The sequence below is a fragment of the Equus caballus genome, chromosome 19 (genome assembly GCF_041296265.1).
Source record: "Equus caballus isolate H_3958 breed thoroughbred chromosome 19, TB-T2T, whole genome shotgun sequence".
Taxonomy (NCBI): Eukaryota; Metazoa; Chordata; class Mammalia; order Perissodactyla; family Equidae; genus Equus; species Equus caballus.
The window spans coordinates 10311660-10382960 of NC_091702.1; the positions used below are offsets into that span (position 1 = coordinate 10311660).

General features: G+C 43.9%; 1 protein-coding gene and 1 long non-coding RNA gene across 18 annotated transcripts; one reads left to right on the forward strand and one right to left on the reverse strand.

Moving 5' to 3' along the window:
* Positions 1–14322: 14322 nt before the first annotated feature.
* Positions 14323–27557, reverse strand: CCNL1 (cyclin L1). 6 transcript variants are annotated; one of them, XM_023623194.2, is made up of 11 exons: positions 26539–26968; positions 26233–26307; positions 25648–25757; positions 19897–20017; positions 18721–18785; positions 16891–18482; positions 16680–16784; positions 16442–16583; positions 16095–16206; positions 15900–15998; positions 14323–15165 (listed from the first exon to the last, which is right to left on the reverse strand). In XM_023623194.2, exons 1-6 carry the CDS (start codon positions 26839–26841, stop codon positions 18458–18460), a joined length of 699 nt encoding a protein of 232 aa, XP_023478962.1. In that variant the 5' UTR covers positions 26842–26968; the 3' UTR covers positions 14323–15165; positions 15900–15998; positions 16095–16206; positions 16442–16583; positions 16680–16784; positions 16891–18457. The 6 variants fall into 6 exon arrangements, with proteins under 6 accessions (XP_023478962.1, XP_023478960.1, XP_023478966.1 ...); XM_023623192.2 differs by having other exon boundaries at positions 14368–15165; positions 16891–16990; positions 26539–27557; XM_023623198.2 differs by lacking the exon at positions 18721–18785 and adding an exon at positions 18666–18690 and having other exon boundaries at positions 14368–15165; positions 16891–16990.
* A 7687-nt stretch (positions 27558–35244) lies between these two features.
* LOC102150465 (uncharacterized) lies at positions 35245–57311 on the forward strand. Of its 12 annotated transcripts, none has more exons than XR_011428725.1 (7): positions 35245–40045; positions 46923–47029; positions 48515–48621; positions 51322–51596; positions 53892–54131; positions 55617–55746; positions 56867–57311. It is a non-coding gene; the product is annotated as an uncharacterized lncRNA (long non-coding RNA). The 12 variants fall into 12 exon arrangements; XR_011428727.1 differs by lacking the exon at positions 35245–40045 and adding an exon at positions 42678–46626; XR_002801679.2 differs by having other exon boundaries at positions 35245–42671; positions 51322–54131.
* Positions 57312–71301: the final 13990 nt, after the last annotated feature.

Here is a 71301-nt window from a genome sequence, read left to right on the forward strand (position 1 = left end):
CGGCGCCTCTCCGCCCGCGTTCCCACGAGCATCTAGCGGGCTCCGCCTGCCCCCTCGTGGCTAAACTGCTCCTCACCATTCATTTCTTTTAAATAAAATTTAATTTCTACTAAAGTCATAAGAAAAATTAATAGTGATGAATATGTAATAATGAATCCAGCCTGGATTATATCCATTTTTATGCCAACGCAGCCATAAAATAGACTTTCAAATATTATTTTAATGGAGGAAGTGGCGCACGAAGGCAAAAGCGCAAAGCGCGGCCCTGCACCCGGAGGGCCGCGCGCCCCAGCGCCCTTGCGCACCGCGCTCCCCAGCCGCTGGGGTTCCCCACGCCTGCAGGAGGCCTGCCCAGGGCCTGAGGGGCGCCGCCTGCCACGGCTTCCCCAGAAAGGCTCATATTTCTCCCAAGATAATGGGGTTAGGATTAAGGAACAGGGGAGAAACCAAAGCACGTGGCTGCTCTTCTTCAGCTTTTAAAGCCTTTTAAAATCCCGGAAGATCACAAAAGGCCCGAGAATGGTCTTTGTCTCTGCTGATATTGAGACAGGCTTGCTGGCCTGAGGAGAAGAGCTCCTGCGTCCTAAAAACAGCAAGTGCTAGTGCCTGCTGTGTCCCTCTTTCTGAGAAGCCTCCTCACACGTGTTCTCAGAGGCTGCTCACCATGGTCGAGGTCCCACTGCCCTTATTCTCAGGTGAGGAATCCGGGGTCCCAAGGTCACAATCTGGTGAGGGGGAACGAGAGCCTGAACCCAGGTATTCTGGCTTCAAACCCCTACCTTCTCATGGCTGAGCGCTCGCAGCTGAATGACTGGGCCTGCGGAAGGAGGCCCACCCTTGCAGGTGGGGAGGACAAGGGGGCAAAGTTAATGAGCCTGTTCCCTCCATACCTGTGGAATAGACAGTCTGGTCAAGTCATCCTCCAGTCATGATGAATAATCGACTGAAAACTCACGCCCTTCGACCTGGTTGGCCGCTTTCCTTTCCCCTTCTCATCTGACAGAGATTTCTTTCGGAGCAGTCAACATTCCACATATCTCTTTACTCCCCTTACAGGCCTTTTCCTTTTAAGGAACTTTTTAGACTCAGCTTCCTGGCGTCAGAACTGGGATGAAAGGTTGCCTGACTTCTGGAGGTCTCTCTCCATGTCCGCTTCCAGCTACATGCCCTCTCCTCCTAAGCAGGCAGGATGACGGACATCTCGGGACCCACTGCAGAAGTGAGAAGGATTTTGTCAACTTGGTGCCGAGTATTGTCTTGCTTTGAGGAAAACAATGAGCGCAACACTGAAAAACTGGGAGGGTCTGACAGTGGAGGGGCAGGTAGACAACTCACAGAGGCCCGGGGGCCCAGGAAGCCACCGTCACCCGGGCTGTCAGTTCCACGACTGCGTTTCCTGAGCAGAGCTTCTGACACCCACAGTGTGGTGAACTGACACACAGCTTGCTTCTTTACCCACACGAGGATGAACATTCGAGCAAGTGTGCAGAAAGCCTTCTCCCTGATCTTCCATCCCTGAGGGGGAACCAAGTGAGTTATACTTGAGTTCCTCCACAGTCTAGAAAAATTCACATTTCACAAACCTCTCTCCTGTGCCAGCCCCTGGCATTTTTGCATATGTCGTCTCATTTAACCATTAGGAAAACCTGTGAGGTAGGATTATTTGCCCTCCTTTTCTTATTAGTAAGATGAGGTTCAGAGAGGTTCAAGATCACAAAGCTAATTAGGAGAGTATCCATTCAGGGCGTGATGTCGACTCCTGAAAACACTGCATCCTTGAGGCTACAGTCTGCCTGACCCAAGACACCTCTGGATCCTTTCCTGCTTTCTGGCTGAAGGGAGGCCCTCACAGCAGGTCGGGTGCGTACAGACAATCTTCCCATTGATTGGATTTGTAAATTGAGTGATCAGATGAGGTAGTTACGCGTGCATGTGCCTGCACTCAGTGTTGGCCTTTGTCCCAGTTCCCTGTCTCCTTCCTCCACTGCACACGAAGGCCAAGTCATGACTGTGTCATCCCTGTGGGCTCATTTGTCTGCCGCAGATGTCTGGGCAGTTGTGGGGCAACTGACCGAGATAAGAGTGGAAGGAACGTGGATTTTGGAGCCAGGAGGCCTTTGGCTTAAATTCCACCTCTGCCTTATTTTCAGGAGAAACTACCCCGACTCTAGGTTGGGGATGGGGACAAGGAGAAGTAGAGAGGTTAGACTCAGAATCCTGTGGTCTCAGCCTGCTGGGGAGTAGAGGGGGGGCAAGGGCCAGGGCCATCCTGCAGAGATGGGGAATGGGCCTGCTAGCAGCTGGCAGCCCTCAGCTCAGGGGATACAACCTCAGGGGCCCACAGGAGACTCAGGTGGCTCCTGTTCCCCAAATTCTCTCCCACACACTGGTCTAAAACTCTCTTTTAAGGCTCTGGTCATGAGCCGAATGTAACCACCCCTGGGAGAGGACGGCACCTTACCATGTTAAAGAGAAGCAGTATGGAACGAGGCGAGAGCATTGTGCATGGAGCCCACCAGAATCTGGGCCTGACACATGTTGGCCTAGACGGTTCGCTCATCTTTCACATATGATAGCTAGGAATATACTATGATAACTAACACTTCTCTGGGGCTACTCGAGGCACTTATTGTGTAAGTTAACTCATTCATGCTCACAATGGCTGATTCCCACGTTCCCTGGGCGTGTAGTGAAATTGCTTGCCAAGGTCACACAGAGAGTGAGGAGCAGAGCTGGACTTTGCACTCTGGCAGTCGGGGACCATGTCCCTGCTCCTGACCTCCATCCCCATGCTGGTTCTCATGGTAATAAGAGGCCTTCCTCTCAGTTAGGAGGGCAGGATACGAGGAGCATGCATAAAGCTTCTGGCAGAAAGCAAGTGCTCAATTCCTGCTCTTTTCCTTCCCTGGCCTTTTAGATTTGAGAGGAGAGAGCCACAGGCCACCTCCCTCGGCAAAGGTCTGTCCTGCACGTACACGTGCTCTGTCAGCGTCTGAGGGATGAATGAAAGGCAGGCAGGAGGGAGGGAGCACTGGAAATGGAGGGGAGCATGTGAGGCCGAGGTCAGAGGGCTAAGGCTCTGGCAAGTGCCGTAGGTTTTCCTGGGCTTGTCCCACAGGCCCGGCGCCACTGCGCGGACTGAGGGTCAGCTTGACGCGGACTCCAGCTCCTACCTGCCACTTCGATCACAGCGTCAGCCTCAGAGCTCACCTAAAGGCCTGGGATACCCCAGAAGGATGGTGCTAACCTGTCAGAGCGGCTTCAGGAGTGTGTGTGCACGCGTGTGTGTGTGACACTAGACACAGCACAGAGGACAGGGAAACCACTGGGGAGGAAAGGAGGCATCTCCCCCCCAGCCCCTCTACTACTGAGAAAGGCTTGAGGCGCAGTGGGTGGGGTGTGAGGAAATAGGGCTGTTCTGTCCCAGGCCTAAGATAGCCCAGGCCCGTGGCCAAGTGGTGGCTGCCCCACCCTGCTCTGGCCTGAGCCAACCACCGGCAAACGGAGGGTGTTTCTTAGAACCCAGAAAGAGGTCTCTGTAGGGGCAGATGGAGCCCAGCTTTCTGATGGAAGGTCTCCAAGGCATCCTAACACAGTTCAGTCAGAACCCACTTCACCAACACAGCTGTCTAGTGTGGGTTACTAAGGTGCATTCATTTCTGTTTATCAAGATTACACAGGCCACGGCCAGGTGTACCCTGTCCAAAACAAGCAGACCTTGACCGGGCAACATACCAGTGCCCTGGTTTCACCATGTTCTCTCTGAATGTCCCTCATCTCAATTGATACTCCATGATTGGGATGGTTTAAGATGACTAAAATGACCTGCCACTTCCTGCTCCAACGTTGCTTCTGCTTATAGGCACAGCTTGCATATCCAATGCAGGAAAACAAGGCAGTTTTTTTCCATGAAGCGGACTCACTGAGTCCCGATTGCTTGGATGTTTTGGGAGTGGTTGTTTGAAAATCCTACCCACTGCTTCCGTTTGCCCTGCTCTGTGTAAGTATAGTCACAACCCCAGACTCCAGGAGAGATTAACCCACTGTCCTTGTTCTGTTTTGTTCCACGTGACCAGCTGAACCGGGCTTTTCTTGTTCGAGATTTGTGAAGGATAGTCAAGATCCTGCTTCCATCACTGGCATTTCTGAAATGACACAATGGTTTCTTTGCACTGTCTACACTTTCATCATCAATGGATATTTACAAAGGGCCTCGCTGAGGTGCTTGCCAGCTCTGAACCCAGATGAGAGGGTAGCTTCCTTATTCTGCTCACAGGGGTTTAGTCAGTAAACTCTTTCTTTTAACCTCTGAAAGCCTTCCTTTTCCTAGAAAAAAAAATGTCATTTTGTTTTTGCAAATGAAAAAGTAGAGCTTTTGCTAATGTGTAGTATTTCTTCATTTATCATTTGGGTTTTCAGACAGCCCTTGCTTTCTGAAACCCTCAACTCCCCTTATTTCTTCGCACTAAAAATACTTGGTCAGAGTCTGTCGAACACTGGTTGAACTCATGACATGTGGCAACTTGCGAATTCAACAGATGGTCTCCTGTTCCGACCCCGTCGCTCCCCTCTCATCCACTCCTCGGAGAGCAAATCATTCAGCGTCTGCGGTGTTGGAGTGAGTCATGGGGCAGCCACGTGCCCTCCACCGTCTTGCACTGACCCCTTGTGGTGAGGCGAGCACAGCCGGCTCCCGAGCTCACCATCTCTTACCCCCATGAGAGCAGGGGCTGCTGGGCTGGTCCTGGGGAGCAGGCAGTAGGAGCAGCTTGTGAGGTCCCGAATGGCCCCAGCGTCCTTGGGCACTACATGCCGTGTTACATCCTCTCCAGGATGAGAAGGCCCAGGGCTCTGGACTTGGCTATTGCCTCCTGCTTGGGACACAGTGAGCAGACCGCTCAACGGGGCCCTCCCTCCCCTGGGAACTGGTGCTTGGAAAGGAGTAGGAACTGTCCAGGCCTTTGCAGAAACTTTTAGCCAGAGCAGGAGCTCCTTTAGTGGGAGGCTGGGTTTAGTCTCCTCGCTGTTCTCAGAGCCTGACCCGTTGCCCAACTCTTGGTAAATACTCAAATAAGTACTTGTGGACTGACCTCAGTCATCTCTGTCACCGTCACTCGTTTCCTGAACACTTGCTGTTTTGGGTCCCTGGTGAAGACTAGGGATAAGAAGAGTTTGTGTAGAGGACAGTCCCAGCTCTGATGGAAGTCTGGCTGGGGAATTAGGCCAGGCACCAGAGGTGACACTTGCCAGCGTAGAATGATGTTTTTATCACTCAAGGAATCACACAAGCAGTAAGAGGCACCAGTGTTTGAGTAAAGGAGAGGTCCATGGAGGCCACGACATCAGGGTCAGCTTTGCTGATTGGTGGCAATCGGGCTGTGCCTTTGAGGAGTGATAATAGTAAGAACTATCAAGTCCCTCCTACCTGTGCCAGTGTCCATGTATATCACTAATGCCCACAACACTCATGCCAGGGAAGGGTTATCGTTGTCACCACAGATGAGGAAACTCAGGCTCAGAGGAGTTAAGCAATTCTGCCCAAGGCACGCAGTACTGAGCAGGAGGACCAGGCTTCTAATGCAGGTCAGTCTAACTCCAGAACCTGTGCCCCTTCCACCATCCCTGCTGAGGAGGAAAGGTCTCAAACCGTATCAGGTCCCTTGGGGCTTAATTTGAAGCGGCCTCCAAAGCAAGCCACTGCTGCTTCTAGAAAGCTAGAGCCAAGCAGGGAAAGACTGTTGGCCTCAGGTTCTATGAGCACGAGTCTGAAGAGGATGGCAGCGGACAGGGTGACTGGGATTGGTCCCAGGACCTGGTCAGCTTGCAGTCACAGAGGGCAGGCTGGGCTGAGGTGGGGGCATCAGTGTGACTGCAGGACACGTTCCCAGTGGCCCACAGCTGGTAAGCAGCATCCACTGCCAAGCTCCAGAAGACCTCTGACAAGTTCCAATCTCATTATGTGGATGCTTTATAAAGAGGCCTGTGATCCCAGGCTTGACTGTGGAAAGCTTCTATTGAAATGGGACTCTAGCAAAGTCATGCAGGTTGGTACACAGCTCGTATAGTGGGTAAGTATATGGACTCTGGAACAAATTGGGTTTGAATCTGGGCTCAAGCTCTTACTAGCTGTGTAAAATGACCTCCTGTGGGATCCCCCCCCCCATAGGGTTTTTGAAAGATGTTAAATGAGTTACTGTGTGTGAAACAGAATGACACCTGGAACACAGCACTTATATAAATAGGGATTACCGTCTTTTTTCTTCTGCCAGGAGAATTTAGCAAAGGCATGTACCTTTAGAGTTGTTATCAAGGGTTCAAGTCTGGGTTAAGGGCCTAAATAAGGCTTAAGTGGACATGGCTACAGACACTAGTGTTCCTTTGGAAATAGACAAGTCCTTACAGTGTTCAGAATAAGGCTTGCCAGCCAGCTGGTGAGAGATTGAGAGGGATCTTCTACCACACCTAGTCAGCAGTGACCTCTGGTGGCCTACGTACTTATTACTAACTTGAACTGCAAACTAACAGGTGCTCTGTCAGGCAAGAACTGTGTCCCAGCGTGGAATCCCATCACGCGTGGGGAAGGTGGTCCTGGACAACAAGGAAGTTGTTCTGGAAACTGCAGCCGCAAGAAGCCCTGTGCATCGGCACTGTAGTTATACTGACCTTTAGAAGCCACTTCATCCCTCTCAAGCCAGCGCCCATGGGTGAGCTGATCCTTACACACGTCTAGAGAACGTACGAGTAGTGTGAATCTTTTGGAAAGTCATATGTGTGAAGAAAAATCTTAAAAATGTTCACCTCAAAGGCCGTAGAAACTAGCTTAAAGGGGTTTCCCATTGGCCACATCTGGGATAATTTGAGCAACACAATAAGTGATAGTAATGGATTAAAAGCCACACAAAGAGTCCACACTGATATACATGAACAAATGAATCCATGAACGAAAGCTCTTCCTCACAGTAGCATTCCAACTAATACACGTAGAAGGAATGCCAGAATTTAAAAATCATTTCCAATAAATGCTTCAGGCAAAAATCATCAATGGATGCTAAAATTAGTAGGCAGAATTATGATCAACAATATTTATATGATTTTAAAGTATCTTTCCCATGAGATACTTATTAACTATAAAGGTAAGTACAGGAATATTTAAGCAGGGAACACTGGCAGACACCCCCTTAACCAATAATTAAAGTTAACACCATCAGTAATGGGGCAAATCGACATCACGTGCTTCCTAATATCATGCACTGAGAGGAACACAACCTCACTTCTGTTGTATTCTTGCCCAAAACACAAAACCGGAACCTAATCACAAGGAAACACTGGACAGACCCCAATTAAGAGACATTGTACAAAACCCCTGGTTTACACTGGGGGAGAGGGAAAGAACCTCGTAGTGAAGGATTGGAGTTAGACGTTTCCTACAAAAGGGCGTAGAAGCAATGCCACTTGAGTAGCAACAAGCATGCCCAGTGCCAGAATCTGATCGCTCACTAAAGGAACCCGTACTTCTCAAAGGAATGGCTTGTTTCAGGCTGAAGCAGAAGTACAAGGTGAGCCTGGATTATCTTGTACAAGAAAGTACTGTAATGCCCCAGAACTAATGGAGACCTGTTGAAAAGGCAAAGCAGCTGGCTTCCAGGAGCTTCCACTGGCCTAATTTGATATGATTTCAGCATCATGATGAATAATGGTAGGACTAAATTATAATACATTGAATTAAAAAAACCTATGAGTCCAAAATCAATCCACATTGGTGCAGGTCAGGAGGTTGTGGGAGATGTGTCTCTGAGAAAATAAGGTGGGTACATGGAGCTGCTAAAGGCACCTGGCATCCATGAGGGAACCAGGCTTAGCCAAAAGCCAAGATGCTGAGTACTGTACCGAAAATAGCAAAGACAGAACAAAACTGTGCCCCTAACGACATCACAGAACCACCCCTAAAACCACCCTGGTCTCCGCACTGCGTGTTCTGTGAGATGATAAAAGTCCTCTAGTGAAAATAAATCTATGCATCCATGGATACTTAAACAAAATTAAAAAGAGGTAGAGAAGAGAAAGCTCTTCTTTACAGAAGAATGCAAACCAACAAATGTTTGCCCAAGCTAGAAATAGAAAAATCACCATCTTCCAACCAATATAGTAAAAGAAGACTTGGTTCGGGCAAGACCATTAATGGATGCTAATACACTGGTGAAAACTCTCAAGGAAGAGGAAATTCACTCAATCTTCATGTGTAACCCAGAGTACAGATTAAAGGTAGCTTTACAATGAAAAAATCCAGTGGACGCCACCTTAGTCAAATGACCAAACTTAACATTACTGATAATGGAACAAGGGGACAAACGGACATGTGCCATCTTAGCAATATGCTGAGAACAAGACATCATCTATGCAGCATGCCTACCCAAAACGTTTAACATGATTCTAATCATGAGGAATTTTCCAGATTAGCGCAACATAAGACATATTCAACTAAATACAATAGATAATCTTTGATTAGTTCCTGGATCAAACAACCAACCTACAGTTATAAGGAACATTACTACAATGATCTGGAAAATTCAAATATAAACTGTGTATTACATAACTGTATCCATGTTAAATGTCCTGAGTGTGATGACAATTGTACTGTGGCTATGTAGGCAAATGTCCTTGATCTTTGGTGATACAGGCTGAAGTATTTAGGGGCAAAGTAACTCCAATGGCTCAGAAAAGAAACAAAAAGAAAAAGATCTATGTATATAGAGAGAGATAAGAAGCAAGTGTAGCAAAATATTAACTACTGAGTCTGAGGTAATGAATATAAAGGTGTTAGTTGTACTACTCTTACAATTTTCCTTAGAGGTTTGAAGTTTATCAAACTATAATATCAAAAAAATAAAACAAATTTCCCAAAAAACAAAAATGTCAAGGTCATGAACGACAGACTAAGGAACTATTTCAGATGAAAGGAGACTAAAGACAAAGTGTGACTCCAGATTGGATCCTGGAAAGAAAAAGGGCATTAGTAGGAAGATTGGCAGTATTTGAAAAAGGTCAACAGATTATAGTTTTGATTAATATATTAATTTCTTGACTTTGATAATTGTGGATATGTAAGATAAATGTCCTTGTTTTTAGGGAGTATAGACTGAAATACATACAGGTAAAGGGACATCATGACTATAACCTACTCTCAAGCAGATCAGAAACCCCATGACATACACATACACCTGTAGAGGGAGAGAGCCATAAAGCAAGCATGGTAAAATGTTGACTTGAGGAAGCTGGGTGAAAGACACACAGGAATTCTTTGTACTATTTTTTCAAGTTTTTTACGTCTGAAATTATTTCGAAATGAAAACATTAAAAAGAATGTTCACTTCAGTTTCTTTCAACATTATTTTTCTTATGTCACTGTCGTGAGTTAACAGTTCGTGTTCACGTAGAGCCTTAGAATGTGACCTTATTTGGACACAGTGTCTTTGTAGATGTAATTAGTTAAGATGAGGTCATGCTGGTTTAGGATGGGCACCAAATCCAACAACTGGTGCCCTTATAAGAAGAGGAGAGGACTTACACGCAGAGAGAAAAAGGCCACGTGAAGACGCAGGCAGAGAGCGCAGTGACACAGCTACCAGCCAAGGAAGCCAAGGACTGCTGGGAGCCACCAGAAGCTGTGAAGAATCAAGGAAGGATTCTTCCCTAGAACCTTCAAAGGGAGCACGGCCCTGTCGACACCTTGATTTCAGTTTCAGCCTCTAGAACTGCGAGAGAATAAATTTGTTTTAAGGCAGCAAATTTGTGGTAATTTGTTTCAGCAATCCTAGGAAATTAATACAGTCATCCACCTGCTTAAAACAACGGATCTCGGGTCTACAGGACACCTTAGTCTGGCATCCACAAGCCTCTGATAATGCTAATAATAATACCATTTATTGACCATTCACTACAAGCCTAACACTGTGCCGAGTGCATGACATACATCATTTCCTTTAATCCTCATAACATCCGAACCCAACAGATTCAACGACTAACCCTTCAGAAGGGAAATGGAAGTTTGGAGTTAAGTAGCGTGCGCAAGATTAGACAGCTAATCAGTAGAGCAGCCAAACACTGCCCCCTGGAGGCGGCCTCTCTACATTCACTGTGCCCCTCACGCGCCTCGGCCAAAGCAGGCAGGCCCACTCTCCCCCAGCACACAGTCCAAGCAGCCCTGAATCTATACTTCAATATTACAACTGCCCCTTCCTCCTTGGCCCTTTAAATCCTTCCCGCCCTAGACCAGCCCACGCTCCCTGTCCTCCATGGACTTTCCAGGGCCCGCCAGGCCACAGCCGTCCCTCCGACTCCTTGAACTCAGTGCTCACTTCTCTCTTGGCCCTAAAATATGCTCACGACTACTTTTGAAGTTATTTGGCTTTTTAAAGAATTGTTTGCCTCCAGCTGGTAGCAAGTACCCTGCAAGCATATTAGTTATATGTAGGTATTCACCACACACCTTTTGATTTCAAGTGTGTCTACACTGCCAATAGTCTGCTGGGAGCTGAGAGCCTGGCTAATCGATTTCAACATGGCACTGTTGTACATTGTTAGTCTACACTGCAGTAATTGTTAAGTGAATAAAACTTGGTTTGTTTGAAAGGTCCAAGAAAATAATACATTTTGACCAGAAAATTAGTTTTGTAATTTAGGGTGGAATATTGAACTTCATAGCAGGTTAGACATACCATGTGCCTTATGCTTTGTACAAAGATCTGATGTGTGAGAAATTCTAGTTTGAAAAGGTTAACTGTATTATACTACGCCTAACTAGTAGAGAGATGTCGGGCGTAGTAAACAATCTGATTTTCAGCTGACCGAGGTGCCGATATGAACAATGCCCTGTTCACAGATGTGGGATTCATACGGGTCTTGGATTATCCTCTGAGACGCCAGGGGTCTACTGCAAGGGCCAGGAGCAAAAGCAGCAGGGTTCAAGAAAAATACCACTGACAGCACACTGATGAGTGCAAACTGACACCGGCCAACCTGTGACGCAGAGCACACGGAACTTTTAACCACTGGGCCTCAGGGCCCCACGATGGTGGGGGGCGGGGCGCTGTATTTTACACAGAGTGAAATGGGAAACCACTGGAAACTTTATGTATTAGAACACGTGATTAATGTTTTAAATAGATCAACTACTGTTTGAAGGGTTTGGCAAAGGAGATGGAAATGCTACTACACACACTATTGAGGTGGGAGCTGACACAGGGGAAAGGAACGTGATGACTCTCCTGTCCTTAACACAGGCTTAGCATTCTACCGAGTGAGGCGGCAAAAACAGAAGAGGACACCTGGAGTCAGAGAGCCCAGGGTCTTCCCGCTCTGTGAAACCGCTCTGTGAAACTCACCCACTGTTCAGATGCAGGTCCAATCTCAGTGAAGCAGCACTCTTGAAACAGCCGTATTTTGAATTGTGCTCACAGGAAACGTAGAGTTCAAACTTTTCTAAGTAGTTGAGTGCTTTCTAATGAGAATTATTTGGATTACTGGGTAAAAACAGAACCCTCCTATACTTGCCTAACACACATACTACACAAAATGCTGTGAGGAGAGGGCCAGTTTGCAGATAAGAGGTTAAGTAACTTGCCAAGTCAACTTAGGAGGGAATGACTTGAATGCAGAGCCGACATGGAAGTCCACGTTCCTTTATTCCAGAAACAAAGTTCAAGTGGCTACAAACGAAGCTGTGGCTTCCAGCCACACAAACAGCTACTCTAGGGGATGTGAGGGGATCAAGGTACACAGCGAGTGCTGCTGCCTTCCACTTCCAGGGGTGGAAGTGATGGTTTTCCTTATCAATCCTATGTACATTCTCTGTCTCTCCAGCTAAACTAAGCCCCCAACATACTGATGCTTTTAATATGGTTCTTAAAAATCTGGTCTTTAATAAAAAACCTTGGGCCCGCCCCGTGGTTAAGTTCATGCCCTCTGCTTCGGCGGCCCAGGGTTTCACCGATTCAGATCCTGGGCGTGGACCTAGCACCGCTCATCCAGCCATGCTGAGGCAGCATCCCACATAGCAGAACCAGAAGGACCTACAGGTAGAATATATAATGATGTACAGGGGTGGGGGGGAGCTTTGGGGAGACGAAGGCAAAAAAAAACCTGGACACATTAAAAAAAAAACCTTAATCTTCATGATTATCTATTACAGCCCATGGTGAGTTAAGAAACAGCTCTTAGGGCAATGAATATTTCTTATTACAAAGTTATCTTACTTTTGGAAACTTTCATGAAAGCTAACTTTAAATTTTTTAAATAAGGCAGGTTGTGGGCATTAATAATGGGGTAATAACTGATGGTAAGTAACAGTGACAATATTTAAAGCTATAAAGCAAAACTAACTACTTCAGTGAAGAGGTAGTCATTTTCATGATCACTTTGTTTCAAAACAGAAAGGTGATTAAGAATTTCACTTGTCTTCCTCTAGGGTTAAGATACCAATTGGAAAGGACAAAGGTAACATTCCGCAACATAAAAGGACTTGTATTAACAACCAGAATCATTAGGACAAATACTAAGCAGCTTATTTGCATTAAGGTCTACAGCTGTCGTGGGTAACAAAGATGGGAGAACGTAGACACAATCGGGGAACTTACGTGTAAGGATGGTGACACACCAACACTAACGGGTTAAGAATCAGAACTCAATGAAACCCCTGGTGAATGCGGCAGCAGTCCAGTACCAGCTCTGGAAGAACACACGGCCTAGGGCTCCAGACTTCTAAATTTCAGATAAGGAAAAAATTTAAAGTTATCAAGCCTTCAGATCTATGAGTTTACAATACGAGGGACAGAAAAATTGTGCTCAGTGACACCATGGGGTCACAATGAGCGTACCCAGAATATGGAATATTCCTTAGGACAAATGACTCAATTTCTTTAAATTTTAAGGAAAAAAAGACGGAGAATCTGTGATTAAAAACAATGCCAAAATACAGACCTTGTCTGAACAAACCAATTACAAAAAGACATCAGTAGGGATAGTAAGGGAAATCTGGATACTGACTGGGTAGTAAGGTATTACTGTTGACTTCTTTGTAATAAAAGTATTGTAGTTCTATTTAAAACTCCTTACTTTCTAGATCAAAATACTGAGGGACGATATCATTTGTCTGGGATTTTCCTCCCATAGGGCTGGGAAGTGGAGAGGTGAATTGGTGAAGTATAAACAAGGTAGGCTCAATACAAATTACTTTGGGGGGGACCAGCCCTGTAGCGCAGCAGTTAAGTGTGCTCGTTCTGATTCTCTGTGGCCCCGGGGTTCTCTCTCCCCAAGTTGCTCCTTCTTTTTTTTTTTTGAGGAAGATTAGCCCTGAGCTAACATCTGCTGCCAATCCTCCTCTTTTTGGCTGAGGAAGACTGGCCCTGAGCTAACATCCATGCCCATCTTCCTCCACTTTATACTTGGGACACCTACCACAGCATGGCATGTCAAGCGGTGCCATGTCCACACCCAGGATCCGAACCGGCTAACCCCTGGCTGCCAAAGCAGAACGTTCGAACTTAACTGCTGAGCCACTGGGCCGGCCCCAGCAGCTTTTTTTAAAAAAAAATCCTTAGTGGCAGTAAATCTTCTCTTTATGGATGTATTTCACTTTCTGAAACAGCAACAAAATATTTTGTGCCAAGTCTAGTGGACAAGTAATAAAGGTGGGTAAAAAAAGACAATGGAGAACAGTCTAACTGTAAACTAATAAAAATTATTATTTATTATGGCCTTAAGATCGCTTACTTCACTTCCAAAATATGTAACTTCATTCATTTGAACATACGACTTCTGGCTTTTCCAAGAAAATTTCGTTTTCTTTGCAGTCAGATTTTACTTAGCCAGCCAGGACCGCTGCATTCTCCTAGCCTAGATAAAAACTCAATTCACAGCACTGCCACGGTTCAGGGGTGCCTTGAAAGCGTGTAACAAAGACAAAAATCATCTCTAAATATTTCAATTAATGAAAAACTTTAAAGATCAATAGTTGGGTCTGATTTACTATCATGTTAAAGCTTTGGCTTGTTCAAGGCGGCAGGTCACTTTGGAAACAGTGCTTAGAACTGACTTACCCTTATGGTACTATTTATATGCAAACCAGGTTTCAACTTCAAGACTGGTTTAGTGCTACCACCTAACATTTAATGTTCCATTGTTGGGCCACTCTATTTGCTTTTCCTATAGACAGTGAAGGCTTTTATAATAGCTCCCAATAAACAATTGTATTTTAATAATCTCAAACTACAACTAAAAGAGGAAAGAAGAGGTGCGTCAGAAAAATAAGTCATTTTACTATTAAAATTTTGCTGTTTTTAATAATTTATTTAAATAAGGTATTTGAAGCAGTTTAGAAAAACAAGATTTGTATTTTATTTCCTTGTAAAAATCTTTACACATGCAGACAAACCAGTGTTAAGAAAGTATTCACCATCATTTAAACAAATAACCACTTAAATAGAACAATGTCTGCAATTTTATCTGTATAAAAATAAGATACATTTTTACAGAATTCACGCTCCAGTTCTTATAGCAATAAACAATACACAACTATAGTAAGTACAATTGAACCTGACCATGGTTTTCAATTAGATACTGCTAGGGCATTTTAATGTGCAAAAAGAAAAAAAAAAAAAATTAACATAGTTCTTTCCAAAAGAAAATGTCCTCAGTGTTTCTAGAGACCTAGAGGGTTTCAAGAAATCAAATCCTAATCAGTTTGCTTTTAATGTTTTGATTACGAGTCCATACATCACATTGGAGATAGGCAAAACCAGGAACTGATGCATGCTCAAAGGTCAGCGCCTGTGCCTGCCATGTCCTGAGCGACTGCCACCATGGTGCTTGCCTTTGTGGGACCTCTCAAAGGAGCGAGATCTCTCACGCCTGTCCCTATGATGTCCCCTTTCGTGCCTGTGTTTCTTGGCAGCATCTGAGTGATCCCGAGACTTGCTCTGAGAGCGAGAACGAGATTTTTTCCTTTTATGACCATGTCTATTTGAACTTTTTAAATCATCTCTGGTATGCTTGGCCTTAAGGTGAGGAGAACCATGATTATGATGTCTTCTTGGGCTTTCACTGTGACTGCGGGACCTGCTTCTTGATCTTGAGCTGTACGTTCCAGATCGACTCCGCCTATTATTGTAACTTAGATAATAAAAATTTAAGGTTTAGATTTAGTTTCTAGTGGGAACAGATTATTTTTGTGGTGTTCATTACAGGTTCAAAACAAAACTATCGACCTGTACCAACGACAGGCCAGACTGAAGACTTAATTTCCCCACCCCCAACTACCTCCCCTCCAGCCTGCAACACATTAGACAAATCTTACACAAATGTACTATATGTCTATACTCCAAGGAGGGGAGTAATTAGCAATTTTTACAGTGTCCTGGATAGCTATGCTATTTACTACCTCCTCCCACATGCTCAAAGGAGCCACTGAAGAGCCACAAGTAGCTAGTAATCCAATTATAAAGCTAACCAGGCAAGATTCTTTGACTATGGTCGACCCGATTACTGGTTATTAATAAGTGGTCAATGAAATACTCAGATTTTCTAACTGAAGTCAGGCAGAAAAACAATGTTTTCACATTATAAAAAGGATATCATATATCTCCATAGGGCTTTGGCCAGCCCCCACACTTCCCCAAAAATCATGGCCAAGTACAATAGAATGTCATTAAGAACCACCACACACCACACAAGCCACATATGCGCAGAGTGTATTTCCCAACTCCACTGCTCATTATTTACTTCACGTGAAAAGCCTAAACCCAGCCTAACGCTGAAAACAGTCTATGTTGAATTTTTCTTTTTAAAGTAGTAACCTTTCAAGACTCCAAATAAGCCCGCTTTCCCTGAGGGAATTATGTACTTACTGTCTTCTTGGAGTGTGTGATCTAGAGCGTGATCGCGTCCTTGACCTCGATCGACTGGCACTTCTGCTATTTCTACTTCTCTTGCTGTCTTTTCTTACACTTCAAAAACACAATATTTCAGTTACATACTTAGTGTGTTAGAATTTAAGCATTAAGAGATTGCTTGGGCCAGTTTTCTAACTCAAGTATACTCACCCATTGTAAGGGCTTTTGGAAGCCTGTTGTCTATCCTCAGGTTCTTTCTTGACCATCTTCACATTAACAGAGACTGGCGACTTCTCTTCAGTTTTTACTTCTCTTGGTGAGGCTTTTAAAAAACGTGAAGACACGTTAACTACAGGATTTAACAGAGGGCCAAAAGTTGTTTCTAAATGTAACCTGAAGCACCATACTTTCAAGTGTCAGTCTCGAGCTGACTGCCATGACAGAAGACAGTAACGGCTTCCTGACATCATTGCTTCTACGCAACTGTTAACACCGAAGCATTCCAATAACCATACCCCCTCAGGGCCCAAGTTGTCTCAACTCTGAGTGAGCCTTACATGGTTTAGAGGCTGGGGAAAATCCACCGAGGGTTGAAAGGGCAGGAGTTCCATCAGGATTCAATCCCTTTGCTTTTAATTTGGCTTCTTGTAAGGCTACTTTCCTCTTCTCTACTTCCTTTTCCAGCAATTCATAGTTCGGCTGTTGGAGGGAAATGAAACTAGTACTCTCCTTCACAGAAGCTGTGATTCTTAGCACTGAGGAAGCATTAGCATAAACACAAGTGGACACAATTACCTTTTTTCTGGTATAAAGCCTAAGCGTTTCTATGCAGATTTCCTGGATCTCCTCTTCGGTAGTACCAAAGAGAAGAAACCAATGGGGACGAGTTGGCAACGGAATCTAAACCATAAAAACAATGGTTTGGATTACATTTTCATTATAGTTTAGGAAGACTGGTAATTCTTGTGATTTATCCTATAGGACAAAACAGGCTATATATACCTACCTGAAGAGCTCTAGCTGCAAGGTAGATGCAAGCACATGCTATAGTCTCTGGTTGAAACCGAACAAACACATTGGTTCGAAGACTGTCATTCATATAATTCCTGAAAAATATTTCAACCATAAGCTCTGTACATAAACAAACCAGTTCTTCTGAAGCTTACATAAAATTGGAGACTCAATCTACTTTATTCTTTTTTCTTCTCATACTTATATTCATATCCTCATATTCTAGCATGTAACAATTCTTAACTCAAAAAGCAAGAGAAGAATTTAACACTAGAATCATTCTTCAACTTTCGTATATATGATCGAAGTCCTTTAAAATAATTCCATATTATTATTCCAAATAGAACTTACTTCTAAAGTTTTGAAAATATATTTATCTGAAAAGCAATGCTTTGAAAGTCAATTCAGACACCACAACTTTCAGAAATGATAAACCACTCCAACAATACTTCGAGCCATTAATTATTGACCATCTCTCCTTTATCCACAATGAAAAGCAGTGTCAACCAAGTTCTTTCAAAATATTGTGACGGGTAAAAAGGCATTTTCAGTAACCACTCATCAAGTTATATTAAGAAAACTAAGCTACTTCAGAAAATCTAGGTACGGAAGTGAAGAGCAATAAATACATACAACAGCCTTGTTTATAAACCTTTTTTGTGACTAATTATTAATAAAAGCAATAAACTACTTCAGTTGTTAAACTGCTGGACCTCTTCTTGAGTGTACCCTCCCCGCAACATTCCTAAAGTAGTGAAGAAATTTTACAAATTGTTTCAAAGATTAAAATTAAAGACTATTTCTTAAAAATCCTTATCCATGAAAACTGCTGTTTTATAGAACATATATTAAAAATGTCATGCATTTTATAAAATCAACAGACTCTGCTAATATTACTACTATCTACTGAGTCCAAAAGAAGTAGGGCAGTCATAATTCCAGAACATAAAAATCGTCATTTAAATCCTGCACATCATCAACAGACTCGGAGACGGTATTTGTGGCGGGACCACAAACTCCTTGTTTTACCTTTAAATAAGCCAGCACTCCAAATGACACATCTGCATCTCAGAAGTCCAAGTTCTACAGTGCTTATGTTAACAATGTCTTTTAAGAATGAAGTAGTACTTCTAATATTATTGCCTGCAACAACCCAGCAGCTAGAAATTCATCCAGTATGGGAATGATGCCCATTTTAAGCTGCAAGTTGTAGTTTCATTTGATAGAATTCATGCTATACATACTAAAAATAGAAATCTAGTCAAATTCCTAACAAAAAAAATCATTTAATTCATAATATCTGAACAAGAAATCTATCAAAAATGAACTATTCATTTTGATAGTTACAGGTATACATTAAATACACAGGCATGTTGAATAGTTACTTCTAGAAACAAATATACAAATCCTTTGGACACCCCGACAGAACTAGAAGATGCTGCCAGATGGATATGGACCACTTCAGTGAATCTCGGATGAGAGCTTGCACTGGATTGGCTGGAGAGCAGGGCAGCCAATCAGGCCATCCTGAGGTCATGGGCTGAAGTGCAGAGGGCAGAGTTCTATGACTTACCATCATGGACTACCCTTTAATTAAAGAGTAGAAAAAAGAAGAAAGTTAAATTGAGTTCTCCATTAAAAGTAATTAGTCAAGCCAAGAAAACAGGAAGCAGAAATAAGCATTATTTACCTTTTAATTAACAAACAAAAAAACAAAAAGCACCAAAACAAACTCATCTCATTGTTTTAGAAAGGGAAAATGAAACTTACTTTATTTCTGCTTCTGTTTTCCTGGCTAGAAAAGAAATGTAAAAAAGCAACTTACCAGGCAGTTTGAACCAGGGTTTGATTACGTTCACATTCTAAGACTTGTAAATACATAACAATGATCTGAAGGACAAGGGAAAAAAACTCCATTTAGCATATCGGTGGTTCTTTCAGATTACAGTGTTCAATGAACATAGGTAACTGAAAACGTTAGGTGCAAGTTTTAATTCTTCTAAAAACTGCACAGATAGTACAGACCAACCTAAAATGTACCTAGGAGTCAACGGGTTATTATGCCATTAGACTTCACAAAAATTATGTTTAACAGTATGTTCCAAAATTGTATGGAAAAAAATGGGAGTTGATCAATTAAAAATAATACCTAATTCTTTGTGGACACCTGACTGTGTGACAGGGCACGATGCTAGATTCTTTCATTTAATTTCCCAAGGTACAATTCTACATGTCCAAAAACCCGAGAGACTATGTTTTTAAAGTTATACACTGGGTATAATACATAATATGTAATACTCAGAGCGGATATTACAGTAACGAAGCACTAATATTTTTACTGTGAAGCTTATCACATGGAAGTGTGACAAGTAAACACTATATATTAATAGCTTTACCTCAGTTCAGGTCAGATCTTTCGGGACCTGTACTATCACTCCCATTTTTCAATTTTAGACGTGCGGAATCTGAGGAATGGCGATATCTACCAAGGTCACACAGCTAATGGCAGAGACAAGTTTCTATCCCAGGTAGTCCTGCCCCAAGAGCACCCATTCTTGTAACCAGTGCGCTATTACTCAGGTTGGTCATACGCAAGCTGAGCGATGCTGGAGAAACCTATAAATGTTCAATAACACTAAAAGTGAGCAGTTGCCACACTCTGAGCATTTTACTAGGGGACAGGTAGCGTGCCAGGTACTTTTGCAAATATACATTCATTCCTTCGAACAAGGTATCTCACAAACTCCATTTTATAGGTGGGGAAACTGGGTTAACCACAGAAGCAAAAGTAACTTGTCTGTGTCCACACAACAAAGAGTGAAGATTTCACCCCAAGTCTTTTTTACTTCCATTTTACTAAGAAATTTCAATATCCAAAAGGATGCTTTTTAAAACCAAGGTTAACACTCAAATATGAACATAATATAAACTTACGTAAAAAATAAAATTTTAAAGAAAACCCTAATACTTACGAATTTAATTTCTGTACTCTACAACTCACCTTATGGGGATGCTTGACATGAACACAAAATCCCAACTCCTTTAGCACCCTCCTTTCTGCCTTGATAACTTGGTTTTTGGTGTTAATGTAGTTCTGATCAAGGATCAGGGGACTTGGAGTCCTATAGTTTGTAAGAAATAAAATCAAAACTGTTTTGCACATCCAAAAAATTTTATTTGTGGCATCTCCATTTTCCCTTCCAACCAACTATTGGCAACAGAAACCAGCTTTTTAAACTCCTGCAAACAAGTTAAAGCATTAATCTTGTGCTGTCCAAGTTATGCTAATTAAATATATACTTTCTACACTAAGTTCCTATGGAAACTAACTCAACCCTGTAATGAAAAAATTCACTTTAATGTTCTTGGATTTATCCTCGTTGATTTGTTTCATACAGATTGTATTTTGGGTATACATATTAACTTAAGTGACAGACTGATTTATTTATCAGGAAGTCCATTTAGTCTCTAGACTCTTTACAATGACAAAATATATGTGGCTCAAAGATATTTACTGTAAAGACCTCACAAGACTATAGTAATTTTACTTATTTTATAAAATACCAACTCTTGGCTAGTTTTATCACCCAAAAAATAAAAATTAGGGGAAAGAAACAGTGATTAGGTAATCCAGATTCCCACAAATGGGTAATTTCTTTAAACAAATTGTTCTAAAAATCTGTTATAAAGAAAATAAACTAAAAACTAAAGATGCAGCTCAATTACCAGGGAATGTTTTAAAAATCAAATTTAAAAGTTAAAGTGATCAAAAACGAGATCTAATTTTGGTCAGTGGTAGTTATTAGGTAACATTTTTAGTATGAAATGCAAAAGAGAAGAGAAGATCAAAATGAAGGACCCAGAACATTCAAGGTCTCTGTGCCAGACTAAATTTAGATACTTTCAAAAGTTGGGACGTAGAAGGCTATCAGGAGTTCAATGCTTTGGAAACAGCACGTTCAATTAAAAGACTATCTTATGTAAGTCTTAAAATTCAAAACTGGTTTCTTATTGAGAAGTTTGTTTTTAGTGAGGACTTAAGACTTTTATTTAAAAGCCTATGAAATGTACCAATCAATGTCCTTCGTTTGATACGTTTTTAGATCCAACAAAAAAGTACATTTTTATTAAGACACTGATTATATGTATGTATATGGGTAGAATATTTTCCTCCATACTCAATTCATTTTCAGCCAAAAGATTCAAGAGTTTCTGCTCTGGGAAGAACACGAAATCTATTTTTAAAACATAGTCATTCTGAATATTACCCCAACTCACAACTCATTTCACCAAGCACATCAACTCCAGAAAAACGTAACCTCATGTTTTAAAGTAAAAAACCTATTTAAATACATCCACTTGAGGATGAGAAAACAATCTGACATAAGCTACATTAACCACCCCTGCAGTAACATGTTGAGTACAAATCAGCTATCATACTTATTTTCCTTACGTTCTCTCATTTAAAATTATAAAAACTGGAATGTTTGCTACACTATTTCAAATTATTCTACATGATTTTTATCAATTTAAACAAGACAAAAGTTGGCAAAGTGACAAAATGGAAAGTTGTTACTTAAATTAACAATGCTGAAGAGGGCCTTCCCTCAATTCAATGCCTATTACAGCTATGAAGAGTGAGGATCAGCCACCAATCGGGGAGGATGCTGATTTCTAACACAAAAATACAGCAATGAATCCATTTATCAGGACAGTAGGTTATAAGTTAACAGCTCGTTGGGGAAAAAAAAATCTAACTCAAATGAGAGCAAACCAATGTATATAAGGAAACGCGTTCCAAAGATCTTAAGGTTTATGACTTTTCAGGTTTTATCACAGCAAGAAATCTGGAAAAATGTCAACTCCAGCTCCGACTCTTTAGCTGATGACTAGTTCTGATGGCTCTCCTTCAACAGGCGTTAGGAGATAGAATGCTTCTGGTGTTATAGCTGCACACGCTTGAACTCTTATCCCCCTATAATTCAGACCCAAAACTGCACTATTAGAATTCCTATAAAAATAAAAATTTTAGAAGAGCAGCTTCATCTCCTTTTCCCCATTTATGTTGAGCAAACTCATTTATCTCTCTAAGCTTGCTTTAAGAGTTGCCTTCAAATTCTGTTAAAATCCATTTTTCTTAGAATTAACCAGCTAAACACTTGCTTGAAATATGGCTACTATCTGGTCCCAAATTACGCTTGATCAATAATTCTGCTTACATGAATTATTTTCCATCTATTCTGCCACAATCTTTTCCCTTTTTTGGCGTCAAAATCCCAGTAATATTAAAACCGATTAAGGAAACCAAACCTATTAAATTTACAATTCAACTATATTACTCAACTTCTTATGACTACTCCTGCCCACAGTTGTCAAAGTTAACTTTGTGGGTGTGTAACCTCTTACTTCATTTGTTCAGCATTGGTTTTGCCTCACAAATCAAGGAAGGCTCAATGAACATATTAATTTACAAACCTTACAAAGATTACTTTGTATCAGAAATAGAAAAACGTGTCCCACAAATCAGCAGTTAGAAACAGTTCAATAAAACTATCTAAGCAAGTGGTTTCTTTACTTATATTAACAAAGTATCAATGCGTCCTTTCTCTGGTAACAAGCGCAGTAAACTGAATTTGTCTTGCTAGAATTTCTTCTTCCCCAATTAGGTCAACTGTCCTTTCCAACGAAAGTCTGATGAGGCATCATTTTTAATCTTTTAGAAAGAAACCATCTATTCAGAGAACGATAATTTTCCTTATCAACAAACAGCCAAATCAAACTCTACCTCTCTTGCTTTTTGTCAGATTTTTCAGATTAATTCATATGAAAAACTATTTTCAAAGTTTAATGTTAATAGGACATCTTGGGCTTTGGTCATTTGAAGTTTATTATCTGGTCTCTTAGAATAGCTGTTTTTCCTTGAGCATGATCAATTTAGGTGAAATACAATTTAACAAAAAAAGGGGAAAAATTAGGATTAAGTGGTCCAAACATGATTAGTCTCACCACATGGAAGGACTGAAAAAAATTTTCAACTATTTCTTCAGGAGGCTATACTACTAAAACGAGATAAGTAGTTTCTAAGGAGACAGAGACTGCTGCTCAATATACAGAAATTTGTAATGCCTACTTCAAAGGAACATTCTTTCTTTAGCAGTGTTTAAACAAACTGAAGGCCACACCTTTACAGACAGCAACATAAACTGCAGCGATTCAACTAAATGACAAGACCACTTAGGACCTTTCCAACTCTTATCAGTGATCTATACACCTTCAAAACACCACACCACATTCACCACTGAGTGGCTGCACCAGTCTTTGAAGACTTAATTGTCTTCTTTTAAATGAACTGTGGGATCCTTAAAACTACAGAAAATCCTTAATTTGTTGGGAATATGCTGCATCTCAAATGCAAACTGTTCTCAAATGTTCTAAATTGTTAAAACAAAAAAGTGATCTTCCCTTTAAATTCAGCCATTTATTCTGAGCTTAAAAGACTATTATCAAACTACAAAAAATTGAATGGAAAAAGTCAAATAATCCAGGATAGGGCTTGGGCCCTGGTACTTTCTAAAAGCTCCTCTGGGGATTCTAATATGTAGCCAGGACCAAAACACAATGACCTAACGGCTACAAAAATGATGGTTCCTCTGTAATAATCAAGGTCACACTACCGTTTAAAGCTACACATAAACTAGGTTAAAATAAACAGCATCATTAAGATAAACTGGTATACCCTATCTACCTAAAGTGTGATACTGATAGTACTTTCTAATGACATTCATCTACGCAAAAAAACAGTAAGCTGTGGTTTTAATAACTTGGACAGCAAAGACAAAAGCTTATAACAGGAAACAGGAGTTTTTCTAAATGGTTCACCAGTGGCCAACCTGTTAGTCCCCGATTCCAGTGACCTATTCTCAGAGCACTGGCTTCTCCTTGGGGATTTTCGATACTTCACTCACTGTTGCCATGACGACAGCTTCATCTCTATGTACCACTCCACATCACCCAGGCTTTGGTAAATGTAGCTGGTCGCTGTATAGTCGGTTGCAAGGGAAAAAAGAGTTGAAGTTAATAACATATACAAGTTACGCGTCTGAGTAAACTTGTAATATGCATAGAAACACTTTTACATCCTGCTTTAAAAAAGGGCTTCCATGCAATTAACTCCTTTTAAATTTCATGCTATAATCAGACTTCTAGGATTGAGACAAAAATCATTTTCTCTGTAATAATGACCAAAAAAAAAAGTACTGTTACATCAGACACAACAGTCAGGTGAGATGTCTTAAATTCCGAAGTTCTCATAGTTAAGACCTACTCTGACATCAAGGAAGAATCTAAGTCTCAGAAAAATTTCAAAGTAAATTATCATTCTAAGTAATAACATAACAGTTGGCTCAGTGGTTCAAAGAAGACTAACAGAAGACAGAAAACTACTTCCTTTAAGCAAACACAGAATCCTTTGACTAAAGATAAAGAGCCTTTTTATAAGAGTCATTTTATTTTAAAGACCCTGAAGAATCGGCTGGATATCTACAAATTTTAGCTCAAACCATACTAAATACCAATTTGAAATCTTCCCAATTTCCAGAGATTCCTCACCAAGAAGCTAAAAGATATTTTAAACAAAATAAAAAATTAGTCTATGCCTGAACATGGTTAGGGTGAATGAGAAGAGATGGCCAAGGGAAAAAAAAAAAGTATGTAAGAAAACTGAAAAAAATGCTGTGAAAATGATCTGGGTAGCAGACTTTTTAAGTAGACTAATCGCTTTAACGTTACTTTACTATTTGCCTGTCACTGAATAGTTCCATTACTGCCAACTTACAGATTCAGCCAACAAGGACCACTCAAGCAGGATACTAATTTGGCACTAACCAATGCCCAACCCCAACAACTTAAAATCCTTTTATAACTAACTTCCTTTCAACTCAAAACAAATTTGTCTAACATCATCACAATTTCTTTAAAGGTGAACACAAGCTAATCTACACCAAGTATATCCTTCTGCTGCATGTACTAGAAGTCACCTGTAGACCCAGGAAGCCCTGTAACTAAAACTCTTTGGTAGAGCCTCATGTGAACACTCAGGTCCACAAAAAGTGTTATCATGTAGCCACAACACCAGAAAGATGACACACTTTGATCTCTAGTTTCTTACAAGATCAAATAGATGGGCCTTATCTAAATGCAACCCAATCAATGATTATTCTAACCCACTCACTGAAGACTATGTCTGACCAAAACAAAATACCTGTTTAATCCCTTTGACTTCAAACTTCAAACTTTATCATCCTGCAGTCCTTTCAGATCCGGTATTATTCGATATATCGTGGTTCAATGTGGAGAAGTACTCTAACAAAAGCCAACCTCAATATTAACTTGAACTGCAGTGTTTAAACTTCCAGCTTGCAGTCTTCCAGAGAGGGGAGGGAGTAAATAACTTACAGAATACACTCACACTTGAGCCAAACGTATTCCCTTTCTTGTTTAATCTTAAGCCACAGGACTGGCTTCACAGCACTGTTAGGATTGTCCATAAATGCCACTGCCTCTACAAACTTCAGATAGCTGGTTAATTGTGGATTTTCCAAGTTAAGTAAAGTATCAGTGTGCTCCTATGTGAATTTTAACACCTAAGTTAAAGTCAATTTTCCTTTGCATCGGTTTTAACTTGAGAAGAAAGAAATGTTTTGATTTGATGATTAGTATCAAGAGATGCTGCGTTCAATAATGCCAATCTTACCTTTTTCCTCTTAACTGGCGTAGATGGTGAAATACATTAATCACATCTCTTATTCTTCTGGGAGCTTCTTCAATTTTTGATGCAAGATTAATACAAGCCATGGCAACAATCTGAAAGAACCCACAAGCCCATAAAAGCTGTTAGGTTACGACACTATCAGGTGAAGTTAGGGAAAAGGGCCCCCTCTCGAAGCCTAACAGACTTATCTTCGTTGAAGACGCTTTAGGACACGATTTGCACAGCCTTTGGTGAACTAACACTACGTCTTTAGACCACAAGCTTACCAACTACACTATCACTGCTCTCTTTTTATCGCTTAAATCCTCTTAATTTCGAATCCAGAGTCAAGCTCAGTCTCACAGGAGTTTTCCATTTGGTCGAAAACTCTCTCCCTTGATAAGCGCGCACCCGGGCTCAGGATCCACTTTCTAGCTTGCTAACCACACTCCAGAAGCCCCTCCTACCGGGGTGAGAACTAGGACAAAGGCCTCCCCTAACCCCTCCCTCCTGGAGGCCGATGCGGACACCGCCCGCCCTCCCCGTTTCCGGGGGGAGAAAGCCCCTTCTCCGCCCCGCGGCGCTCACCTCGAAGCTGTGCTTGACGAAGGACTTGGAGTAGAAGAAGCGGTGAAACAACACCTGCCCGGTTGCCATCGCCACCTGCAGACGAGAGCGGAGACCGGAAGCGCAGGGTCAGGCGGGCCCGCTCGGCGCCGCCGCCATTTTGTGCCGCCGCTCGCTCCCTCCCTCCCTCCCCGCCGGGCCGGCCAGGCCGGCCGGGCCGCCGCCGCCCCCGCCCCGCCGGGACCGCGACCGAGGAGCCCGAGCGCCGTGCGGACGGCGCCGGGACGCGGCGGCGCGGAGGAGGGCGCCGGCCGGCCGGAGACTGACCTGCGGCAGCCGGAGGAGGATGCCGGCCGACTGGATGAGCTCGCAGCCCAGGATGCGCAGGTCCGTCTCGCTGGGCAGGTCGAGCCCGTCCTGCATGGACGGGGTGGGCGAGAGCCGCTCCTCCGGGATCAGCGAGTGGTCGATGGTAAGCGAAACTTCCGAGTACAGGCGATCTCCGATCAGGATCCCTCCCGTCGTGGTCGTCGTCGTGGTCGTCGTCCCGGAGCTGGAGCCGCCCGCGCTCGGGACGGCCGACGAGGCGGCGGCGGCAGCGGTCGCGGTCGGGTGAGGCCCGGACGCCATCGTCTCAGCGAGCTGCACGCACGCCCGACGCAGCCGGAACCCGGAGCGAGACTAACCAGCGTCCTCGGCGCGACGGATCTTCCCGTGACCGCCGAGTGCCGCCGCTTCACGCAGCGTGCGCTTCCGCCTGACGTCACCACGCCGGCCGGCGCGCCAACTAGTCCCTCAGGCCACGCCTGCGCCCTGGCGCCGCCGCCCGCCGGCCCGGGATGGGCGACTGCAAGCTGGGGTCTCCGGCTGTCTGGGATGACCTCTCAGCTGCGGCCCGAGTGGTCCAGAGGCCGTCTCTTTGGCTAAAACAGGTCCAAGCCTCCTTGCTTGTCGTATTTGGAGCCACAGGAACAATAAGGGAGCTTTACAAGACGCCCTCTCTCCAAGCTGGAGGGCGCCGTAGCGTGTCTAGGACGCGCCCCGCTGCCCGCCGCGCTCCCCGGCTCGCGCGGGCCCGCGTCCAGAGGCCTGGTGGGCCGACCTCGGCCGCGCCGGCGGGTGGGCGCGTCACTGTGTGCGCGCGGACGGGCTTGTCATTTGAAGCGCCCGGCGAGGGATCGGGACAGGGCTGCTTTACAGTATGCCTAGAAAAGAGGGCTGTGGACTACATCGGCGGCCGAGAAGCTCGGGGGCCTGGAGGAGGGCTGCTCTCGGGCGTCTCTGGGGAAGCTCGGCCGCGCGGCGCGGGCCCGGCTGGCGGTGATGCGGCCGGTCCCCCGGGCGAGGGCTCTCCCCAGGTGGTCTGGTTCTGCAGAGTCTGCGTGTCACGTGGTTTCTGCCAGCGGGCGGGACAGGAGAAACCCATTCATTTATATTTTCTCTGAGATGTTAGCTAGCAGTTCACAAAAATTTCCTCAAATTTGGAGTAGAAACAATGATACTGATCCAAACTGCGGGAGTCTAGAGTTGGAGGAAAAGGAGTAGATCTCGGTTAACTCCAGCCATCCGTTTATCCCACGCTTGAACTTCTCAGACTTTTGCCCAGGGATGAGAAGCCCCGTGTCTTTCTGGTAACATAGCTCGGTCTTAAGCCTTAATTTGTTTAGTTATGATAAGTGCATTGAAACTTGGATCTATAGAGCAAAGGGACTTTGAGTACATTTCAGTATTTCTCAATGATGTCAAAGTAAAACATACTTGAAAACCTCATTTAAAAAAAAAGTATCCAGTCAACCTTAGTAAAGCCTTTGGTCAGTAGTTCTGAGCCCTGGCTGCACGTTGACGGGGCTTCTGAGGAGCTTTTGAAAGATACGGACGCCTGAGCCCTCCCCGCAGAGGTTGATGTAGCTGACTTGCGGTGCGCCCAGTCAGGGGGGATTCTGCCCATCCTCCAGTGATTCGCATGTTCAGCCAGGCTGAGAAACGTTCCTCCGGGAGAGTGTAGTTGTGGTGCTGGCCCAAGCACTTGACGTCTGCGTGTCACCTCCTTCACCTTCCTGACTAGGCTGCTTCCCCAGAAACTGCCCTCCCCAGTAGTCAGGAAGGATTTGAAATACTGTAACAAACTTTGAAGTCTTTAAAAACTAGTTGATGATGTGCTATGGTTGTGCAAGTATCATTGCCCAAAGCTGAGTGAATGGTACACAAGAACTCTGCTGTTTTTACAACTTCTTGTGAGTCTTCAATTATTTAAAAAGAAACTAGTTGATAATATGTTTCACTGAAACATTGAGCTTCCATGAAATCAACACCTATGTTTGTAATGACTTGAGAGTAATAGGATCTAACTTGTTTTTAAGACTATTTCTTTTTTTTTTTTTTGAGGAAGATTAGCCCTGACATCTGCTAACATCTGCTGCCAGTCCTCCTCTTTTTGCTGAGGAAGACTGGCCCTGAGCTAACATCCGTGCCCATCTTCCTCTACTTTATATGTGGGGTGCCTACCACAGCATGGCTTGCCATGCAGTGCCACGTCCGCACCCAGGATCCAAACCGTTGAGCCCCAGGCCGCCAAAGCAGATTGAGTGAACTTACCCGCTGCACCACCAGGCTGGCTCCCCAAGACTATTTCTTAATGGAAGTTTTTCTCTTCTTTTGAGGGTCTTCCACCACGCCTCTCCAATAAGCTGACTTGGTGATGTCTTGATATGTTTTATATTTTTACCCTCTAGGTCCATGATTAACCGAAAAATGTTCACAAGCATAGAAGGGAGAAATTCTGGGACATGGAGGGGTCACGTGCTCTACTCCTGATGTCTTCCCAGTGGACCTTCCTGCACCCCACCTGCTGTGTCTGGCAGGCATTTCCAGAAGAGCAGAACCCCCCAGACTATTCCACATCTTTGTGCCCATTTTTCACTCTCTTCTGGCTGTACCTCAAACGATATCCAATAGATACGACTTTTCACTGTTCCCCGCTTCAGCTTCAACAAAGGTGGTCGAGGGGGTTGACCAACATTTTGTTTGCTTAGCATTAATTCATCAAACTGTGATGCTATTTTTAATTTTAATTTCTTTTTTAAAAAATCTATGACTGATTCGGAGGATGGAAAGCAATGGGTCTAGTGGCTCTGCTCCACAAGGTTGTATTAAGGACAAGGGTTAAAAAAAAAATTTTTATGACTCTCATATTCAAGAGTAAGGAGACGGGTTTTTGGTGTGCCCTCCAAACAGATGGAGGGAGTGTTGGCCTGCCGACACCTAGATTTTGGCCCAGTGAAACTGATTTAGGACTTCTGACCTACAGCACTTGTAAGAGAATAAATTTGTGTTGCCGTAAGCCAGTAAGTTTGTTGTAATTTTTTGTAGTAGTTACAGAAAACTAATGCAATGAGATTTACCATTTCCTGATATTCTTTAAGAAATGCTTCTCAAACTTTAAGATACATAGAAATCACGTGAGGGTTTTGTTAAACTTAATTCTGATTCAGTATGTCTGGGTGGAGCCCGAGTCCTCATTTCCATACAGACTCCCAGGTGATGCTGCAACTGCTAGTCCAAGGGCTATACTAGGCAGCGAGGCTTGAAAGCATAGATGACTTGCTCTGTTTTCCAAATCTCGGTATGGAGAAAGCAGAACCAGTGGTGGAGCGTGCTGGAGGCTCTGGAGTTAACTTGCTGGGGGAAAAGAAATCCTATCACTTAACAGTTTGCAACTTTAGGCAAACTACTTAATTTGCTTAAATTCTTTAGGCAATTATTTAAGTTCAGTTTTTTCACCAATAAAATGATGATATTAACAACACCGCAATATGTTTTTGTCAAGTGAGATGGTTATACAGGAATTCATGTTCCAATCCTTGGAAATGCACATTGTCTACCTGATGTTGGCCACCAGGGACTTTTGGTGTGCCAACTGTGAACAGTTTGTATTCATTCATTCATTCATTCATTTATTTTTAAACTCTTATTTGTTTATTGACAAGAAAGTACCAGGCTCGTAAGTATTCCTCGCTTTGGGGATGTTGATCAATCAGACAGATTCTGCCTTCAAGGAGTTTGCAGGTAATTCACACGTATATAAATGGGACAATTTTGGCTAATGCTTTTTAAATTTCGAAGGATCTATGGGATACATTATTAAGTGAACAAAAGGAAGTTCCAGCACAACGATTTGTATAGTGTGATCACTTTTTTATATGAAATTAACTATATATATATTGTACATAGATAGATATGTGGAAGGATAGGCATGCTGTTACCTCTGGGGAAGGTGATGCGAGGGTTTCGGTGAGATTGGGGAATACAGACAGGTGGGAAGGGGCTTTCACATTTTCCTTTGTATAGTTCTCTATTGCAATACTTCTCAAACTGCCAATGGTGAAGGAACAATTCTTCCAACATGGTTTGGAATGATACTTTTGTAAAATCCAATAAAGATGTATTACTAGTAAAATGAAATTTTAAAAAACATTGAAAATGAAAGCCTGAATTATTTATTATTATGTTCAACAGACAAAGTTATTCTGTCAAATTGCCATAAAAGTTCCTAGACATTTACTCTCCATTTCTGTATTTATCTCATTGAGGACTGATAAGAAACAGTTCAGAGTTTGGTGCCAGACCATGGGCCACTCTGAGTAGCGTTACTCTTTGAATTTTTTTTTTAATAGTGAGCAATTGTTTTGAGAGAATTTCCAATTCAGTCTGATAATAGAAATAGGTACAAGGTAGAGAGATGGTTCCCAGGATGGGATAATTTTATGGACAAGCAAAGAAGGTGGCAAAAAAGTTATTTATGGTCTTTGTTTTAAAGATTTTTTAAGTTTTCTCTTTTTCTCCCCAAAGTCCCCCGGTACATAGTTGTATATTTTTAGTTGTAGATCCTTCTAGTTGTGGCATGTGGGATGCTACCTCAGCATGGCCTGACGAGTGGCACTGTGTCCGTGCCCAGGATCCGAACCAGCGAAACCCTGGGCCACTGAAGCGGAGCACGCAAACTCAACCACTTGGCCATGAGGCGGCCCCTGGCCTCTGTTTTAAAGACTCCATAGGCATTTGTCAGGAGAATAATTGTAGAAGAGCGTTTTAGGCAGAGAGAAAACAGGAGCCAGGTCAGGGAGGTATGAGACTGCTGGGCGTGTTGAGAAATATGGTGGACAACCGTTGTTTTAGCCTGCCCAGCGTCCAGTCTGCCTTCTTCCGTTTTCCCTTGGGGACCCACAACTTCTCCATTCCTAGGGTAGGTCGTTTGGGTGGGGCTGACTTCTACCCTAGCTCACAAACTAATCAGTGTCTCCCACCCCCCTTCACCTCCTCCCCTGGTTGGTCGGGTTTGGATCCTGGGTGTGGACCTGCTCCACTCATCAGCCATGCTGTGGAGGTGTCCCACATATACAAAGTAGAGGAAGACTGGCATAGATGTGAGCTCAGGGCTAGTCTTCCTCAGGCAAAAAAAGAGAGGATGATTGGCAACTGATGTTAGCTCAGGGCGACTCTTCCTCAAAAAAAAAAAAGAACATTTACTTCTTCAAGCTTTTCTAGTAATTTCATTTTGTTATTCTTTGTTTCCCTCTGGGGCCGGGCAATTTAAAATAGGAAGGACCTAGCAAGTTCCTGAAAATGACATTTTAAAGAATGATTCCATTTTCCTTGTAAGGATTGAGTTATAATTTAATTTTGAGCAAAGAAGTAGCTGACTCTGTTTTTAGTATTTCTGTTTCCAGTAAACATTCAACACAAGCAGACTTTCACTGATTAAACTTTTAGGAATAGTAAGAATCAGCTTTGCTAAAGCTCCCTACACATTTAATTAGTTTTATCAACAGGAGCAGGAAGCAACTCTGGGATTCCAAAGGACACCTTAGCCATTTTGAACATTAGAAAACAAACATAAAAGCGCCCCACATCAAGTTCCCTGCATAGAGTTGTCATGTCTCTCTAATCTACAACAATTCTCTAGCGTTTTTGTCTTATGATATTTTTCATGATTACAGACCTCTGTTTTGGAGCAGTCCCTCAATTTGGATTTGACTGTGTCATTATGATTAGATTCAGGCTAAACATTTTTCCAGGAATACTCCATAGATGGTGTGGTATTCTCCAAGCTTTACAGCAAGGGGCACATGATGTCCAATTATTGTCCAACTTTTGGTTACTTTTAACCATTTGGTTAAGATGGTATCCACCAGATTTATCCACTGTAAAGGTACCATTAGCCAGCCCAGGTGGTCTAGTAGTTAAGATTCAGTGCTCTCACCACTGCGGCCTGGGTTCCTTTCCTGGTCAGGGCACCACACCCTGTCTGTCGGTTGTCATACTGTGGTGGCTGCGTGTTGCTGTGATGCTGAAAGCTCTGCCACAGGTATTTCACATGCCAGCAGGGTCACCCATGGCGGACACGTTTCAGTGGAGCTTCCAAACTAAAACTAAGTAGAAGGACCTGGCCACCGACTCCCGAAAAATATTGGCCCTCAAACCCCTGTGAACAGCAGTGGAGCATTGTCTGATGTAGTGCTGGATGGTGAGACGATGGTGCAAAAGAGGCTGGCAGGGCTCCACTCTGCTGTACACAAGATCGCTAGGAGTCTGAATCGACTTGATGGCACTAACAACAAAAGGTACCTTTACAACTTTGTGATTAATAGGGGCTGGCCCAGTAGCACAGTGGTTATGTTCACACATCCCACTTTGGCTGCTGGGGGTCTGCCAGTTCAGATCCCTAGTGCAGACCTATGCACCACTCGTCAGGCCATGCTGTGGCAGGCATCCCACGTATAAAGTAGGGGCAGCCAGGCACAGATGCAGATGTTAGCTCAGGGCCAGTCTTCCTCAGCAAAAACAGGAGGATTGGCAGCAGATGTTAGCTCAGAGCTAACCTCCCTCAAAAAGAAAAAAACGTTTGTAATTAATAATCTGTGGGATGATTCTTTGGCAACAAATAGCATTCTTAATAACAGGTCTCAGGGCTGCCCGGTGGCACAGTGGTCAAGTTCATATGCTCTGCTTCGGCAGCCTGGGGTTTGCAGGTTTGGATCCTGGGCGCAGACCTGTGCACGGCTCATCAAGCCATGCTGTGGTGGTGCCCCACATCCAAAAATGGAGGACCAGTGGCACAGATGTTAGTTCAGAGACCATCTTCCCCACCAGAAAAAAACACAAAACCACAAATCTTACAATGTTTCCAAGAAAAATGGTCCACAAGGAAACTTCTTCGAGTTGGACTCATTTCAACAAATCTCTAGTCAGTCCTCGTTAATCTGTGTTATTCCTCGGTGCTGAGATGGAAGTGGAAGTGGTGAAGACTGACCAGCACACGGGACATCAAATGCTAAAACAAAGGGCAAAATCCCCCGGAGAATGTGGAGCGGGACACAGACCACACTAAATGCGCGGGGAGGGAAGCTGAGGATCGAAGCCACGGCCGAGGTTTCAGACGGACGGCAGAGCCCAGAGGAGGACTCCGGTTCCCGCCGGCGGGCCCAGCGTCCCGTGCTGACCGCACCCACGGGCGTCGGGAGGCTGGTTCCCCAGCACAGGCGTGACATCTGCCACGCCGCGCGGACAGCTCGGGCAGCTCACTGTGCAACCTCAACAAGCTTTCTCCAGACCCTCCAGAAGGCGCCTCAGAGGAAATTTTATTTGGGCTGATTTAAATATTTACGTTGTGGCATTAGACCCATGGAGACTCAGTCTGGTTTTGCCTCAGGGACGTGTTTCCTCACAGCGACAGTGATACCCGCACACACCGCGTAACCGGATATTGCTCATCTGCCACACCTTGAAACTAACACACAAGATTTTTCTGTTCACAAATCGGGAAAGGACTCGAGGTTTCTAACTCCTCCGCCCCGGGGGCAGCCTCCCGCCGACACAGCGTGACCGCACAGCGCAGCGCGCTCCCTCAGTCTGGTGACAGCGGCTCGCTCGAGCGGGGCCCAGGGCCGGCGTGCCAGGTCGGCGGGGTCACTGACTGCTTCGCCTTTCGATTTAAGAATACCTAGCGTACACCTGGTCCTCAGGACAGAATAAGGGGGCCCGTCCTCACACGCGGCGGGCCGCCGATGGAGCTGCCTTGAAGCACCCGGCAGGGCCGGCGCGGCTTCCGATTGAGAGCTGCAGCCGGAGGGGCGCTGTTCTAGGCACTGTGTGGGGGAATCCCGGGGTTTAATCTGTTCTGAGCAGCTCTGGGCTGCAGACGCTGCCATCCCACCGGTCTCCCCCTGGGCCGAGGGCACACTGGGCGGGAAGCTCCAGGAGCGATTTCACGCGAGGGCCGCGGCGCCCGCCCCCGGCTCGCCCTTCTCTCCTGATCTGGCGCCCCGGGCGTCCCGCGGCTCGGGGTGAGGGCGTTTAAGTGACCGGCGGCAGCTCGCGCTTCCCGGAAGGGCTCTGGCGGTGACTCAGGGCCGCCTCTCGAGGGGGCTCTCCGCGGGGAGGGCGCAGGGGCTGCTCGGGGGGCCTTCCCCTCACGGTGGGCTTGGCAGCGCCGGCGCCGGCGCCGGCGCCAGGGCATCGAGTGACCGAGCGCACGCCAGGCCTCACGGCGCTCGGCCAGGGGACGGCCGCGCCCAGCTCCGCCACCGGACATGGGCGACGCCTGGCTGGGCTGCCGAGGGCGGGGGCGAAACCATTTCATCGCGGCCCAGCGGGAGGGGCACGCCCGCCCCGTCACTTCGAGGAAGCCGAAGCCTGCCAGGCCGCGCACGGGCCGGAAGGGCGGCGAGTCAGGGACCATTCTGCGCACGCGCGGCGCCCCGCCCGCACCCGGTCGCGTTGAGCGGCTCCCTCCGCCAGCTGCCGGATCTAAGTCGTCGGCCTTCGCCGCCGCCGGCCTGCCGCCCCCGCGCCGCCGTGACGCAGCCGGCCCGCCCTTCGCCCCCGCGGCGCCGGCTCCTTGTGACGTCGCAGCCGAGCCCTCCCACTTCGTCCCGAGCCGCGGCGGGGCGGCGGGGCGGCGGGGCGGCGGGGCGGCGGGGCGGCGGGGCGGCGGGGCGGCGGGGCGGCGGGGCGGCGGGGCGGCGGGGCGGCGGGGCGGCGGGGCGGCGCTCGTGACCTGTCGGGAGCTCTGTAGGGAAGGACCCGTCTTTTGTAATTTCCTACGGTTTCCTAATAAGGGTGAAAATGCGGGCACCTCTGAACTTGCAAGCTGGGAGTTCTGATACAAGTAAACTACAGAATTTGTTGTTATTCGGGTTTATTTGGAGGCTTTTACTTGTCGTTTTTATGTGTTCTCTTAGTGTGTAAATTGGAAAAAAGGGTGGCATCCATAAAATGACGACTTTGTATATGGAGGCTGGGATAAGCAGTACCTAGTCTGGCTTGATGAAATCAGTGTAATTTTAGTTTAGATGAAATCTAGTTTTCGTTTGCATTATCCAGGAGTGGCATCTGGAGAGGCTCGGTGTAAAAAGCGGTTAAAGAGCTTCCAGGAGTGGTTAATCCTTTTGTAAGCTATTTGAAGCCAAAATGGAAATCAAGGTATATTGGAAGTAAAGTAAGAATTTAAGCTTCAAAAGGGCGCAGGTTTTGTCCCCGTTTTACAGATGATGAAACAGACTGGAAGGTTTCCGACGCGCCGCGGGCCGGGCGGGGCTGCGCCGGCTCCCTCCGGCTCCCTCCGGCCGTCGCCCACCCGCGTCTGTTCCCATTTCTGCAACCGTGGTTCCCCCTGACTTCTCGTGTGTGTGTTCCTCTCGCGCGCCCTTTTACTTCCTCTGTTTCTTTAACTTCCCCTGTTTTCTTGATAGTTGAGCCAGCCTTTCCTTCCTCTCCTTTAAATGCCTCTCCCTTAAATGGCCGTAAAGAGAAATAGACCAACTTAAGTTGATTTTCATAAGGATTATTTTCTTGCTTTAAGGTTTTATTTTGGGGAGGGGAGTTCATAGATATAAAATTTCCTCTAGTAAGAGTTGCCTTCCGCTTCCATAGCTGTTCAGTGAGGGTAGGAGTCTGTGTGTGTGTGTGAATAGTGAAGAAAAGAGTGTGTGGTGAGCTGTTTAGAATCAGAAACAGGAGAAAAATAATCTATACATAAACAAAGAGGTGCTCTAAATGATGCCAAACTCAGTTCGAAATGACAGCGGAGCTGTAGGTTCTGTAAAACTCCGGAAACACGCACTATTCCCCCTCAGTCCCGGCGCAGGCCTCAGTGATGCCTTTCCTCAGAGGATTTGGGGCTTTCCTGGGATAAACCTGTAGCTTTAGCTGTCCCAGAGGAAGTAATCACAGGGGCTCTGTGTGAAATAAAATAATGCATCAGTGTTTCCAGACTACAAGGCCACCCTGTGGGCCTCTCAGTGTGGCAGCACCTGTTCCCAGTTCTGCCAGCGGATGCTGTTACTCTGGCTCTACACTCGGGGAACCTAAAGCCCGGTGAGTCACTTGCCTGACATTACAGACCTCCAAGGAGGCCCAGGTTCTGCTGTTTCCAGTGACCTCATCTCTGAGCAAACATGTCTGGTGATAAAGACTATCAAATTTAAAATGAAAAATAGAATTCACTACAACATACTCATGCCAACTGACTGAAGTATGCTCTCTTACCACCAATTTATCTCTTTGGTGTTTGTCTTATTCTGCTTGGTGAACAGAAACTTGCAGAAATTGATTGGAAACATATTTCGTATTTTGCTAAAGCATTTGAAATTACTCCTGAAGTCTGGTTTATGTTTTAGTTTTACTTGAAAGTTGCTTAGAGAGTAAATCTTTTTCCCCCAGCTCTATTTAGATAGAATTGACAAGTCACTTTGTATAAGTGCTGATTTGATACATTTATATATTGCAAAATAATTAGCTAACACCTCCACCGTGTCACATAATTACCATTTCTTTTTTGTAGTGAAAATACTTAAGATCTACTCTCTTAGCAACATTCAAGTATGTAATGCAGTATTATTAGCTATAATCACCATGCTATACATTAGATTCCCCCGAACTTATTAATTTTATAACTGGGAAGTTTGTACCCTTTGACCTCTGTCTCCCCATTTCTTCCACCCCCCCCAACCCCCCAAACCCCTGGTAACCACCACTCTACTGTCTGTTTGGCTGAGTTTGGCTTTGTTAAGAAGAAAACCACAGCCCAAAATGGCATCACTTGTGCCAAAAGCCCATGATACCAAACCTAGATTTAATACCTGATCTAATTGCAGTTTTAACTTTTCCCAGAAATGTAATCTTAACCAACCAGTCTGGAATTTTCTGGTCAGGCAGTAGTAAGGTGATCTGTTGCATAGGCCGTCTCCATCCTCCAGAGGAAGAAGAGGTAATCTGGGTGGTAAAACCCATGCCAGTTCCCTCCCCAAGAAGAGGTCCTGGCCCAAACTAACCCTCTCTTTTCATTTGCTAATGACTTCCTTGGTCCACCCTTCTTCCTATAAAAACCATCCCTTTTGTACAACACCTGGGAGTGCCCTTCTACTTTCTAGATGGAATACTGCTCCATTCAAGAATTGCTTCATAAAGTCAATTAGAGCTTCAGATTTACTTGGTTGAATTTTGTTTTTAACAGGTTTTTTAGATTCCACAGGTAAGTGACAGCACACAGTATTTGTCTTTCTCTGACTTTCTTCGCTAGCATCATGCCCTCAAGTTTCACCCAACTTGTCACAAACTGCAAAATTTCCTTCTTTCTCATGGCTGAATAGTATTCCTAGATAGATAGATAGGTATTGGACATGAATAAGAAGATGTGACATATATGTGTCACATCTTTATTCATTCATCCATTGATGGACACTTAGGTTGTTTGCATATCTTGGCTCTTGTGAATAATGCTGCAGTGAACATGGGAGTGCAGATGTCCTCTCAGATCCTGATTTCAATTCCTTTGGCGATATTCCCAGAAGTGGGATTGCTGGACCATATGGCAGTTCTATTTTTAATTTTTAGGAACCTCCATACTGTTTTCCCTGTGGCTCTATCAATTTGCGTTCCCACCAACAGTGCACAAGAGTACTCTTTTCTTCACACCCTTGCCAACGCTTGTTATCTGTGGTCTTGTTTTTGGGGGGGGGAGGAGAGGGGGGAGAAGATTAGCCCTGAGCTAACATCTGCTGCCAATTCTCCTCTTTTTGCTTAGGAAGACTGGCCCTGAGCTAACATCCGTGCGCATCTTCTTCTATTTTATATGTGGGACACCTACCATAGCACGGCTTGCCAAGCAGTGCCATGTCCGCACCCGGGATCCAAACTGGCGAACCCCGGGCCACCGAAGTGAAACGTGCGCACTTAACCTCTGTGCCACCAGGCTGGCCCCTTTCTTGTCTTTTTGATGATTACCATTCTAACAGGTGTGAGGTGATAACTTGTGGTTTTGATTTGCATTTCTCTAAAGATCAATGATGTGGAGTGCCTTTTCATGTGCCTGTTAGCCATTTATATGTTGTCTTTGGGAAAATGTCTATTCAGGTGCGCGGCCCATGTTTAATCGTGTTTGGGTTTTTTTGCTGTTGAGTTAGATGAATTCTTTATATATTTTTTATATTAACCCCATATCAGTTATATGATTTGTGGATATTTTCTACCATTCTGTAGGTTGCCTTTTCATTTTGTTGGTTGTTTCCTTTGCTGTCCAGAAGCTTTTTAGTTTGATGTAGTCCTACTTATTGATATTTTTGCTTTTCTTGGCTGTGCCTTTGGTGTCATATCCAGGAAATCTGTCCCAAGACCAATGTCAAGGAGCTTTGTCCTGTGTTTTCTTCTAGGAGTTTTATGGATCTTATGTTTAAGTCTTTAATCCATTTCAAGTTTATTTTTGTGAGTGGGGTCCAGTTGCATTTTTCTGAATGTGGTTATCTAGTTTTCCCAATAAAAGAGATCTTCAGAGTTTTCAACATAACAGCCACAACAAATGTGGTAATTACGTGAGGTGAAGGATGTGTTAACTACCCTTATTGTGGTAAACATTTCACAATATATATGTGTATCAGATCATCACAGTGTGCACTTTAAACTTACACAATGTTATTTGTCAATTATGTCTCAATAAAGCTGGGGAAAAGAAAGAAAACAAAAAAAGGATTGTTGATTTCAGTGACATTTGGTAGCTGGATAGGGAAAACAGAAAAAGTGATACACTCCATGATCTTCAATCCAAACATTTATGTTAGGATAACTTATCCCATAATGTCTGTGTAACGCTGTAAGTCTACCTGAAATCTACAATTCAGAGAAACACTATAATTCTATATTATTTTTTCCCCCCAAAATTCTACCTTGTAGGGTGGTGATTCTTTAACTTTTATATCTTGTGCCTTACCATGAAGTTGGGAACCTGGATCTCACAACAGTAGAGTTGTTAGTGCTGCCTAAATAGCTAAGATAAATACAGCCAGTGGTTAACACAGGTTAGCATAAGAGAAACCATCTTATAGAGGGGAACTACATTGGGACTATAACAAGACTCCCCCTTTTCCTCGTTAGCAATGCTCTAGTTTGCACGTAGTTTAGAGAAGTACACATCTGCTTGCTCTGCTATTTTTGTAGCCTTGGCTTATACATAGACCTCCCTGTTCCGATAAGGCAATCACTTTGTTCTTTCAGCTTTCCTAGGGATGTAATGACCTTCGGGAAAAAAAACCTCTGCTATCTGTCCCTGGTGAAGAGAGAAAGGGATGCTCTGTGGTCTCAAGGACTACAGCTCCAGATGGTCAACGTCCCGAGACCTCCCCTTTTCCAGCCCATTTGCCCTATAAAACTGCCTCACAATTTTGTAGTTTTAAGATGGTTCTTTAGGACACGAGTCCACCATCTTCTCCCTTGCTGGCAGGGTGTAATAAAAAGGCCTTTTCTCTCCTACCACCTTGCCTCCTGACTGTTGGCCTGTCTAGTGGTGAGTAGAGGACCCTCTTTGGGGGTTACAGAAACACAAAGCTTGCTTACCCCAAAGAACTTTTTATCTATAGGATTTTATTATTATTCTTACCTTATATAGTGTTTTGAGGACAAAAAAAAAAAGCGAGAGCATTGTTGGGAGTTTTATTTTTGTGGCTTAAAAGTAATGATCGTATTAGTCTTTAAAATGGCAGCAATAGTGTTGACATTTTTACTGCTAGAACTGTAAAACATACAGATATGAATAATCTCATCACCAAAAAAGTTGTGCTAATCAAGTCTTTTATTGGGAAGCTTGAGGATACATTTTACTAACACCTGCATTCATGGGACAAAGTTTGAAAGGCAGGCTTGAAGAGCAAGATTTGCTAACTTTATCCTGTCCTACAACAAAGTTAGAAGCTCTCACAATTGACAAGCAGTCTGAACAGAAGCATTAGCAAGGCTAGTCGGTGGGCTTTATGTGTTTCGTTGCTCTGAGGCTATAATAGAAAACATCAAATGGGACAATATGTATGTTAAAAGACTGCTTCAGCTTGTGTGGAAAAACTTTTATCCAAAGTAGTGTGAACTTCTGTTCTGCAGATGCCTGGAGTATTTTTGAATAATGAATTTATCCATTTATGTTGATTTGTCTTTGACCTTCATACTCTGTTACGGTTACTACTGCCGCATAATAAATTGATCCAAATCTAGCATCTTGAAACCACCATTTCATTGTCTTCACGGATTTTGTGGGTCAGGACTTCAGACTGGGCACAGCGGGGATGGTGGCTCTCTCCCCCTCCAGGTCTCAGGTCTCCTCCCTGGGGCTGGGCTGGCTCAGAAGCCAGGACTGCTGACAGGAGCGACTGCACTTGGCTTCTTCATCTTCTCGGCTTCCTTACAGCTGGTGTTCTCAGGGTCATCAGACGTTCACGGGGCAGCTCAGGACTCACGGCTTGAGTGTTCTAATGCATGAGGCAGAAGCTGCACTGCCTTTTTTTTTTTTTTAAAGATTTTATTTTTTTCCTTTTTCTCCCCAAAGCCCCCCAGTACATAGTTGTATATTCTTCGCTGTGGGCCCCTCCAGCTGCGGCATGTGAGACGCTGCCCCAGCGTGGTCCGATGAGCAGTGCCATGTCCGTGCCCAGGACTCGAACCAATGAAACACTGGGCTGCCTGCAGCGGAACGCGCAAACTCAACCACTCGGCCACGGGGCCAGCCCCTGCACTGCCTTTTATGACCCAGCCTCCCTATTGTGTCCACTGTATTGGTTGAAGGGGTCATAAACCAGCCCTGATTCAAGAAGTGTGCCCACAGCAACTTCCCCCCACCCCAAGGGGGAGAGCAATGTCAGAAGACTTGGGGCCATATGCTGAGACTCCCACTTACTCTATATCCGACTCTCTCTCACTCAGATCCAACTCTAAAAGAATCTTCCTGGGCTGGCCCGGTGGCGCAGCGGTTAAGTGTGCATGTTCTGCTTCGGTGGCCCGGGGTTCACCAGTTTGGATCCCGGGTGCAGACATGGCACCGCTTGGCAAGCCATGCTGTGGTAGGCGTCCCACATATAAAGTAGAGGAAGATGGGCATGGATGTGAGCTCAGGGCCAGCCTTCCTCAGCAAAAAGAGGAGGATTGGCAGCAGATGTTAGCTCAGGGCTAATCTTCCTCGGAAAAAAAAGAATTTCCCTTTAGATATTTTCTCAAAGTGAATACAACATGTTCATAAAATCCCCTACATGAGGTCTTAAGGCCACTGAAACCACCATGTAATGATCTTTCTTTCTCAGGGGAAGCAGATGGAATTATCAGACTGTGCCTACTGTTTTTAAACAAGGCTTGCCAATATCTGTGCCTGCTTCCAAGAGCTGGGCTGTACTTCTGCAGTGAGGGAGAGAACATGTAATCGTCCCTTGTGAAGAGATCAGCTCTTTCATTTAGGAATCGTGCTTCTTGCTTTCAGGGTTTGTTCTCTGAATAGACATGTCCCTGCAGCTGGTCTGACTGAGCAGGAGCTTGTCTGTTAGAATCTCAATAAAAATGGTGAAAGCGTGCCTGAGGGCCTGGATTAGGGTGAAGCAAGCAAGGCACTTGCTCCAGTGGCAAGATTTAAGGAGGCATCAAAAAGCTCAGTAATCAAGACAAATATTTTAATGCAGTATTTTAAAAAATTAAAATTAATGCCAAGCAATCCAGAATAAAACATCAAAATTTTAAATAAAGGCAGTGTATTACTTTCCTAGGGCTGCTGTAACAAAGTACCATAAACTGAGTGGCTTAAAACAGAAATGTATGGTCTCCCAGTTCTGGGGGCTGGAGGCCCTCAGGGAGAACCCTGTGCCTCTCTCCTTGCTGCTGGCAGTGGTGGCCGCAGTCTTTGGTGTTCCTGGGCTAGTAGCTGCATCATTGCAGTCTCTGCCTCCATCTTCACATCTGTGCCCATCTTTTTCTATTTTGTATGTGGGATGCTGCCACAGCATCACTGATGAGCCATGTGTAGGTCCATGCCTGGAATCCAAACCCATGAACCCCAGGCTGCTGAAGCAGAGCATGCGAACTTAACCGCTACACCACAGGGCGGCCTTTCTTCTCTTCTTATAAGGACATCAGTCATTGGATTTAGCATCTATCTTAATCTGGTATGATCTCACTTTATTTCCAAACAAGGTCACATTCTGAGGCTCCGGATGGACACGAATTTTGGGGAGATACTATTTAACAGTACAGACAGGATGAGTATTACTGGTTTTTTCTTTTGCCTCAAGATCCAGTATGGCTCAGCTTGGCGTCCCCTATTTTAGCACTAGCATGGGCCTGCCACTGCCAGGTGAGCTGCTATTACATCAGCTCTGGGGCCCGAGACTGAGAAGGCTGCACTGTACGTTCTTGCTGAGAAGTTTCACCCACTCTCCTTCAGCTTCCACAGACCTGTATGATGACTCTGAAATCTCTCTTTCCAGACTCATCACCCTCCTGAGTCCTAGACTCCTTTTCTAGTGCCTCCTGGACATCCCAACCTGTTAGCCTGCAGGCATCTCAAATTTCACTTGCATCTCACTGAGCTTTTGTGTCTTCTTGCCCTTTATTGGCATGATCACCCCTCTGCCCCCACGACACAAGTGCTTGAGAGTCATTCTTGACTCTGGTCTCTCACTCTCCCCCAGCATCTCTCTTCCACCTCAGGGATGATTCTGGATCATCATCCTCTGCAGTAGTTCACAGGTCTTTGTCAGGGGGTATCAGCCTGGACATGGAGATGTTCCTATAGAATACTATATTGATCATGGTCTGCTTGGAAAATAAGAAGTAGTGTTGTGACTTTGTTACAGGTTTAGATACTAGGCATATTTTGGCTCTAAAAGTACAATGAAGGGTATTGATAATTTTGTAGTTGTCAGCATGACTTGGACATTGTTTTGATGTTTGGTATTGCTAACCTTGGTCATCCTAAGCAAATTCCTTCTATTCTCTCTCATCTGTAAGTGTTCCCTTCACCTCCTTGCTCTCATAGAAACTCCACTCTCCCTGGGGGCACTGCTCCCTCCAGGGCCCCCAGCTTGGCAGTTCACAGGCCTCCTGCCACCTCTGCCCCTGGAGGCAGGGTGGATGTCTCCTTTCTCCTCCTGGTTACTTCCAGACCAGTTCTCCTCCTCTCTACCCCTACACCTGTTTTTAGTCTTATGTTATCAGACTGTACCACATTCTGCTCACCCATAGTGCAGTCATATATGGACCCCTCATTTTTCGAAGATTCTTATCTCCAGGCTCACTGCCACTCTCTGAAGCAACTCCTGATTTCAGTATCCAAGTGGATGATCTTCTAATAGCCAGGCCTCATGGTTCCTTTGTTACGGAACCAAAGTGGGTCCACTTCTTGGGGAGTTGAAATTAGAGCCTTCACCAGAAGTAGTTGTCACACACAGTTTATTTGCTGCAAATAAGGAGCCTACAGGGAATTATTTCTCAAAGCATGGCTCCCCAAGCATAGGACAGCAGGGGCCTTTTATTTGGGATGGGGAACGAATATTCAAAAGGGAGAGATGGGTATTAGCTTGCGCAGGCTCAGTTGAAAAACATGCTTCCACATACGTGGCATGTTATGGTAGTAAGGCTTAGTCTCCTCTTGGGGTGGAGACTTTAGTATTAAAATGAAGCAAAGGGCAACTTTAGGTCTTCTCTCAGCTCACCCGTGCAGTGCTGCTCCTGAGGTGAGGCTCGGTCTGCTTCCGGGTGGTGGGTGACCGCATGTCTTAACAACAACAAACAATTTGGAGAAACAGTTAAATGCTGCTGAAACCTCCCTGGAGTTCCTCAGGGCAATTAGTCACACTTAGTGACACCTTGACTCCCCCTCCTCCAGGGGAGTAGCCGTGTCCTCTCCCCTGTAACAGCCACTCAGCTCCCAGGGGCCTGCTCTAAACTTTGTTATACTACCTCCTCTCCTTCCCCCTCCGTCTCGTTCTGCCACCTCCAATCTTGGCAGCCAGCTCCTTCTAGCAGTTCTTTTCACCTCGCTTGTAGTCTCACCCTTCTGCTTACCTGGTTTAAACTCCATGATCAGTCATTATAGTCACTCCTTGCATAACTCTCAGCTCCTAATCTAAACTCACTCAGCATAACATAGCGCCAACTGGGCTTGCTCTAAATGCATGAGCCCACCCCCAGGTGGAGCTATTCTGTCTGACAACCACACATGTGCCTGGAACGTTTGCCCTCTCTGGATAACATGCACACTCTCCTAGGTAACTAGTTTTCACACCTGCCCTTATTTCTTCGAACCTCCAGTGCCTCTCCCATCCTAACTCCTTCAGTTTTCCTAAGAAAACAACAAGTGATCTGAATGAACAGAACTTCCAGCTCTCATCACTATGGCACCCACCATCCGCCACTGGGCAGAGTATCGACTCTGTTTTCCTGCCTGTTTCTCCTGTGGGTGGACTGTCTATGTTTCTAGCTAAGGGTGCCCCCTTTTCCTGTGCCCAAGATCAGTTATCAATCAGTTCATACAGTGGTCAATCAATGGATTATTTTCATCAGTATACAACTGTATTCTGCCTAATTAAAAAACACATTTCTCACATCTCTTCCAGCTGCTACTCCATTTTTGGGCTCTCCATAGCAAACACCTCGACATTCCTCCACCTCCTCTCATTCCATTCTTTCATGGATCCATTCAAGTTGGGTCTCGCCCTTGCCATGCCACCAAACCTGTTCTTCTCAAGGTCAGCATGGCCTCCGTGTAATGGTTAATTCTCACACCTCACCTTTCTTGACCTACCAGCACCTATGACACAGTGGCCTCCGAACTGGCTTCCCTGCTTGTACCCATGTTTCTCTGTAGTCTATTCTCAACACACAAGCCACAGTGATCCTTTTAACGCCTAAATTAGCTCATTTCATTCCTTTACTCAATAAATTCAGGATAGAAGCCAAAATCCATACCACGTCCTAAAAGCTCCCCTGAACTGACCTCTCAGGAACTCTGGAAACTTCTCCTGCTGTTCCTTCCCTGGCCACTCCCCTCCACCCACGCTGGCTTCCCAGATGTTCTTCTGACAGACCTGGGTGTGCTTCCCCTCAGGACGTTTCTGCAGGCAGTTTGCTCTGCCTGAAGGCTCGCCACTGTTCTTCTCTGCCCCTTCCCTCCCTCCTTCCACATCCACCGCCAGAATGTCACCCCGAAAGGTGGGGAGGCTGGTCTCTTCATTTTCTGCCGTAATCTCAGTGCTGAGGACAGTGTAAGGACTGTGTCCCACACATCATGGGCCCTCATCCAGTATTTGCTGAATGACTGGAAGAGTGTCATGCTTTGTCCTGACCCTGTGCCTTCCAGCATGTTTTATTGCCTTGGCCTGGAGTGCCCTTCCTCCCACCTGGAAAGTATTCATTTCTTTAGACCCACCTTTTTTGGTGAAAAATCTTTTTCCCTAGGCAGTCTCTCTTTATCACCCGTGCTTTCAAATATACTTAACCACAATACTTTTATTATACTTAGGAAATTTAACATTGACACAAAAATATTTTCTAATACATAGTCCCTACTCAAATTTCCCCAACTGTTCCAGTGATGTCTTTAAAAAACTTTAAATTGAAGATTTAATCAAGGGTCACACATTATCTTGTTTCTAAAATTTGCTTAGTTTTTAATGTATCTTATCACTAATTCATACCCACAATTCCCAGGACAAGAGTAGAATCCCCTCTCAGCAAGGTCAAATAAATGAGAAAATCTATTCTATTTTTCTCTTGGAGACGCCCCTCCCAAAGGTCTCCATCCAAACAGAGTTCTGTGCTATAGGTCTGCCACACAGCTTCCTCTTGCGCTTCCCTTCACCATGTTGATGCAAATAATCCATAATCAATCTATACGTCAAAATTGGGGTGAGTTTATTATGAGCCAAGCTTGAGGACTGGAGCTTGGGGCCTTCCTTCCCCAAGGAAGAAAGGGCACCAAAGAAGTGGGGTGTACCAAATGGTTATATAGCATCTTGGAACAAAGAGTATACATCACTTATGACAGAATACCTGTTTTACTACTGTCACGAGATGCTTGGCTGGCACAGCAGGTCGGTGGTCACAAGGTGAGCACAGCAGGTCAGTATTTAATGTTTAGTTTCCAGGAGGAAATGCTTATCTTTAAAGAAATGCCGATATGGGGGGAAATTACTTCCCTATCTTTAAGGACATCATTCTTGTCTTTGGGACACTATAAATGTTTAAAGCAGATGTACAATGCACGCTCAACAGGCCACGTCAGGCTCTTTTGGAAAAGCAAGGTCAGGCCAAGTTAGTTTTAAGCCAAATGGCTTCCTCATTTACTCCAATATATCCTATTGCTGTTCATTTATTTATCAGCCACGACTGAGAATTCCCTTTACCTCTCTCCTCAGTTGGATTCCATGTGTACTGGATCCCAGCTCTCCCTCTGTTTTGGCTTACTACCTTATCTTGGTAGAAAGCATCCTCCAGTAGCTTCTTATGGAAGAGTGCATTGAAGGTAAGTTTTTTGAGAACTTACATGTCTAAAAAGACCTATATTCTACCCTCAAACTCTATTGAGAGTTTAATTGGGTATAGAATTCTAGGTGTAAAAGTAATTTACTCAATATTTTGGAGGTGTTATTCTATTGACTTCTAGTTTCCAATGTGGTTTAGACATCCAGTTTGTTCTGATTACTTGTTCTGCAGGCACAACTGTTTTTCCCCTGCTCTGAAGGCTATTAGGATTATTTCTTTAACCCTCATGTTCTGAAATTGTACAATGATATGCCTTAGATCTTTTTTAAAGTTGAATAAGCTGGGGACCAGGTAGATGCTTTCAATCTGGAAACTCGTTTCTTTAGGGGAATGTTCCTTTATTATTTATTCAATAATTTCCTCCCTTTGATTTACTCTCATTTCCCTTTCTAGAACTTCTGTTAGTCCAGTGTTGGGGAGCCTGGATTTATCTTCTAATATTCCTACCATTTTTAAAAAATTTTCTTTCTTTTTTTTTGCTTTGTTTTATGGGACTTTTCCTTAAAATTCTCTTCTAACTTTTCTATTGAAGTAGTTTTCATTCTGGTTATTATACTTTTAATTTCCAAACTTTTCTATTGAAATAGTTTTCATTCTGGTTATTATACTTTTAATTTCCAAAGGCCTTTTCTTTTTCTCTGATTGCTTCTTTCTTTTTTAAAAAACTTTAATACTCCTTATTCTTGCATCATGGGTCCAACAGCTTTTCTTCTTTTTTCAGAGGATAGTAGTTGTTTTCTAGTTTCTTCTAAGTTCTTTTTTCTCTTTTTCCTCTTTGCTTTGGTCTAAGTCTCTTATATGGGAAGCTTTCCTAAAATGTCTGGTGATCCTTGGTTGTCTGGCTGGCTGTCTGTATTTAAGCGTGAGGATGGAACAAGTGGATTTTCGTGGGGAGGGGGAAGCCTCATGCATGAGGAGCTTCCCCGGAGGATTAAGCAGCTGGAGTGAGCCAACTTCTGGAGGACTTGCCCAGTGTCAGAGCACAGAAGGACCTGTCACTCTCCAGCTTTGGAGGGAGCAAATCAGCCTAGTCTGACAGCTTTCTGGGAAATAAGTGGGCAAAAGGGCTGGATGGTCTTGTGGACCAATATGTAGATTTCCCCAAATTTAATTCCATTTTTCAGTTCAGCCCTGGCCCCTGCCTGTCCAGGCCCAGGGGGCACTGTTGACCCTGAGCCGCCAGGGGTGGGAGTGGGATAGGCTTGCTTCTCCTGGGCCCCCACTGTTGGTGCTGGGTTTCAGCTTCCTCCCAGGTTAGTCACACTCAGCCATCAGTTGCCAACTTCCTAGAATGTGATTTGTTCTGCTGTTTTTTTCTCTTCCCTTCTGTATTTCCTTGTAGATTTATAACTTTTACTTTCCTTTTCTGTCTTGTGAGGGGGAGTTGGAAAAGAGTGGAGATAAAAAGCATGTGTTGAATTATCCATCTTTTTAGGTAAATAATCATTCATTATTAAACTCCTAGATGTCGCCGCATGTTTTCCCTTAGAAGAGGACTTCCTCGTCACGTAACTAGTTCAATATGCCGCACTCTGTCCTGGGAATGGATGTTCCACCCGTCAAAGCGACTCGGTGTGTGTTCGCGCCATCTAGTGGACAACTCGGATTTAGCACCGCAGGCTTTACGTCTGGCCGGGCGCCTCCGGAAAGCACGGAAAGAGCCAGAAAGCGGCACTACTGTGTCCTCGGTGTCTCTGTGCAGAATCTCCCCAAAGAGAAGTGTCTCCTCTATTATGTGGAAAGAAAACACACATTTATTTTGTAGTTTATTTTATTACCTATTTTAGTTCATCTTTATGACTTTCTTCGTCTTGCCGTTGAAATTTAAAATGTTTCCTAATATCCTTGTGGGAGATGATAAAAATAACTCATATAGCTGTTCTCCTTTCTTTATAACAGTGTTTTTATTCAGCAAGGATTGGATTCTATTTCTTTCTCCTCTGGGATGTTTCCCTAGTCCACGGCTGACCTTTCTTAGGAATTAATTGAAAAGGAAATGGCAGATACCATTCAGCCCCTGGGCCTGGTAAACCAGTAGAGGCCAGGCTTGGAGGTCGCCGGGGCCAGCTGAGACAAGCTGCCAGGGAACTCTGCTGCTCTGTGTTAGGAAGACTTCTTGTTACCCTGGTAAAGTGAAAAGACATGAGCGACCCAGTCTATCAATCTTACTCTCAATAATTTACTTAAAAACAGACAAACAAACAAACAAAAAACCCTGATCTGAAGATTCAGGCAGAAATTTAAAACTACTTCTCTCTTTTCATAACTCCAAAAGGATTTTGCGTCTGTAGCTGTAGAACCTGCTGTAGGTGTTCCTAAGCCTCAATTCAGCCAACTCCTGAGAGTTCCCACAGTGTCAAAATGTGTGACCCGCCAGTGCTTGGGCCAGGCGTAAACCGATTAAGTTTTTAAATAGATCAAGTGTGAGCTGAAACCTGCTACCTAATTTAAATGCCATCTAGTGGCCAAGTGTCATTTTTAGTTCTCAATCAAAATGGTTTTGGTGCCTTGTAGTATTTTCCTTAGGGTGATTTACCAAATAGAGCTGCTTCTGCTCTTGGAGTGAAGGGAATTGAAATATTTCCTCATCATAAAAGATGTTTAACAGCTTGCAGTGTGCCTAAGTCCCAGCTCTTATTCTAGGCACGTATGCTTATCTGGCTGCAAAACAGAGAGTTGTAACTTGGTTTGGCTACTAGGTCATTAAATAGCACCAGTATTTAATTATGATTTATTACTTTAAAACTGAAAAATAAAAAGAAGAATAGATGTAATGTCAGGTGACTAGTGTGGGAACAAAATTCTAAATATTGATGGCCAGAGGAATTAAAGAATCAACCTTCAGTCTCAGAAAATTGAAGAACTGTGAGAGAGACACGTCGTTTGTCTGAAAGTGAATGTCATGGACAAGCAAATTAGTGTGACAATAATAACAGTGGTGGTGGCCGCAGCAGCTAACGTGTTTTCCGCTGAATGCTGGGCACTGTTCTGAGTGCACGGCTTGTATCGACTCATTGGCTCTGCAAACAACATCATGAATTCAGTACTATCGTTACACCCATTTTATAGACAAAATCGAGGCACAGAGCGGTTAAGTTGCGTGTCCACTAGTGAGAGGCTGAGTAGGGATCAGAATATTTGGAGTGTCCTTTGGTCTCTTGGCTGGTTTGGATTTTGGTTAGTCCTGCTTTGGTCGAAGGATCCTTGGAGAATCGTGAAAACCCGGGCATGGTCTGAGCTGGCCTCCAGGTGGGGTTTGGGGTTTTGGCTCAGGGATGAGGTAGAGCAAACAGGGCTCTCTCCGGTGTCTGACCAGGTCGGCTTTGGTCAGACCCTCTGCTCCTCTGGCTCTGTGGGAGTCAGCTGCCCCTGGAGGGTTGACAGTAGATTCCCTTTTTGTGTAATTGTCGTCTGGGGTTATTGGTAACCTGCTTCCCCAGCATTTTTCTACAGAGAGTAGAGAGTTGATTGACGTGAGTGTGACCAAACTAGCTGTGGTTATGCAATAAGTAGGACATCGTTAAGGATTTTTCTTGTTGGTCCCAAATCTGGTTCTATTCTTTCACTTCAGGCATGTGACCATCTAAAGCCTCAAAGATAGCAAGTGAGTTTAATACTTTACACGGTGCTTTGTTGATTTCAGTGAGCCTCACAAGTGCTCTTGAGGTCAATAACAATAGGTTTATTATCCTCGGTGTACAGATAAGGAAACTGGGACTCAGAGAGATTAAGTGGATTGCCAAAGTTCCTGAGACTATTGACCATAGAATTAAGACTGGAACACCTGGGTATTTCACTGCATTTATTAACACACACACACATTTTTCCAGGCTTGTAGTATGAATGTGTGTGCATGCGTAAATGGCAATGCCAATTAAATGTGAAGTAAGGTAGCCTAATGTAAAAGTGAAAATTGTGCTAATTCTAATTTTATCATCTATTTTCTGCTTTCCCAGTTACTATTTAGAGACGTTAGAAAGAAAGTCAGATAACCAAATCAGTTAGGGTAGATAGTTGGGTATTTTACAGCCCCAAAGGCAGAATCTAGGTAATCTTTCAAGGTTAACTCTAGTCCTCTAATTTTATTTTTCCATTAAAAAAGTAGAATTCTAATTCTTTAAAAAAAGTTTATTCATAAAATGACATATCTCTACGGCCGTTTCACGAGCTTATCATCCCTAACATAGTTTATCCAGAAGGAGGCAGCATTTTACTATTAAATTGATGCTTCTGCAAAGATTCTAACAAGTATTTTTGTTTTCTCCTTTGAAGATGTGGATGAGCTGATCACACACGACCACACCTTCAGGGCAAATGTCCCTGGGTATCAATAAAGCTCTGCATACCGAAAAGGGTGTAAATTCCAGACCCCGCCCAGATGAACCGGGTCTAAAGTTACAAATAACATGTATCGTGGCCAAGTTCATCGACAGGAACTGTTTCCGCAAGAAAGATGCTGATCAAAACAGAGTTGAACAGAAGACGGAGTAGAAGAAAGGGAAAATGAATGATTCAGTTATTGCTAACTCGTAGGATATAAATATTTGGTAAATAAGAAACGAACTTTTGAGAGAAAAACGTTAATTCACTGAGAAATAAGGATAATGAATTCATTTTAATTGTCTGCCTAATTTCATACATGTAACCTACTTCTTTCCTTGATGTCATATTATCATGGGATCTTTAGAAGGGACCTTGAAATTTCATGTGACACATTTCAGTGATTGCAGGTCAGAACTCATTTCATCCATCCAGGGAAGTGAGAGTCTATCTGCTCTCAAAGAATTAGGAAGAAAGGGATTCCAACCTGATGGGGAAACGAAATGATAAGGATTATGAGAATGATGGGATGGGGAGGGGGCCTTTTTCTGTTGCCCCGGATTTGAAAGAAGGCCCAGAGCTAAAAACGGTAATCGGGATCTGAAACTTTCTCCAAAGTTTTTCTAAGGGGCTGATGAACTGGGCCTCAGTCCCCACCTACACCCCCTGCCCCTTAATACCCAGTCCAGGGTCTACAGCAGAAGCCTGAGGAGAAGTGAGGTGGGCCGTTCCTCCCCTCCCACTGGGGAGGGACTTCTCCTGACTCCCACTGCCTAGTAACGAAAGAGGCTCTGACAGTGGCTTTCAGGGCTGAGCCTGGTCACCTCTGCTTAGGTAGCAGACTTGCTGGGCTGCCATTCCTCCCAGAGCCCAGAAGATGGAAGCTGGGGAGACCTGGCTGGCCCGGTGGAATTGGCGACAGTGGAGCAGCCAGCTTGCCCGCCTATTATGTCGCATGACCAGGGTGCAGGAAATTCCTTAGGACCAGAGGACGTAAGGAAGGCAGCTATCCTTGAGCCACCTGGCTATACGCCCCTCCCACCCCCAAAGACTGTGCACCATGATTTGGGTATATTACTGGGCTAGTTGAGGGGTAAGTGGGAGAGGTCCAGCTAGAGCTGAATCTTCCGTATTGGGGCACTGCGCACTGGGAAGACCCGTCTGGCTAAATTTCACATGTGCTCCCCATGAGGCAGAGTTCAGATGCTGGCATGCACACTCAGGGTTGCCGGAGAAGCAGAGCAGTCAACAGAGAGGGGGCCACAGCTGTCTCTTTCCTTCGCTTTCTTCCTGACTCCCATCCTGAGGGGAGCCAGGCCTGGGAGGGGGAAGAAGGAGTGTCTCAGAGCCTGGACTCCCTCCAGCCTCATCTCACTCCAAGCAGTCAGGGGCTCGACACGTGCCCTCTCTGCAGGGGTGGGAGAGGGATGAGATAGACTTATGTAGAGTTTGAAATTGAAGTCTTAGATGATCTTCTTTTAGTATCCAAAAGTGAATAGGAAGTGATGCAGTCTGCCCAGGATGTCATGGAGTGATGGCAAAGGGAAAAGTGGAAGATGACAAAGGCGGGTGCAGTTCTGATCACCAGTTCCAGTGTGTGGTTTTTTTCCCCACAGCACCAAGCAATTCTCAAGTCACCAGCAGGGTGTCCTGTAATTCAGCTCAGTTCTGATGCTGTCTACGGGAGACAGCATCAGATTCCACAGGGTAAGGGCTCAGCCCCACGAGACTGCCTCCAATTCAGATGCCAATCCCAAGTCCAGGTTGTCACCTGTGCTTCTGCCCAACTGGCTGTAAATTAAAGGAACCCAGGACCCCCTCCTCAGGTTCAATTAATTTGCTAGAGCAGCTGACAGAACTCAGGAAAACAGTTTACTTACTAGATTACCAGTTTGTTATAAAGGACATTAAAGGATATGAATCAACTGCCAGGTGAAGAGATACACAGGACAATGTCCCAAATGAAGGAGCTTCTGACCCTGTGGAGTTTGGGACCTGGCACATGGCAGCATTCTGGTTCACCAACCTAGAAGCTCTCTGAATCTCGTCCTTTTGGGTTTTTATGGAGGCTTCATTACATAGGCATGATTAGTTAAATCAATGGCCATGGGTGACTGATTCAATCTTCAGGCCCTCTCCCCTCCTGGGAGGTCAGGGGGTGGGACTGAAATTTCCGACTCTCTGTTCACAGGATTGGGTTCTCTGACAGCCAGCCCCCCTCCTAGGTGCTTTCCGGAGTGACCTCCTTAACCTAACAAAAGACACCTTTATCTCTCTCACTTAGGAAATTCCAAGGCTTTCCGGAGCTCTGTGCCAGGAGAAGGATGAAGACCAAACATATATTTCTTATTATAAATCACATATCACAGCAGGGATTAGGAAGAAGTTAGGTTATTTCACATTTATGTCCCATTAAGTAGAGACAAATTGGCTACGTAAGTATATAGTGGGAATGCTATTTAAAAACTGATATAATTCTTATTTTCCTAATTCCTGTTCCTCTTCCATCCTTCACCTTTAAGGCTTATTTCCCAGGGAAGAAAATGATGATATCAAAGAAATTCTGAAGGAAATCGTGACAATCAGTGTTTTCCACCCAATGGGAAGAGAAAGTAGATATCACTTCTAGTTTCTAGGAAGCTGTGTCTTTTGGGGCTGCCATGAAAAAATACCACAGATTGGCCTAAACAACACAAATTTATTTTCGCTCAGTTCTGGAGGCTGGAAGTCCAAGATCAAGATGCCAGTAGATTTGGTTCCAGGTGAGGATCCTCTTCCTGGCTTGTAGATGGCTGCCTTCTATGTCCTCACAAGGCAGAGAAAGGGTGCTCTCATGTCCCTTCATCTTCTTGTAAGGGCACTAATCCCGTCCTGAGAGCCCCACCCTCATGACCTCATCTAACCCAATTATCTCCCACAGGCCCATCTCCAAATGCCATCACGCGGGGGGTTAGGGCTTCAGCCTGAGTAGGGGGTCAGAATGGGGGGCACACAATTTAGTCCATAACAGTGGGCTGGTGAGGAAGTTTATACCGTTTATAGAAAAAGCATGATACCACAATCTTTTGGTGTGTATAACTTATAGTGTGTCATTAAAAAACAAGTCCTATTGCAAGTATTTGCAGTTCCACCTCCCTACCCATGGGAACAGTGTGTGTGCATAGATCAAGAGACTGAGAGGGCAGGTTGGGGGAGAGAAGGAAGTAAGAAGAGGCAAGAGGAAGAAAAAGAGAAAATTACAGGGAGATGGAGAGAGGAGAAGCCTGGAGAAGGGGAGACAGCGGGAAGGAGGGAAGGAGAGAGAGGAGACTGAGGGGGACAGGGGCTCGGAGCCGACTGGAGCAGTGGAGTTTGCCAGATGGACTGGAATTCGGGGGAAAGAGCAATTAGAGAGTCTCAGGCCGTTGCTGTGTGATGTGACACCTGATCTTCTCAGGACCCCTGTGTCCAGGGCCCGTGCCTGCCCATTGTCTGGCGGCTGCTCTCCTGTTTGCATTTGATTCTGGAGTGTGTTGGGACCTGGGAGCTCTAGTGTCACACACTGTTCACACAGAGTGACTGGGCTAACGTGTCACAGGCCCCATTCCTATGGAGGCTGCCTTTTGTCTAGTCCCTTCTGCTGGCATTGATGGCATCCCTTCCTGTGTTGCCCTGTTGGAAAGCAGTCTGTCCCTGACCTGGTTAACAGCCATTTTGAAGTGACGTCTGAGAGGCAGTTGGCCTCCAGCTTTCTCTCCTAACGGGAGTAATGCCAGTTTCTTTACTCCTTTCTCCTCGCTTGCCCTAGGCTTTCCTTCTGAGTCCCTTCGGCGGCGTCTGGAGCCGGCCAGGATTTGCGCTGTCGTCTTCAGCTAGTTAGCCTGGCGTAGGATTAGCACAGCCGCACGCGGGCGGGCCTGGTGCAGCTCTGAGTTGTGCTCTATCTCTTTCTTTGCATTCATTTCTTCAGACTATTTGCTTAATTAAATAAAAGGTCACATTTTAGTTATAATGGTCCCAGTGATTTCAACTATCTGCTGAGTTATTCTGACTCCTTCAGACTTAGAACTCACTCCTTTTGCAACAACCTTGGCTAGAGGACAGTGGTGTTATATATTTTTCTGATAGTCTATTTTCAGTGTTTCAAAACTCTTAGTGAATATTTAGAAGCTTGGTTTCTTAAAAAGTTTAGAATGTGTGTTTACTTAAAACGAGAGGACTGAGTTTATCATAAATGTCCATTTTGATTGATTACTTGCCTAATGCAGCATAATATACAGAAATGCTGAACATTCCATTCAACCACGTGGGACAAACTGGGAATTCCTGAGGATTAAATTTCAGCATGAGGAATGAGAAAATTCCATACAATTAAGAGGAGACAGGAAGAAGGAAATGGTAAGTTTGTAATTTTCTGGGAAAAAAAATTGAAGAATTTTTTTTCTGTGTAGAAAAGTAGAGGAAAGAGTTCCAGAATATATAAAATATACTGCCTTTACATCTCAGGGTAGATTTTGTGGTCCACTTTAAGGCTTGAAAATAGTGTTTGTAAAAGCTGATTGGCTTAGTATCCTGAGGGCATCTTTCCCCGTCAAAGATTGTCTGGAGATAAGTCCTCTGACACTGGAGAATATTATCAAATATTCAGTGCTCATGATCCCAGGCACACAGTAGAAGATGCAGTTTGAAAGGCTTTCTGGAGGGTCTGTTGAAATTTTTTGGACAAAGTCAAAGGCATTTTGAAATATCAAGTATTTTATTTTGTCTTTGACCAAAAGAATTGAAAAGTAAATCCATGCTTAAGAATGTGTTATAGGTGCAAAGTAAAGTGAAAATGTGAGTTAACTGTCTAGATTCTTGAAATACAAAAGTCTGCAGTATTCCCTTAGAGGCAAAAGTGAGTTCGAATTACGTCCTTTATTCAGTTCTTTATTTTGTTCTCTCTGTGGAGAATCATCCTCAAAACTGGGAAAGTGATAAGATTAGAAATGTGTTTGTTTGTTGGTATCGTTTTGGAAGCAGCTTATCTGGTGCTTAGTTGAAGGGTACCTAGCCATTAGGAAGTGTTTTCTCTAAATACTCACTTTGGTTATTTTAATTTCTTTGACTCTTGCCTTCTTTCTTTCCATTAATTCTCTTGTTCAGAATGGAAAGAGAAAGGTCAGGGCTGTGGTTTAGTTCTTGAGTTTGCCTCCTTATTTTCTGTCAGTGAGCTCATTAATCGTGCAATCCGGAGAGAGGACCAGACAGATGCATTGTGAAAGAATGCAAGATGGGGGCATAGAAGAAAGGTGGGGCAGGTTCAGTCCCCCTTGACACTGTGCTCATCTTAGACTCGGAATGTGTGCCTAGGTCGCACACACCCAGCAATACATGTTTGCCAACACCCACCCCCACAAAATCATTAACTCACAAGCAGGATGAATTGCATCTTTAAAACTATGACAAGGTGCAGTTCAGCTGCCCTGAGTCCTCCTGTCTTTTTTGGCATGTAATTGTGTCTTTTCCATCATTGTAGGCAGACCAGAGGTGACATCACATTTGAGGTGTGATCAACATCATTGGTCAGCACCGAGGGGGGACATTCCAGACAGTTCTGGAGAGCTGGACCTGAGGTCGGAGAGCAATCTTGTAAGCAGAGAAGAAAGGAGCATCAAACAGTGCCTATTTTGGGGACCTTGACCGTCCAGTAAATCGCATCATAGTACACCCACCGTTACAACGTTTTACATTTGCATAACAGTTTTGGTCTAAGAATCTTGGAGATTTTTCAAGAAACAGCATTGCTATTATAGTTCTGTTTTAATATAAGTGGAAATAGTGAATCACAGGATTAAAGTAACTTTTCAAGGCATTGTTTAGTGCTAGATGAGGCTGTTAGTTGGTAAGAAGTATAAAAATCAAGAAGAAATGTACATGAATCTAACGACATTGGCCAAAATAAAGCAGAATTGTGATCCCAACAAGTTTTCACCTTCTTCATTTTTTGCCTCTTTCCACTTCCCAACGACTCAGAATTCTTAGATCTCTTTAAACCTGCTCTTAGGAATCTTCTAGAATCAGATTTGTGAATTTCAACCAGTATGTTGCCTCTTCCAGAGGTATTTATATTTTAAGCCTTTTCTTTTTTTGTGAAAGATAGGGTTGTCCTCAGTAAAAGGAATTTCAAATCAAAAGAGGGTGACAGAGAACCTTTTTGGAAGTAGAGAGTCCTTTCTAGCACAGTTCTGCTTGCTTCATCTGTAAGTATCGATGGTTTTTGCCTGTAAATATTTCTTTATATGAGTAAGATATAAAAAGTCAGAGAGAGTCCAGCTAATTAAGTGGAAATTCATCAGTTAACTTTGAGATGGTTGACTATTAAAAGAATTTTCTGGCCGTTCCCTGACATAAGCCAAGAAATCTTCCTGGGTGTGTTTCCTGGTCAGGTTACAATAGCCTGTGTTACTGAGTTAGTAACTCAGTGAGTTCCTCTGCATTCCCCCCACCCCAAGAGTATTGGGAGAGACTTTTTTTTGGAGATACTTACAGTTAAAGAAAAAAGTAGAGGGGCCGGCCTGGTGGCGCAGTGGTTAAGCTCACATGTTCCTCTTCGGTGGCCTAGGGTTCCCCGATTCTGATGCTGGGTGCGGACATGGCACAGCGTGGCAAGCCATGCTGTGGCAGGCGTCCCACATATAAAGTAAGGGAAGATGGACACGGATGTTAGCTCAGGGCCAGTCTTCCTAAGCAAAAAGAGGAGGATTGGCAGCAGATGTTAGCTCAGGGCTAATCTTCCGCAAAAAAAAAAGAAAAAAGTAGAAAATTTGGAAAATAGAATATGCTAAACATCTAGGCTATCTAAGAAAATTGTTTTAAAAGAGTGACTGTTCTATCTGTGAAACATCGCCCATATTCTCTCTGATAAAATACAAAAGGAAATACTTGGTTGAAGACAATAGTAGAGTTCGTGATCACAATATAAATTCATTAAGTTTGTTCCAAGGATTTGTCAGTTTCCATATGATTTATTCTTGTTAACAAGGGCGAATATATTGAATCAAAGTTTTGTATCAAACCTCTGTCCTATAGGATTTAAAATAAACCAGTCTGGATGACACATGGGTATGATGCAGAAAAATCACTAAGGAAAATAAGGCAGGATTCCAAGTGTATCAGATCTCCATATTTGTGTATGTTATATATTGAAAGTTGGGTTTGTGATTTCATAAATCTAAGGCCTTTGACTTAGTTTTGAGATTCTGATGTTTTAATGACCCATCCACACCCCTTCTTCCTCATCCCTTGACTATCCCAAAGCTTCTACTTCTCCACTTCTGACAACCCTTGGTGTGCCTGTACCTTAGACCTTGTCATCCCCTGAGAATACTTTACCTCCGAATTTTTGTTTTCCTTTGGCCACAACCTTTTCTCCTTCAACCTCTCCAATTTCTCAAACCCTCTGAAATAGTTCTTCTTTCCTTTCCACCCCTGGCACTCTTCCATGTAGCCTGTGAGGCCCACTCCAGCCTCTTGTCTCCCTCTGCTTGCTTGGGGCCCAGACTCTTGTCTGGGCCAGACTTGGTCCTTGAGAATATGTGTTTAGAAAGGTGAACAGCTTTGATCTCGTTGTGATGTCCTTTCCCTTAACTCCTCCCTCTTCTGCCACTCTGTTGGCCACCGTTTCCTTTGTTTCCAGCTGCATGTTTGGGAAAGAGAGAACATGGGGGAGGTGCTTAACCATGTCACTCCACTCACATTCTGTTGTCCAGTAGAGCTGCAAGGGAGGCAGGAAAACGTAGCTGTACACAGAGATACTAGTGAGCATTCAGAATTTCTTCAACATCTACCTTGTAAGAGTGTCTTGAGAATTAAATACGGTAACATTTATAAAGTATTTAGCTCAGTGCTCAGTAGGTAGTTTTCTCAATATAGTTTGGAATTCCAGTTTGGTGAAGGTTGTTTTTCTCATTGTAAGTTGATGAATTAGCATTCCACTTTATATTTGTGTATTTCTGTGAGTTTGGTTAATGCCAGCCAAAGTCAGAGAGGTCTCTTCATACTCAGAGTATTGATAACAGTACATTTCTGGGTCTGAATATGTAAAGACCACCTAGAAACACCACTTTATGAAATCACATCTTGGGGGCAGCCAACTCTGAAATGAAATTGCTCAGTCACAGTTGGCTCCTTTCTTGGAATCGCCGCAGGGTCTATAATATACTTTTTCCTTCTGATCTTAGCTGGGCTTTCAGTAGTGTGAGCCAGAGGCAGAGTTTCTATCCATCTATATGGACTTTTCGGGTCTTCCTTAGTTATCTCCAGTAGACTCCTGTCCTGTTCTCCATAGCAGTTCCTGAGCTTTTTGTAGGATGCCTGCTGTGCAGTCTCCTTGAATAGCCTGGAGTGGCATTTGCCTGGAGGTCCTGCTGCATACTCCATGGCCACCAAAGCTCCAACTAGCTAACCTTCTAATATTGACCCTGACTGTGTCACCCTTTCTAATAATTCCTTATCTTTCTATCTTCTAATCCTTTTAGCAGGATTTGCTTGCTTCCCAGATCAGGGCCCATCTACCCCCAGCAAAGGCTGGCGCATCTGCCTCAACATCAGTTTTACTCACTAGTGAGAAAGAAAAGCTATTATTTTTATTTTGGAACAAACATAAATATGTTAGGGAGTAGATTGTAAAATCCTCTTGAATTTTAAATTCAGAACTACAAGAAAATTTCTTCTATAAATTGGATGGAATGCCCGCTCCATTTCTAGTTTGGTTTCCGTGGCCGTTTGCGTGTCCTGGGGGAGGAGTCCAAGGAGCAGCACTTCTCTCCCTTGCCTGTCTGGTCAACATGGGCCTGCTCTTCCTGAGTCTGATACAGACCCCGCTCTAGCACGGCACCTTCTGAGGGGCCGTTCCTGATGGCATTGGGCTGCTGGAGATGTCTCCCTCATTCTCAGAGCCCTGCATGGTTCTCTTATGGATCTTGTTTATATTTTATTAATTATCTAGTTATTTAACAAACACACAGAGCACTTAGTAAGGGCAAGACGATCTCCTAAGTGATGAACGTATGTTAATTCCCACGACCACCATATGAAGGAGGTAGTGATTTGTGTGTATATATCTATGAATATGTAGGTTAATGTGTATATATGTGTGTGTGTGCATGTGTATGAAGGACTAAGGCACAGAAGTTAAATAACTTTCTCAACGTCACACAGCCAATATAAGCCATAAGCCAGATCAGGATGTGAACTCGGATAGCTGCCTTCCAAGTCCATACTCTTAGTCACTAGGTTGTGCTGCCTCTTGCATCAATTGTTGATTGATTTCTCTCTTTTTCTCTAGATAACAAGGGCCTTGAGGACAGAGTTTTATCTATCTCTGTATTCCTCAAGCCTAGAGAGAGGTCGGGCACTCGATAATGTGCAGTGAATGTTGGGTAGCCCTCTCCACAGAGAGGGTGGAGTGCACTGGGACCGTGTGCCTGGGCCAGCGGACGCTGCACTTCGTCACCCCATCACCTTCTTGATGTCCCTAGCCAGTGGCCTCTCATTGCTAGCAGAATCTTAAACTCATTTCATCCTGTGCTTAGTGGAATGAGTTGTGCAACTTGTGTATAAAGTATTTTTAGACATTTTCCTGGAATATTCTAACAATTTCTTTGAATGTCTTGAATGAATTCTAGGATTCCAATTTCCCTCTGCCCCCTGTTGCTTATGACTTTAGGAAATATGGTTTCGTTGTGCCTCTTCAAGGTTTGTGGAAGTTCAGGAACGTTCACGCCAAGCCCTGAGATTTCAGGCTGTGCTGTCTGTCTTGGAGCTCTGCTGTCAGGGGCAGGCTCTACCAACCGATCAACCAACCAAAGCCAGCAGCTCTCCAGGCTTTGGAAGTCAAGCCTGGAAGTCGCTTCCTGCAATGTCAGCAGTTTCCCTTCAAATCTTTCCTAAGCCTCATCTCAAGAAAGTGGTGTGGGATCACAATTTTATATTCCCTGTGAGCTGAAGCATTTTGAAAACATACTTGTCACAAGTGATGACTGGTTAGAAATAAATCTGCCGAGGGTTAGCTCCACACAGGAGTAATCATCAGAGCTTAAGAAATCAAAACCATGTTTTTCTTAGAAAACAATTTCTTCATGAAGATCAAGCTGGGGATCCTCCGTATTTTGTTTATAATAAAAGGAGGGCTTAGCATTACATCAAATTTTGAGTCCCTTGTGGTCCTCATTTCTCCTAGCGGCCCTACCTTATTACACACACACACACACTGTTTTTGTTTGTTTCTGTTCAGAATATTTTGCGAAAATGTGGTCTCCGTGCTGTCAGTGCCCACGTCAACGTTCATTGACTCACCAATGTGGTAAACATGCTGTATAACTTTTACCATTACCTAACTTTCATCTGATTTTCTTTTTCAAAAACATCCTTACATATGTCTTTCTATGATCAGATAGTTAGATTTATGTCAAAATTATCCTTTCTCCCTGTTTCCTCCGACTCTTGTCCCCTCTTCTCTCCCACCTCCAACTCTGGAAACAAACCATCAGTGCTTTGATAGTCAGAGTGCCTTGAGGGATGAAATAGTTCGCTTTCCTCTTGAGGGCAGTCTAGCAAATTCTGCTCACACACTAAGAGGCGTGAATCAGTGCAGCCAGAGCAGAGGGATCCTATGGTTGACTTCAGATCCTGAAGCAGTGACCTGGGATGTACATGACTTTGCCACTAATTGTTTCTGACGTGTAAGGGCTGTGGGCTGCAAAGTTTATCAATAACAAGAATTGAGGGTAGTATATTTGAGTTACACGTTGAGAATTGCCTGTGGTAGGTAGACTCGGTGTGAAAAACATAACTGACACGGCCAAAGATCAGTGCTTCACGTCTTCACGATTAGAATGTCTTATGTATACATGCATACATACATATATCTATTTATAGCCTGTCTTAACCCAGAAAGGAGTTCAGATTATTCACCAAAATATGCACAACACAAAGAGATAAATAAAATACAAAGCAAGTATAAGAAGGTACCAGGCCCTAGCTGAGGGCGGGAGGAGGCAGACGAAGCCAGGCGGGTTTCAGCAGGCACAGCGCGGTGTCAGGAGGGGTCTCTGATCCCGCCGGGCTGCACGAGCTCTCTGCTGCGTGTCGGCTCTCGGTACCCAGCACCGAGTATAAAGGGAGACACAGGCCTGAAACTGACTTAGCAGGGCCCAAACCACTGCTGATACTAAGGAGAACAAGAGGAATTTCTCATAAAGAAAGTGTCATAAAATGATAGTCCTCAGCGATGTCGCTCAAGTAAGTCCCGCGGCGGCGCGGTGAGTTTGACTTGGCTGTTCCACGATCCGCGCGCCCTGCGGCTGGCGGTCCGCGCCCCTCCAGAAACAGGGATTTTTCGTTTGTGGAGCTGCTTGTGGTTTACGTGCTCCAGGATCTTTGAAGGATGGAGGGCGGCTGGCAAAGTATTATTGTTTTTCCAGTGTAGGGGAGGAAGACATTTCCTCTTCCCAAATGGGGGTTCATCTGGCCGGAGAACGAATTAAATTCACATGAGACAGAAGAGCAAGAGAAAATTAAACAAAGCTTTATGAGGAACCATGGCCCGGGGCCTCTCTTCCTGAAGGAAGAAAGGGCACCGAAGAAGTGGGGTGCACATAGTGGTTATATACCCCCAAACAGGGTGTTTCACATGTGATTGAAATGTCCCTCCCACAATAGTCACAAGATTGCCCTGTCAGCACAGCGCTTGATGGACACAGCAGGTAGTGGTCTGCTGTCTCAGAGGGCATAGCAGGAGGCAAGTCAACTGTCTGGAGCTGGGCAGTCACAGGTGAGCGCAGCAATCAGTTCCTAGCCTAAGGAAAGATGCTTAATCCTTAAAGAAATTCCAAAGTTGGGAGGGGGAGGGAGGTCAGTTACAGGAGGTTACCAGGAAGCACAATAAAATGCAGATTTAAGTCTTTGCCTTTGGTATTGATTAAGAGTTTCTAGAGAGAAGGTCATCGCCTCTCTTCTTCCTGGTACAGAGAGGGAGGCACCTTTTACAGATAGAGATTTACCTTACAAATGTAAGTGTCCTAACAAAGCGTGAGTTCCGTTCCTCAGAGCCTCCTTCCCTGTCCCAGTTTATCAAAAGCAATCAGCCTCAAATAATCCTGATGCCAAAGAGACATATCTTGGGGTGGCCAACCTCAGGTCCCCACACCAGGTTAAAATAGGCAACAATACTTTGGCAGCCGATGTAAAGTCAATGTATGTTCAGAAGAATTGCATATATATTTTTAATTCCAGAAGTAATTGCAACTTTTCTTAATTTTACTGAAGAGTTATTATTATTTTTGCTTACTGTTGCTTGATGTTGTTTATTTGGACATTCTTCCTATACCTTCTAGTATGTGTATAAAGGAAACAGAGCAGAGGTGGAGAGATCTAAAAAAAATTTCTTATATTTCCTACATTTGCTTTAGACTCAAATATTTTTTATGAAAGTGATACATGTTCATTGTAGAAGATTTAAAAAATACAGAAACAGACAAATGGCCTAAAATATCACCATCTAGAATTAACTTTGGGGGCTGGCCCAGTGGCACGGTGGTTCAATTTGCGCACTCTGCTTTGGTGGCCCAGGGTTTGTAGGTTGGGATCCTGGGCATGGACCTAAACACCACTCATCAAGCCATGCTGTGGCAGCATCCCACATTCAAAGTAGAGGCAGATTGGCACCACTGTTAGCTCAGGACAGTCTTCCTCAAGCAAAAAGAGGAAGATTGGCAACACACGTTAGCTGAGGGCCAATCTTGCTCACAAAAAAGAAAAAGAAAAAGAAATAACTTTGACATGTTATGTAGTGTATGTCTCTGTGTGTATGGTATATGCGTTAGCTTAATTTTCTAATTTCATGAGCGTTACCTAACCACAGCTGTAGCAACTAGCACCATAGCTTCTCTACTTAGGATTAAGTGAAACTATTGATTTTCTATTTGCTTTGAACACACAGACAGACTATCCTAAGATTCTATGGAATGGGAAGAAAAATAAAAAACAAAGCTTTGAGGATAAGTTCAGAGACTTGAGAGAGAGTCTGACATTCACAACTGGCACCTCCTCCTTTTTAAAAAATTAAATCCTTTTAGGTCTCAGTTTCCACAAAGTAAAAATATTACTGAAATGATGGTGCTTCAGAAAGTACGTATGCAAACGTAGTTGTCCTTGTAATTAACATGGTGGCTTGGAAGCTGGATGAGAACCCAATGACCGGGTTCCTGACCACGTGCTCTTTATGAGACTGACGCGCTGCCTTCTGTGCTATGGAGGCACTGACCACGTGCTCTTGACCCTTTAATACTGAGGGAAAAGAGGAGGAAAAAAGAGAAGAAGTTAGATGGAACACTGAATTGGTGACCAGATCTCGAGGTCATGAGGTCAGATCTGAATTCTTCCCAGCAAGTCTTCTTTCTTATCCTTCTCAGCTTTTCCCTCTTCTTTCCTCCATTTCCACTTTCCTTTCTTTTTTTTCCGTTTTTTCTTTCTCTTCTCTCCCCTGCTTCATCTCTCTCCTCCTCTTCCTCCTCCTCTCTTCTTCTCCTTGTCCTCTGTCTTTAACTGACCTGCATCCTAGACATTTTATGTTAAAACAGGAAAAGAAAGGTAGGACACAGCCCTTAGAATTCAATTTGCATTTTGAATCCCAGTGAAACACTTGTATAAAATCTATGAAAATCTTGGCACAGCTAAAGATGATCCTTTCTCCTGGACACGCATATATGAGATTTGTGGGTTGTTGAGGAATTATAAATTCCAGCGTCACTGCTGAGGGTGAGGGTTACCGTCTTGGCCCCCTATGGCTCTCAACCGTCCCTCCATTTGCAGGCATCGTTGCTGAAATCACAACCCTGGAAAAGTTGTCTGAGTTGTAGGAGAGGAGCAGACTTTTTCTCTCGTGAGCCCTATAGGCAGCTTGCTACTTTCATATATAAAACCTTCCTGAAAGTATCAATGAAAATTGAATATCAAAGATAAATTATAAGGTAAGTCTAATTATACCAACTTAAACACAATCTTCAAAGATATATTTCTAACGTATCATATATGTGCTCAAATTTTGATCTTTTTTTCCCCTGTAATAGAACACCCTGTCACCTGGGTTAAGTTCTATGAACATCCAAATAAGGATGAAATCTATAGCTTTCGGCATGTCCACTCATTTTCCTCTTTGTCTCAATAGCGTTACTTTTATGAAACCTATATTTTTCACTAATATAAACCATTCCATTTTCCCATTTCCCACTACTTTTTATAAAATACTAATGGCCAAAAAGGGTAAAATAGTCAAACTCTTTCTACAGCACTTACCCACTGACAAAGATGTCTGTGCTGGCCAAAGTGAGTGACCAACTGGCCTCAGGCAGCCCCTATATCATGGCTCAAAGTGTTTGTCTGGGAGCCAAGAAAAAATTCAGAATGTGGCTAACAACAGTGAGTTTAAGGGCTCTAACGTATGTTTATAAAAAGAAAATGGTGTATGTGGAAGTTAAATTTGGGGAAATAGAGGACCATGTGTATAAGGAGATGGAAGGTAGAAAAAAATAGTATAAAAGTAAAATCTAAACAACAACAAAATGGCTCAGCTGAAAGCACAATAAGGGCCTTTATGTTTAGGATATAGATCGCTAATATTTAATTTTATTTGGGGGTGAAATGTGTGTTGATGCAATAAGAGAAGGGTGAGAAATATTTCTCAGAGGCATTGCCATTTTAATGTATTTTCCCTGGAGCCTCATTAAAGTTGACAGGAAAAAGTAGCATCAACTGGAGAGATACATAAGGAAGTGGAGAGAGAGACATTCGTTCTCAGTCCGGGGACACTGCTTGGTGCCTGCTGCGTTTCAGGCACTTGGGGGTGACAAGATGACTGAGATGCAGCCTGTGTGCCTGAGGAGCTCAGATGCATTTTGCGTTAATACTGAGGGTTCAAAAATAAAAAGTAGGAACAGTAAGATTTATTGAATAATGAGATTTATTTTATTTTATAAACATCATATTTTATTTTAAAATTTGGTACAGTAATAAAGTTTCAGAAAAGTTGCAAGTACAGCTCAGGACAGAAAACTTTTTGTTTTCCTGACCGATTTGGGAGTAAGTTGCTGACCTGCTGTGTCATCCCGAAATAGCCTGGTGTGCATTTCCCTACAAGCACATTCTCCTACGTAACCCAAATAACCAGCAAAATAACACTACATAATTGCTGACTTCTCATTCTCAGGCCCCATGTATGTTTCACCAATACTCTCCTAATTGTGTGCTTTATAGCAAAAGGATCCGGTTCAGAATAACATGTTGTGTTTAGCTGTCATGTTTGTCGCCTTCGGTCTGGAAGTCTTTCTGTGACTTTCACAATCTTGACGATTTTAAGAATCACAGACCAATTATATTGTAAAATGTCTCTTAATTTGGTGTTGTCTGGTGTTTTTTCCTGATTACATTCCGCTTACGTGCTGTCGGTAGGTATCGATATGTTCTCTTGCATCCTCTCAGGTGATGTACAGTTTAGTCCCATTACTGATGAAGTTCACTTTGATCACCTGACTAAGTGGCATCTGCCAGGCTTTCCAGTCAAAGTTTCTCTTATTCCGTTTGGTACTTTGAAACTATATTTCTTCACACACTTTCAATGCGTTCGTTTATTTAAATCTGTCTGGACTCATGGTTTCCTATTTTATTCAATAGGTTACAACTATTATTTTTATTTTGATACCCCAATTATCCCTGATTTGGCCAGTGGCAGCCCCTTCTTGTGCACCCTTCTCACCCAACTCCGGCTCGGACCCCTGTGCGGGGCAGCCATCCTGCGTGCTGACTCCCTTGCTCCATTTGGGCCCTGACCCTGCTCCGGGCCACCCTGGCTCTCTCCTTCATGGGCAGATGCCGACCTTCCTTTGCTGCGCTTCATGGATTCAGGACTGTGTTGTTGGGAGGGGAAGCCAAGGGGAAGGGGAGAGAGAAAAGGAAAAGAAGAGTAAGGTCTATTTTAAATTCTAAAATTTGAAAGAGATAAAACAGTGTACATTATGTATATGTTTTCCATACCAATGAGAAGTGAAGTCTTCTCTAGGTCTTCTAAAAAGACTAAAAGATTAAATATGTTTTTAAACTTTAAATTTATTTTCTTCTGGGGTCTAACGCTAATGCTGGATAATTAGACTTAGGTTCCTCATTTATATTCTTATTTGGGGCCAGAAGGGAAGTCTCTTTCAATATACGATCTTTCCTTTTTTAATATTCCCAGAAGGATTGGAAAATATTGGGAATTTACAATTATTGGTGAAGAGACTACATTGTAAAGCGATTACAGATTAAAATAAGGGTCAGCATTGCTCCCTTTAATCACTTCACGCAATTTCACCCCAAAGGCATTTATCCTTGTCTTTATCCATCGAAATGAGTTGTAAACCCTATTAATTTAATCCAGATGAAGTCAAACAGTTATTTCTGACTCCATTTTGCTGTTCTATTGAGGTAATTACTACAAGTGATCAGTGACTGAGCCTGGAAAATGCACTTAATTATTATTAATTGAATAAGCACTGAGTTAATAAACCTGTCCTAGGATATTATACTGGAAATTAATTGAATATAATATATCTATCTACCTTCAAGAAATTATCCTGAGGGAGCTGATAGAGGAGGAACAATCATTTCTACTTAGGTGAAAAGACAATAATGCTCATGAAACGAAATGTTTTCCTAATACTTGGGAACTGGGGTAGCTTAGGGGAGCCGAATAACAATTTTATTTATGCCGATTTTTAATATAGCAAACATTGCAAATTAATTCACAAAGTTGGAAAATCCAGTGCCTTGTCTCAGAATTTTAATATATAGCTAATAAGCTGGTTTTAAAAATGTGTCTATATAGTCAGTTGTTTATTTTCTAATGTAAAAAGTAGTAGCGAGTTCAGATTAAATTAAGGTAAAGAACCTAAAGTCAGAAAGCTTAAAATGGCCAGAAGCCCATCCCTTTCTTTTTCTCTTAAAACTCAAGAAACCAAGCAATTTTCTAAAGTAATGATAGAGCATAAGATACAGGTTTTCTGTCTCTGACTGGCTTAAGCTTGCACTGTTCCGTGACTCTGGTTTAGGATTCTGACTATTGCTAACGTGGGAGAATCGCAGGGCCCTCACGCAGGCCGTGATTCTGGAATTGTGTCATGAATTCACAGACCGAGAAAGAAGGGAGACGTCTCGTCCTTGGTAATGCAGTGAGGGGCTTCGAAGGGCTCCTGCAAACAAGTTAAGTGCGTCTGCAGATCCCCAGATCCCAGGAAGCTCACTGAAAAGGAAGATGACCAAAACACCCGACAGTGCGTTTAGCGACTCACCACAACCTTCAAATACATTTCACTTGTCTTTAAATGAACGTGTGTGTGTTTCTAAAAACATTAAACAGAGTCTGAATGTAGTTTCCAGGATTCAACAATCCTTGAAGAGCATTGAAGAACAGAATCAAAAGAAACAAACGGAGGGAAACTGCGAACAAGGATGAAAAGAGCAGTCTCTGGGAACAGTCAAGAAGAAAGGTTCCTGAGCATGGAATGAGACCCTATTTGAGTTCTGGGAAGACAGAAAAGCGATAACGTGATGAATCAAGAGGAAAAGTACTTTGCTAAGAGGTAGGAACAACACTTTTGTTTGCAGAAGCAAACAACTGAGACTTCAAAGAAAACCTTTTTATCTGTCTGCCTTTTCATTTCTTTTTGTTTAAATTGTTAAGAACTCAGTGACAGAACTGTGTCTGATAATGGCATAGCGGCCTTTGGGAACAACTGCCTTATTCCCAGTATTTTAAGTCAGTCATTTGCAACTTGCCTTGCAAGTCCTTTCGCTACCACTCCCCAGACCGTTTCCAGACAGATCCCGTTCTGAAACTGTCTGCATTAAAAAATGCTTGCCTGAGGAAATAGAGTTCTTTTAAATTTACAGAGTTTTAGGATTTGAAACAGGGAATTTTCCAAGCACAATACCAGATTAGGAGGGAGGGAGGGGCTGTCTTTCTGAGGGTCAGCTGGTGTTCAGTTCATAGATATAAAATCACTGGGGCACATCTGACAGCAATTCAATGCCAGTTTAGGAGATTAGGAAAGGAATGGATGGAAGTTCAGACCACTGACTAATCATTCTGAACCCAGAAGTCCAGAGAGTTTCTGAGGTTTCAAATAGATTGCATCGTGCATAATATCAAGTTCTCATACATATGAAACCCAAGTCATCTGTCTGTAAAGTCTGTGGTTCTCAATGATGTTAAGAAGTCTTATCCTGGGACCGGCCCAGTGGTGCAGTGGTTAAGTATGCACATTCTGCTTTGGCGGCCCAGGGTTTGCCGGTTCAGAACCCGGGTGCGGACATGGCACCACTTGGCACGCCACGCTGTGGTAGGCGTCGCACGTGTAAAGTAGAGGAAAGTCTTCCTCAGCAAAAAGAGGAGGATTGGCAGCAGTTAGCTCAGGGCTAATCTTCCTCAAAAAAAAAAAAGAAAAAAAGAAAAAGACAAAGTTTTATCCTACCAGCAGTAATCAGGATTATTCTTCCCAGTTCTTGGCTCTCTCCTATAATACGGTGATACATCCTCGTTCTTTGCCATGGAAATTTGAAGTGCTTCCCACAGTGGGCAGATTATACTTTCACACCCTATTGATGTTGGGCTTGGTCATGTGACTTCTTTTGGCCAGTGGAATGTGGGCAGAGGTGACAGTGTGCCAGTTCTGGGCCAGGGCCTTAAGAGAGTCTGCCTGCTTCTGCACCCACCTCTGGTGCTCCTTCAGCTCTGTGAGAAAAATGCGCCCAAGGGAGCGGCAGCCCTTCCAGCCCAGGCCTCCGAAGGGAGAGGAGGAGCAGACCTGAGCCCAGCTGGGAGCCTCAAGTTCAGCCCGTCCCCTCTGCGCCCACCCAGCCCGCAGACCCTGTGGGTGTGTAAGGTTTGTCTGTTAGCCACTGGCCACTAAACTACTTCACAAGCTTGCCTTCAAAATTTACTTCTTAGCGTAAATTCTAGAGATCAAATGACATTACAAATAGCGTCATCATCTCTACATATTTCTAATGTTCTTTAAAAATAAATTGCCTCAAAGCCTCCAATAAAAAAATACAATTGAATCCTAGATTAAGTTGTGGTTAGTGTCGCTGTGACATTTCAGCTCACTTTCTTACTGTGACGGATGGATAACTGGACTTCCACATTCAAAACTGGAAACCATTTTACACACAAAAAGTACATTCCCATGCAGCCATTGTAAAGGGGAACCCAGAACCCTAAAAGGACAGCCCAGTTGTCCACGTACCCCTTACCTGTGCCTGAGCCGCTCACTGTGGAGGGCGGAGCAGGTGGAGACATTCTGCTCTGCTGGCGGGTCTCAGGTCAGATTCGTTGTCACCGCGGTCAGACAGTCATCGCACACGTTTATGGTAAGCTATCTTTTCCTCCCTCCAAGAGGGACCGTCTCACTTTTCTCCTCTCCCTGCAGCCCTCTGAAACCCTCTCTGCTGGCCTCCCCTCTCAGCTGATGACACTGCTTCTTAGTTGACTGAGAAAATAGAGGCAATCGGGAGAGATCTACCTTATCTTCCTCCCCCCAAATCCGCCTGCCTCCGTGTCCACACCATCTTCCCTTTGCTGTATCACTCCAGCAGTCTCTGTGCCTGAGGGCACGACCCTCCGCGGTGCACAGAGTCACTGGAGCCCGTCCCGTCCCTCCTGCTCGAGAACTTGTGCCCCCTGCTTTCACACCATCACTTTTCACCTGCTTGAGAGATCATTCCCATCGGCGCAAAAACGCGTGCTGTGTCTCCTGTTAGCAACCTTCTCTCCAGCCGAGTTCTCCTCTGTTACAGCCATTCTTTACTGCAAAACTTCTTCAAAACAGAAACAGTTATTTGCTGTCTTCACTTCCTCACCTCCATTCTCTCACAACTCAC

What these genes read in the sequence shown, in the direction of transcription:
- CCNL1 (XM_023623192.2), bottom strand. Translation starts at nt 26,841, where the DNA reads ATGGCGTCCGGGCCTCACCCGACCGCGACCGCTGCCGCCGCCGCCTCG. An exon ending in ATGTCAAGCATCCCCATAAG is followed by an intron (nt 18,786 to 19,896) that starts GTGAGTTGTAGA and finishes CTTGTCCTTCAG; the next exon opens with ATCATTGTTATGTATTTACA. An exon ending in TCCAAAAGCCCTTACAATGG is followed by an intron (nt 15,999 to 16,094) that starts GTGAGTATACTT and finishes GTGTTTTTGAAG; the next exon opens with TGTAAGAAAAGACAGCAAGA.